General features: G+C 35.2%; 2 protein-coding genes and 1 long non-coding RNA gene across 3 annotated transcripts; all 3 read right to left on the bottom strand.

Annotated features, from left to right (window-relative positions):
* Window positions 1-22,401: 22,401 nt before the first annotated feature.
* On the bottom strand, window positions 22,402-26,635 carry LOC132599325 (uncharacterized). The gene is made up of 11 exons (XM_060312639.1): window positions 26,471-26,635; window positions 26,017-26,197; window positions 24,733-24,807; window positions 24,421-24,658; window positions 24,210-24,334; window positions 23,639-23,672; window positions 23,476-23,525; window positions 23,223-23,363; window positions 23,047-23,111; window positions 22,878-22,950; window positions 22,402-22,786 (listed from the first exon to the last, which is right to left on the bottom strand). Exons 1-11 carry the CDS (start codon window positions 26,568-26,570, stop codon window positions 22,615-22,617), a joined length of 1,254 nt encoding a protein of 417 aa, XP_060168622.1. The 5' UTR covers window positions 26,571-26,635; the 3' UTR covers window positions 22,402-22,614.
* A 1,846-nt stretch (window positions 26,636-28,481) lies between these two features.
* LOC132600283 (uncharacterized) lies at window positions 28,482-31,252 on the bottom strand. The gene is made up of 2 exons (XR_009567173.1): window positions 29,748-31,252; window positions 28,482-28,830 (listed from the first exon to the last, which is right to left on the bottom strand). It is a non-coding gene; the product is annotated as an uncharacterized LOC132600283 (long non-coding RNA).
* Window positions 31,253-37,183: 5,931 nt separating this feature from the next.
* Window positions 37,184-46,034, bottom strand: LOC132600282 (beta-galactosidase 13-like). The gene is made up of 18 exons (XM_060313353.1): window positions 45,643-46,034; window positions 45,434-45,529; window positions 45,039-45,151; window positions 44,855-44,921; window positions 44,663-44,755; window positions 44,067-44,210; window positions 43,633-43,727; window positions 42,806-42,911; window positions 42,618-42,702; window positions 42,182-42,300; window positions 41,118-41,288; window positions 40,430-40,608; window positions 40,054-40,163; window positions 39,542-39,651; window positions 38,928-39,035; window positions 38,709-38,816; window positions 38,185-38,330; window positions 37,184-38,097 (listed from the first exon to the last, which is right to left on the bottom strand). The coding sequence occupies exons 1-18, from the start codon at window positions 45,817-45,819 to the stop codon at window positions 37,617-37,619; spliced, it is 2,508 nt and encodes an 835-aa protein (XP_060169336.1). The 5' UTR covers window positions 45,820-46,034; the 3' UTR covers window positions 37,184-37,616.
* Window positions 46,035-72,089: the final 26,055 nt, after the last annotated feature.

Genomic DNA, 72,089 nt, shown 5'->3' with positions numbered 1-72,089 from the left:
TAAGTGTCATATCTTATAGGATTTTGATTAATCTCTTTTGTTTTACTCCCAAAGCTATGAAAGTACTTTTTTGGTTCAAGAAAGATATAGAAAAGAAAAAATTACTCTGCTTTGTATTATTTTTTTTTTTATGTCTTTTTTATTTTGTTATTTTATTGTGTAATCCGCACCTTTTGAATGTACAAAAATAAATATAATATTTAAAAATAATTCATCAAATACGAGAGGTTCATAATAATTGAAAAATATTTCATTCCATTAGCAACGAAATACATCATTAAATTACAATAGACTTAAAAAAAAAATCAACTTCTAGACACTCTTCTACTTCCAGATGTGCTGCCACCACGAGAGTTTTGCCCATATGAACGCTTATCATGCCCAAATTGCTTACATGTTGAGCACTTGCGAGAGTAAGTCTTTTCGCTAACATCCATTTGATTGTGATAACAGGTTAGCTTGCTTTTTTCCAATTTACGAATATGCTTCTTGTTCGCAATCATAGAAAACGGCGCGGCTGGCCAATAAGCTTGATCACCAAGGGGATAGAAGTGGCCGGAATATGCTTTAAGGTATTTTATGACCTTATATTCCTCCGCCACATAATCAGTTACATTTATGGCCATTCTCTCAAAGCACTTGACTGCATGAGAACATGGCATGTGGTACGTTTGCCACTTACCACAAGTGCATGATTTTGTACGCTCAGTAACGATATGTTTGTTTCCTCCTTTGCCGTCGCAATAACCCGTTCTGACTTTATACACTCGTTGAGCGACGTCATACTGGGTCATTTGGTGACCCTCTGCCTTTCTTCTATGGTGCTCCATCTTTTTGTAGGGCGTGGCTTTGACATCCATGTTCCGTCCTCGGCTAATATGGCTCTGGCCTGCCTTGTCCTATCCGCAAATCGCTCCACGACCTGCCTGAAAGTTAGTCTTACCATTGCGGTGACAGGTAGTCCTCGAGTAGATTTGAGGAGTCCATTGAAAGACTCCGAGCTGTTCATTGTGAGCATGCCCCATCTCCTTCCTCCATGAGCATAAAGCGTCCATTTTTCAACTTCTAATTTCATCAACCAAACATATGCCTTTTCACTCACTTCCCTTAGCAGCTCCATTTTTGCAGCCCATTTTCTTTGTTGATGTTGTATCGCAGCCCCCCACGTCAATTTGTTTACAGTGCCATTTCCAAAATTTGTTTGCAAATTAGCCTTTAAGTGCCTTAAACAATATTGATGGTAAGCATGTGGAGGCTGCCACCCTTCCAGAGTAAGCTTATTATGAAATATGCCTTTATGACGATCCGATAGGACACATATGCCCTGACGACCCTTAATAGCATAAGTTTTTAGATGAGTCAAGAACATCCCCATGTCTTGTTGCTCTCGTTGGCAGCAATTGAGAAAGCAAGAGGGAATATTGACCCATTGGCATCCATACCTACTGCAATTAGGAGCTTAATGTCATATCGGCCATATACATGCGTCCCATCTATCGATATCACATTCCGGCAGTGAGCAAAACCATCAATACTTGGTTTGAATGCCCAAAAGATAAGTTACCTTGGAGTTTCCTCAATGTGTTTAAGTAACACATAAGCAATCATGTTTATATCTAAATTAAAATGATCTACTCGACTTTGTCCCATATCACAAGTGTGCTTTGGGTGGAATTTTGTGATTTCCCACAGACCATCATGCTTAACAATTCCCCGAAGAAACCGCCGATAGCCTTGAGTATGTCGCTTACAAATCAGCCTCCATACCGATTTGTTTGAGTCATCAACCTTAAACTCCCTCATATCCTTTATGCAATACATTCTGACATCCCGTTGCAACATCTTTTTTTTATGTGAACTGCATTCCCTTTGCAAGGACGCATTCATTAGTCATGGGATTTTTTGGTTCAATCCACGTTTTTTGGCTACTTTGATCATCATCTCTTGTGAAGACAAATGCATCCTCACGACCTTGTAGACTGTCAAGATATGGAATATAGTCAAAATGCCACTGCATTGGGCTGTCAGGAATTGGGTTTTCCGCCATCGGAGCTGGTATATGGTGGTGAGTTGGTTCTGGTTGGTTATGGAGACTAAAATGCGTATCTTCTTCATCCCCTTCACTATCTTCATCATCGGTTATATATATATTATTTAGCATCAAGGTGATAAACCTAACACATATTGAGAATGAGCATGGTGAGGAGAATGATCAACTCCACCAAACTGAGAGGACTGCCTTTCATCCACAGTTGGTACCACTAGCGAGTTTTGATAATAATCAGCTCCACTGAACTGAGAATTATTATAATAATCAGCTCCACTGAACTGAGAATTATTATAATAATCAGCTCCACTGAACTGAGAGTTTTGATAATAATGAGTTGCTCCACTAAATTGAGATGATTGCCCAATATTACTCGTATCAGGTCTATAACCCCTACAAAGATTTAAAAATAGTTATTTACCAATACATACAATAAACACGTGCAACTGCACAAAATAATAATATAAGAATGTATATTTACCAAGTTTGATTTAATTGTTGGGTAAGTTTTCCAGCGGCACCTGGCCACTCAAAATGCCCCCGTAAGAACTAAAATCTCCATACGTGTTAGCTTGACTGGGTTGTTCTTGCGGGACCTCTTCGGGTATCTTTTCAACATACATCTCAAGAACCTTAAGGGCGACTAAATGTTTTAATTCTTCTGGCGCATTCAAATAATCCCTCAAAGAATCATCATCATTGATATAATGCCTACCATGAAGCACTATACCATGGGAAACTAATTGTGGATAGATGCCTGTTATAGAGATTTCATACTCATCTAGACTAACCTTCATTTTTTCATATATGTAAGTGACTAGTGATTCATAAGACATTTCAAGTGGACATTTAACATGAACGTTTGGTCTTTTATTGTAACGAACTGTACTATTGTCATCAAGGATAATACCATCCCAATGTATTGAAACCTTAACTGGTGGAATATCTTGAGACATTTTTTGTAGGAAGTTTGATTTTTTTTTTGAATGACTTAGGAAAGGTTTTTGTGAATGACTGAAGAGACTTAAACTTATCAAATGGATGAGTTTTTACCCCGTCCAACATTCTTCTTAAATAGATTCATATTGACCCCTATTGCGCATTGAAACATTGCGTAATATGAATTAAATGCAGCATTGTATTGTCAAATCGGTCTTTTACGTGTCATAAAAAAGCTGAAATTGGCATGCATGATGTGTTGTCAAATCATGTTCTATTGCGCATTGAAACGTTGCGTAATATGAATTAAATTCAAATAAACGGTCAAAAAATGCAGTACTATATATAACATGATTGACAAACAACTAGTATTCACTTTAGAACGAGTTGTCATGACATTCTACACTCAATTTGGTAATCTTGATTCTATTACATGTTTTATCCCAGCAAATATATTTGAAGCAATGGGTAGGACATGGGAACTAGATGATGATGGTTTTCATTACTTAAATAACCCTAACAAAAGATTCAGTCGAGAATACAATAAAACAATGAAAGAGGAGTGGAATTGGCGTGTTAGGGAGGTTGAAGCACTGGAGCAAAAGTTAGCTTCAGTAGGGCTTAAACGCCCAAAAAAACGTGTTATGTCAATGCCTCGTGGAACTCCACAGGAGTTTAATTTTGCTCTTAATCATTTTCGGGAAGAGAACAATCGGATGCAAATACGTTACCACAGGGTAGAATATGGTATACATGGTAGCACAAGATTTAGATCCAAGTGGGATTCGGACTGTGAAATGTCCGATGAATAAGTTATGTAGGTAGGGTCATAAAGACCCCCCCCCCCTCAAGGGTACTTGGGGGTTTGCAACTATATAAGTATCCCTTTTTTTGTTATTAGACTACAACGTATTTAATGTCGAGTAGTAGAAACTCAGCTTGGTGTTTACTCCATCCAAAATAACTAAATAGCAGTGATGATGAGAGTTCAAATCATAGTAGTTTTTCGAGTGATACCAGTGATTTCAAACTAGACGAGCTAAATCCCCACCTTTTTATAAAGCGTAATGATGATTTTTGCAGTGTGAAATATTCAGATCCGTGAGAATATTATTGCGGTTTACGCCGAGAATGGTCACATCGGATTGCCGAATCAGAACGTCTTGTTCGTGCCTTGAAAAATCTCAACGCTCCAATCCCAACAAGGTACTCAATAACCATGCCTCGAGCAGGTCCAGCAACTTGCGAGCTTGCCGTACAAAGGATTAGAAAAGAAAACAACAGAATTCTAGCAAGACGTTGTAGATTTTACATGCTAAAGTTGGCCGAAGAACAAGCATCATCAACCGGTAGAGAACTAACATCTCCTGAAAAAAGATGTGTGTTAAGAGAACGCCAATATCGTTCTGAGGACGATATTGAGGACTTCTATTCTGATGACGATTAGGGTCTATTTAGGCTCACTGTCTTAGATTATGGGTCATTTAAGTTTCAGACTAAGCTGTTAATTTGTATTTTTATTTTATGAAGTCATAAATTTGAATTAGTTTGGCATGTTTTTAATTCTTCAAAGTTTATTGTTAAAGTCTATTATTAATTGACAATTTAACAAAGAAACACGAATAAATTAGTACATAAAGGGTGCGGATTACATTATAGGGGAAAAGGTACAACTAGTAAAAAACATAATCCATAGAAATATTAAACTTAATAAACAAAATACATATAAATAATGAACAACAACAAGATAGCACAAATAATCTTCCACAATTTAAGTTTTTCTTTCAAAGCTATTTTCTCGTGTTGAGCGTCTCTAAGTTTAGCCTGACAGCAAAATTCATTTTTTTTAGGAACCGGTGAGCAAGACCTCCAAAAGTTCCTTCAGCTTCCACAAGCTTAAATTGCGAGTCCAACTTAACGGTATCTCTAGAGATACATGAAGTCGCGGTATCTCTATCAAAAAGTGGATTTTTAAACTTCACCGCCACCGTTTTATCTACGTGAATGCTATCTTCCCACCGAAAGTGTTTGCAACCGCCCATATCCTAAAAACATTACAAGAAAATTAGTTTTTTAAAGTAAAATATATGGATAACGTGAAAAAAACATTAAAAAATGTAAAAACACTTACTTCGGGCACTTTACAACGCAAAAAACGGCGACCCGGATTATCTTGGGTCTTTGGTGTTTTTAGTTTACAGTAATAACTGCATTCACAAATATCGGGTTGTATAGCAAACTGTGAAGTAGGGCTGGACATAAATACCGAAAACTGAAAAACTGAACCGAACCGAAAATTCAACAAACTGAACCGAACCGAACTAGTTTGGTTCAATGTTTGGTGTCCATCGTCAAAAAACCGAAACCGAAATAGCCGAACCGAAGTTTGATAAAACCGAACCGAAAAACCGAACGCGCACCGAAATTTAATACATTACCCAAAAAAATTAAAATAGTCCAGGCCCATTAAGTTTAAAGCAAAAAAAAACTCAATTGTAATAAGTCCTCTTTTGCATTTGTATCCCTAATTTTCCACTTCAATTGAAAAAATCAAATATCCTTAACAAAGAAAGGTAACTAGGACGTCTCTTTAGGATTAATGTATGTCCTTTATGTCTTTTCTTAATTATTCTTACGGTATTTATATAACACCTAGTAATCCTATGTCATGATTATAGTTTTCTGTTCTTGTGTATCCTGTTTGTTTGATTTTGATTTCAATTTATCAGTTTTATGTTTTATTGCTTTTGAGAATATGAATTAGTGTCAATGGAATCGCTTCTAATATTATATTAAAAAAACCGAATTGAAAAAATCGAAACCGAACCGAACCGAACTTTAAAAAATTGAAACCGAAAGAACCGACCCGAACTAGTTTGGTTCGGTGTTTGGTGTCCACCTTCAAAAAACCGAACCCGAAATAGCCAAACCGAAGTTTGATAAAACCGAACCGAAAAATCGAACGCACACCCCTACTGTGAAGTGTCAAAACTTTGAGACATGTTTTTGGGAGTGCAAAAGTGTGTTGAAAGGGTGAAAATGGCGAAAATGAAAGAGAAAAGTATGCTGGAAATGGGAGGGGGTTTTGTTAGGGGTTTCACGCACAGATTCTGTGCGTGAAGCCTACTTTGGTTCTTTTTTTTTTTTAATGGGTTAGTTTGGTTCCAATTTTTTTTTTTGGGTTATAAAAGTGCCGGGCTCTCCTTTTTGGGTTATTTTTACTTTCAATTTTTTTGAACCAAATTTTATTTGAAAAAATCCTTATTTAAATGGATTTATTTGGTACGAAGATAAGATAAATTAATTATTAATTAGTTATAACTACTACTAAAATTAATGGTTTTAGATGTACTAGCCATTAGTGAACATGGCGGGAGCCCAGCGCAAAGAATTCATCTGAAATCCTTTGTTTGTAAAATTATGTTATATATAGTATATTTTTATGTATATGTGGTAGATGTCAAATATTTTCATATATTTATATTTACCTTTAATAAAAATTATGGCTTTGTCATTGCCAGCAAAGTTCTTTCACACAATAAGTTTGTTACGATTTTCGGTGGGTACATTTTCTTTTCTCTATCTTTTCTGGTATTTTAGAGAATTTTTTGTCAAAAAATGGGATATAGATTAATTGTAGTTGTTTTTTGGGTGCAATTAATTGTAGTTAATAAGATGATGCATATATATAAATAAGACTTATGACTGGAAGCCACTATACTGTGGAACATGCTGTCAACTCGGTCATGACTGCTCCAAAGACAGACTGAAGCCACCTGCTAAATCTGTTCCAAATGAGCCAAGGGTTGTAAAAGAAAATAACCAAGAAATTGAAGAACATGTAGGAAAAAAAAAGACTCCAACAGCGGGGCTTGTCCAGAAACACAAGGAAGGAGTCCATAAAAACCAAGGGCAGAAACTGAAGCAAGAATGGAAATCTCGAGATGAACAACGATAACATTAAAAAAATGGTAGTAAATGTCACACCCCCTCCATCAGGGGTGGACTGGCAATCTATGAAGCAAAAGGCAGCACCTAGAGGTCACAAGGTCCCTACTACGATAAATACTATGGCTCCAGGTGGTAGTATGGTAGAAGGAACCATGATGACAAATAGTGTAGCATCCACATCCCAAAAGGAGCTGGCCCAAGCGAGCAATGTAGTGCAAGAACTGGAACCGAAACTACCTAATATATCCTTATGAACGTAGTAACATGGAATGTTAGGGGCTTCAATAAGTTGTATAAGCAAAGGGAGATGGTAAAGTTTTTGAAAGTTCATAATGTTAGTCTTATAGCAATAATTGAGCACAGAGTACACAAAAAATTTGCACAAAAAATAGTTAAGAAGATCTTCCCAGGATGGGAATGGGCTGAAAACTATGAGTCAACTGGCAAAGGTAGAATTTGGTTACTATGGAATCCTATCAAAGTAGCAGTTAAAGTGATCCAAAGTCATGAGCAATTTATTCATAGTATGGTGATAGTTGGGAATACTCAGTTCCTATTGACTACTGTCTATGGGTTGCACACTGTCATCACTAGAAGGTCGTTATGGGCTGCTCTTGAATGGCTACAAGCTAGGGTGCAGGATCCCTGGCTACTTATGGGTGATTACAATGCTATAACAGAGGCTGAGGATAGAATAAATGGCACAGAGATCCAAGAATGTGAGGTAAGAGATTTTAGACAGTTCATACAAAACACTGGCCTTCATGAATTAAGCCTAGGCGGAAGAGAATATACCTGGTCCAATGGAACTGTGTACAGCAAAATAGATAGGGCACTTGCTAACTCAATTTGGATGATGAACAACTCTACTACTAATGTGTCTGCTCTTAAGCCAAGTTTCTCTGATCACTCCCCTCTATGCATCTCCATCATAGAACAAAGAAGGGACCTTCACAGACCTTTTAAGTTTTACAATTATATGGCTGATCACCAAGATTTTAAGCAAACTGTGGAGGGCTGCTGGACCAAACATCTACCGTACCCTTCTCTCAAACAGGTGTGGCGGCAACTTATGAGTGTCAAAAATTGAATGAAGAAGCCTAGAAAGATAGAGTTCCAGGGGATAGTGGAAAAGATAGACACAATAAGGCAGAAGCTGACAGATATACAAAACTCTATAGCAGATGGACAACATCAGGAACTCATACCAGAAGAAAAGCTATTACGAAAAGAATTTGAGAAATGGACTAATATTGAAGAAAGCATATGGCAGCAAAAATACAGAGTTCACTGGTTAAAACTGGGAGATTTAAATACAAGATTTTTCTTCGCAAGTATGAAGAGCAGGGTAGCACAGAACAAGATTAGCTGCTTAAAAACTGAAACTGGTCGACTGCTCTATACTGATCAAGAAATAGAGAAAGAAATTTGTGGCTTCTATGGGAAATTGTTGGGGTCCAGAGCTGAATCAATACCCGCAATTGATCCTGGAATTATGAAGGCAGGAAATATTCTTGACAGAATAGACCAGCTGAAGTTGACAAGGCCTGTAATTACTAAGGAAATAAACCAAGCTATCCAGGATATTGATGATGGCAAAGCACCAGGACATGATGGTTTTAATGCCTATTTTTTCAAGAAGGCTTGGGGAATCATAGGTAAAGACATTATAGCTGCTATTAAATTGTTTATTCATGATGGGGTACTGCCACATGAAGTGAACTGTTCTAGTGTCACTCTCATTCCAAAAGTAAAAAACCCAGTCTATGTAAAGGAGTACATGCCCATCTCTTGCTGTACAGTCCTTTATAAAATTATCTCAAAAATCATCACAAAGAGGCTGCAATATGTTATGGAGCAAATTATTGAAAATAACCAAACTGCTTTTGTTCCAGGAAGATTAATCAGTGACAACATTATCTTAAGCCATGAGTTAGTCAAAGGATACAATAGGAAAAACATTTCTCCTAGGTGTATGCTTAAGATAGACATGCAAAAGGCCTATGATTCAATAGAATGGCGCTTCTTAGAACAAGTTCTCATCAGCCTAAACTTCCCTGATCAGTTTGTAAAGTGGATCATGGTGTGTGTAACAACTGTTAACTATGCTATCATGGTAAATGGTCAGCCATCAAAGGCATTCCCAGCAAAGAAAGGGCTCAGACAGGGTGACCCTCTATCCCCCTTCCTGTTCGTAATATGTATGGAGTACTTGAATAGAAGCCTGAAACCTTTGGGTACTGATCCTGATTTCAACCATCATCCAAAATGTGCCAAATTGAATATTGTGCAGCTTGGGTTTGCATACGATCTGCTCCTATTTTGCAGAAGTGATGAATTTTCAATTAACAAAGTTTATGACTGCTTCCTCCGGTTCTCTGCAGCTTCTGGTCTTATCGCAAACACTAGTAAGAGCTCTATCTACTTTGGGGGGTAGACAATGTGACACAACAAAGGATTCTGGACAAACTACAATTCACTAAGGGAACCTTGCCCTTTAGATATCTGGGAGTGCCCTTAAGTACAAAAAGACTCACTGCTATGCAATGCATGCCCCTAACGGGCAAAATGTTGGCACGAGTTACACATTGGACATCAAAGCTATTGTCATATGCTAGCAGATTACAACTAGTTAAGACTGTGCTATTTTCCATACAAACCTTTTGGGCTCAGATATTCATACTCCCAAAAAAGGTACTAAAAGGAGCTGAAATAATTTGTAGAACCTTCTTGTGGACAGGGGACACAACAGCTTCTAGGAAAGCATTGATAGCTTGGGAACAATTATGTCTGCCTAAAGCTGCTGGTGGACTGAACATTCTACATGCTCAATTAAACAAGTAGGCAACAAGCTATGGGTCAGATGGGTACATGAATATTACCTCAAGCAATAGAGTGTATGGAGTATCTTTCCCAATCAAGCCTCATGGATGCTGAAAAAGATATTTAAAGCAGTGGACATCTTGGAAGAAACAGGTATTGACGAACAACAACTCAACAACATCACCACCTTCTCAATTAAACAAGTATACCAGAAGCTCCGGGGAAACCATCTAAAGGTGACTTGGAAGAGATTGGTGTGTAATAACCAAGGTGCTCCTAAGTGGATTTTTATACTATATCTGGCACTTAACAAGAGACTTTACACCAGAGACCGACTGACGCAATGGGGGATAACTGAACAACTGGTTTGCCCCCTATGTGGAACTGAAAATGAGACAGTGGAGCACTTATTCTTCAAATGCAGCTACTCAGCAAGGGTCTGGGAGAAAATAGTAGAGTGGCAAGGATACAATAGATATGCAATGGAGTGGACTGATGAAGTGAGGTGGATGACTACAAACGTAAATGGTAAAGCAGCACAATCTCATATCTTTAGACTCATAACCGCAAGTTGTGTTTATTTCCTATGGCAAGAAAGGAACAACCGAGTTTTTCAAAGCAAATAGAGGGAACCTGGTGCACTCATCAGGATAATTGCTCAAGAGATAATGGTGAGGGGAAATATGCAACCAAAACTGGCAAGCCAACTAGCCCGAATGGATTATTATCCTTCTTAGTTATTTGTTGTGTGATTTAGCTTGGTATTCCAATGAAACAGGACCATGGGACCTTGTCCATGCGCCTGTTGTCTAAGCTCTGTACTTAACGCTCATTTGGTGAAATAAAATCTTTATTTACCAAAAAAAAAAAAAAAAAACTCTATTTTTCACACCCTTTGCAAAAATTACTAATAGGAGTATAAAGAAAGTAGTTTCATTTAATCATTTGAAAGTGAATTTTCAAATTTTCAACCTCTACATCAGTATATATTACTTGAGCAAGATGTCAAATAAATTTACATTTTTCTCTTAATAATAATCTTAAAGGTAAAAGTAGCCTCCTAAAAGTAACGCTACCACATGTAATTTTTTATATGTTAAAAGATTTACGTGAAGAATTATTACGGCTCATCCTTAAAGCTAAGATCAAAATAAAGTAATGAAGCTAGCAATAATTAATGCATGATACTGCATGTTTTGCTCTTTGTAAGATGGCGATATTTACGTCCTCGGGACCAAAAACCTCGAAATTGATGTCATTTTGTGTGACAATTGACATTTTTTTGAAATTTAAAGAGTAATTTGTCAAATATGAAAAAGTTTTAACGAATCAACATTCAATCGCCATCAATTTTACAAACAAAAAAAGCAGCAGCCTTTAAAATTGTACATTCCGACCGTCACCTACTATTTCTTATTAATAACAATTTCATTTAAACTTATGATTGACATTTGGCTAGATGGAAAGATTGGGTTGCTTGTGTGATTGACAAGTATTTATAACAATAAGAATTAGTACTTATTTAATACTCAACCCAATTAATCATAATGTCATCACATTTAAGCGTGTCCCTTCATTATAAGTTACTCATAACTCTAGCGTTATATGGACCCCCATTATAACTCGAATAATTAGTACATTAGTTGGTAACGAACTTAGAAAATTAAGTAGTAATATATTATGAAATATTTGTTAGGTGAAAAAAGATCTCAGCAATTCTCAAATGAAGAATGCTTTTATATGTCTCATAGACATATTCGATGTAAAATTAGTGACAGAACCAAAACAAAATCATAAAAGAGGGGATTAAAATGTAATATAATGGCACACACGAAACTTGAACATGGGACTCGAATCAATTTTTGACTTCTTGTATCACTGCATTAGACTTTTAAAAAAAAATATTTTTCCTCCACTTAGTTCTGCCACTGTGCTTGGCTTATAACGCAAGATCTCAGTTAGGACCAACAATGAGAGCTTACCACTATTATGTTATTGCGTATCTTTTTCAAAAGATATCAACGCTTTGGTCCAAATCACGTCACAAACAAAAAGAAGAAACAAAACAAAACAAAACAAAACAAAAACAAAAAACAAAAAAGAGAGACACACGAATATAAGGTAACGTACGTACATAGTGGCAGATCTAATAATCGGTTCGCGAGTTGGGAATAATTAGTGACTTAACAAGAGGTTCACAGGCCTGGCATAACCCAGTGATTTTGGGGTGAATTATTAAACCTTAATTATATGTGTGGTGCGTGTAGAAAAACAATTAAAAGGTATTTACCATAGAGTTAGATTTTATATATTTCAGAATGCACTTTCTTTAGATTCGCCAATAAATATACCAAAACAACATTTTTATAAATTAGTAGTATGTTTATTCAAAAAGGTCCAACGCTAGAATATTCATACATAAAAACAGATGATGATTGCTTGGTGTATTGATGTGAAAGCGTTCATGAACTCTGCACCTAACTCCATTAACGTCTCAAAATTTGTAATTTTTTTCAAATCGTGCTAATAACGACTGCTTATATATCTTATTTGTTTGAGTACTTAATTAGAGGGGCAAATTTAGGTAGGGAATTTAGGGCACGTAAACACATGGTCTTTTAACAAAATTAGATATTTTATGTATATTTTTAAAAATTGGTATAATATCACTTAACACATGTTCCCACTTAACACATTTTTTCCTTCTTTTTTAGTGATAAAACCATGTTCTAAAAATCTTAAATTCGTCTCTGCTTAATTAATACTATATTAATTGCTAGTACTATATTTGAATGAACCCCACAAAAGTTTTGCATGGAGACAGGGGCAAACTATATCATAAATGGGAATAAAAAATCACTCAGACAAAGAAAGAGGTTGACCGTTAAAGCAAAGGTGAAGAGCCTCTAAAATATTTAAAATATGATTTCATTAACTAGTGAATTTGAATAATCGATCTCCTATTTTGTTGAATCTGGTTTTTATTTCTTCCAATTGTGTCATATTTTAACCATGCTGTGATATAAGCATTTCAATAATTAAGATTTTATCTAATTATCTCTCCTTAATAAAATGATTTTATTTTATATAGTGACGATTTGAAAATAAAAATTGCGTTGCAAAATTATCGAACTGCTATGACCGACTATTTCTATGACAACAACCAATGGTAGCCCAACGGTCGACGCAGTGGATGAAAATCATTGAGCACTAGAATTTAGATGAAGCTCATCCAAATATCCAATGATAGCCTAGTGGTCGATAAAGTAGATGAAAATCATTGAGCACCAGCATTTAGATTAAGCTCATCCAGATACCACGAGAAAGCAACTTAAATCCCTTTTCACCCTTAACTAGAGGGCTTTTAATAGAGAGCTTGTTTCCCTCTTTAACCGGTCATATATAGTGCAATTTAATCGGCCCAATGAATCTCGGATAGTACATGATCGGACTAAAAACACTTAGTGGCATGGTGATGACACGTGATGAGTGTCCCCCCATTAAGCACTGAGTATTCATCTTAATAAGTTATTATACTATTGGTCTAAATGAATGTAAGGCAGTGACTCATGAACTACCATGGTACAATAAGTAATAATCATGGTAGATGGGAAGTTGGTGTATGGCGAAAATGAGAGGCCATTAGTTGAATACAAAAAAAACACCCAGCATCCGTGCATTACCAAGATAATTTAGTAGGCCAACATCAGATCCTCGTGGTCCACTAAAAATTCTATTAAAGAATGAGTAGAATTTATTTTAGTAACAATTTAAGTTTTTACGTGAGACGATATGATTTATAATTCAATATAGTATTAGAGTAGTTAAAGGTTTTGAATTTGGATCTCACTGCCACTTGTCAGGAAAAAATATTTTCAAATGTAGTTCAAGATAATGAAACAAATAACAATCGGAAATAATAAATAAAATGTCATCTTTTATCACAATATAATGCCAGTAATAATGGAGTCCGGAGCCTAAAGGGTATAAAAATACACGGTATTTACCAAAAGGGGATGACCAAAAATTTATATACCAAAAGGGATATATCATGGGCTGATCCACGATATACCCCAAAAAAAAAATTCCTCTGTCAGACGAAGTCAACGAAAAACAAAAAAAAAAAAATTAATTGTATAACGTGGACTGATCCACGTTATACAATATAAATTGTATAACGTGGATCAGTCCACGTTATACAATTATAACTTGCATAACGTGGACTGATCCACGTTATACAAGTTATATTGTTAACGTGACTGACTCCACGACTCACTCATTCTGCCCTAAATTTTTTCATTCTCTTCCGCCGCTTCTTCCATTGCAAAAACATACAGAACCTCTACCACTCCATCTCCTTCTCCTTTTCCTTCTCCTCCATTTATTTTCTTTTTAAACCCTACATTACAATCTAATTTTTGGAGCAACTTCTTCATCTTTATCTTTTATTGCTATTTATATTAAGATATTTTTTCTAACTCATATAATATTGTATATTTATAGTAGATGTAGATCTGTTTGTCTTATATATCTTAATTGTTATTTTTTATTTGTGTTATTTTAATACGTTTGTGTTATTTGTGTTATTTTAATTTGAACTTAAGATATGATTGTTAGAAGCATTATTATATAAAAGGTCCGATTTGTTTAGTAGCACTTTTGAAGAAATTTGTTGTTATGTTGCTGTTATTTTTGTGGATTGTTATATAAAAGATCTGAATAACTAAACAATATATTTTGTTATGGATTGTTATGTTGCTGTTATTTTTGTTATTTTTGTGGATATTTGTAAAACGTGGACTGATCCACGTTATACAATATATTTTGTATAACGTGGATCAGTCCACGTTTTACAATATATAATTGTGAAACGTGGACAGTTCCACGTTATTCAATATATTTTGTTATGGATTGTTATACAATATATTTTGTTATGGATTGTTATACAATATATTTCATTGTACCTTTAATGTGATATTTATATAGCCAGAAAAGTGAAACTTAATTGATGCCTCAGTAGGCCAAAAAAAAAAAAAACTTAAAATGTCATGATAATGCTTTATTATATGGGACCTAAGTCTAAGTGGATGAACAATTATTTTGTCTATACCTTATAGGTATTAATGTGGTCCACTATCAATGGTTTCTAAATAAGGCGTATGGAAGTTGGCTTTATCTAGCCAGTGCATATTTGTTCTGCTAAAATTGGAATAATATATTTTTTTTAATAGTGAGTTACTCCACATAGCTTGATCTGGACTTCATTTTTTTTTATATAAGGTATGGAGTTTCCACGGGTATGCGTACATCCGGGGCCAGAAGTGTACGATGTGTTAACACTCCAGGAGAAGCATCGATCAGAGGCTGTGTGGGATGGTTCCTTGAGAGGACCGACTGGATGCCTGTTTCCTCGCCGCGCGGATACCAAATTTTGGAAGCACGTAAGGCGCCATCCTTTTCATCCTCGCATCCTTGACTACTTTGGCCTGTGTGGATTTAGGGGAGTAGTAGAGGTAGGATATGTATCATATGATTGAACAGTCATCACTGCACTTATAGAGAGATAGCGTCCTGAGACGCACACCTTTCATCTGCGTACATGTGATGCGACTATCACATTACAAGATATTGAGGTCATGTTTGGCTTGGTTGTTGATGGTAATCCCTTGAATAATCTTAATGCTAGAAATATAGATATTGGTGGATGGCAACAATTGATCCATGAGCTTACTGGTTGGGCACCCGGTCTAGATTGTTTTAATGGTGTTAGTAGGTTAGAAGTACATAAATTAATTGAATATATTAGAGGCTTAGATGACATTACAGATCAGACCCCAGAAATTGATGTGCAACAGCGGGTTAGGTTGTACTTGCTATGTCTTTGTGGCGGCACGATATTTCCGGATAAGTCCGGTGACTTACTTAATTTAAACTATTTGCTTGACATGTGTGACCTTAGAGCAATGAGTAGACAAGCTTGGGGAGCGGCTGCATTGTCATATTTGTATACTTGTTTATGCCGCGCTTCGTTGAGGAAAGCCAAGGATGTGTGTGGATTCATTTCCTTATTGCAGGTACGTGACCTTTAAAATTATATAATTTTATTTGGTTGTCCTATTTGATAGTTATAAGGTTTTTATGTATTTATTTTAATTTTTTAATATAGGTTTGGGCTTGGGAGCGCATTATATCGATGCAGCCACCATGCAGGGCTCTTCCGCCACACACGGCTCTTGCATGAAGGTGGACTCATCGTAAATCCCGTGAAAATGAGGCACGTGATGTTTTACCCATATGTAGGGATGTATTGGACAACCTAATAGATGACCATGTATTTTTATCATAATTATGGTTGTTAATGGCGTTTTGATATAATAGTTACGCTTATGTGTAATTTATTTATTTTATTATCATGTAATTTTATGTTCTTTCTATCGTAGTTTGTGTGGCAGCCTTATTCAGAGGCCATCATTAATAGACTCCCTGAGTGGTGTCTGCGTGGCCGAGATATTTGGATGGCGCAGGTTCCCCTTATTTGTGGGATCTATCGAGAGTGGCACATGGTAGACCGCGTTCTCAGACAGTTTGGTAGGAAGCAACATATTCCGGGTTCATGTGCTGAGATTGATCCTTTTCATTACAAACATGACAAGCGGTATGCTATAAAGGTGGAGGATCAACAAAATTTTGCAGAAACAGACTTTTTGTGGGAAAATCGTCGAGAAAGGGTAATTCTGGCAGAGTATGAAACTCAAGACCCAGAGTCACTATCAGAATATTTTTGTTGGTATCGACGTCACTCGCGCACTTTCATAGGAAATCCTGCGCATAAAGTGGATAGAGGATACCAACACATGGCAGGCAGACATGAGACACTGGTACGTACATTACATTCCATTAGATGTTTGATGTCTTTATATGTGTCTTAGACCACTATCAAATCTTGCAATTTTTTTTTAGGCTTTAGGACATCAAGAATCGTACAGGTTGGCTCAGTAGACTATCCAAGATCCAACCAAGTCTGATGAAGTGAAGGAAATAGCAGAGATGTTTAGCCACATTAATACAGAGTCCATGGTTGCTGCCTCTCTAGGGACGATGTTGAGTTTCGCTCCCAATTATACACCACCAGCAGAGTATGTTGAGCCGCCTATTGTGCAAGTGTCTCGTCATCAACATCCTAATGTACCAAGACCTGCGGCGCGTGGTAGAGGACGCCAATCAGGTAACAGACGGGGTCGAGGTCCCGTGGATCACCAGTTGGTTGATGAGGAAGAGGTTCGTTTTGATCAAGATATGCCCAGCTCAACGTTGCCTGCAGCTGATGATGCATATTACCCAATAATAGATTTTATGTCCAGCTCATCGACGTCTGCTCCCGAGGTTCAATCACCAGCGGTAATCAGAAGTGAGGGGCCTTTTCAAGCATTCGCATCGTCTGAGCCTATTAGCCTCGCAGTTATGGCCCAACAGTTTGGTGTTCAGACAAGCAGCTCTTATGGGATGACTGAGGGGCCTTTACTTGCATTCACTGGACAGAGCTCTTCAATTGGGAGGAGACTGAGTTTTACCGATGTGAGTATTCTAACCACTCAAATAGCTTGTATCTTGTTTAATGTAATGGCTACCTTATGTGTCTATATTATTTATTTTGCATAATCTCCCATGGCATTTGATGTTGGATCCTCACACATTCCTGTGCCGGATGTACAGACTTTAGAGCCACAGGTTAGCTTTTAATTCAAAGTTTTTGGATACTTATGGTTGTTATGTTGTGTTTTGTCTTGGTTGCTTTGGTTGTTTGTGTTGGTATATGGTATTGGAGGAACTCCTTGTTACAGGGGAGATGCTGCCCGATTTTACGTAGACAATCAAAGTAATTGCTAAGAAAATTTATTATACAAAAATAACTTCTATTTTTTTTATGGCATTTACAAGATGCAGGTGTAATAAAAGAGGAGGTTCACCAACATAGATCAAAATGAGAGCGCTGTCAAACTCGGTGTGGCACGGGGGGGGGGGGGGGGGGGGGGGGGAGGGACACTGTAAAAATTAAATATTTATTGTATAGTGGGTAACTTCATGTTGAAGTATTAGTATTTAAACTTTATTTTTATTTTTCATTTTGTAATCGGCATGTTATTTTGATTATTTTTTATTTTTTAATTTGTCCTTGGGGTTAATATAATCTTTTTAAATTTTAATTTTATTTATTTATGTAGGTGTAACGATTTTGAAGAAAACCCCGTATTGACATAGCTCACACAAATTGTGAGCAACAACGATGTAGCTAATGATCACTCTGATAAGTAGATAGTGATATCCCATTACATCACACAAAAACAGACGATGATCACTCATCTGATGGTGATGGTCATTCTTATGAAGACATTACTACTCCAAGTGATGGTTATGTTGGCTACCATTCTAATGCGATTCCATATTTGGACAACACAGAAGAAGGGCCGGATGATTTTGCCTTCATGAGAGATGACGGTCCAGTTCGATCTGCACTTTGGGATTGTAAAAAACCAGAATTTATCAGATCAGGTTAGTATGGTGGCAATGAATATCCTTTTTATTTGTTGGACCATTTTTAAGGGGTTGATAATTTTCCTTGCACTATGCAATTAGGTATGTTATTTCAAAACAAGCAGGAAATGAAAGGCGCAGTGAGACAATATTGTCTCAAAGAAAAGAAAGAGTTCATTTGTGATCAGTCCAAAGGTAAATTTTGGAGGGTTATTTGCAAGGGTCATATGTTGGGGTGTGAGTGGATGATCCGTTTTAGAGAAATTTCGAGTGGTATGTGGAAGGCAGGCAAAGCGGATCTCCACCACAGTTGTCAGACGAATGATTACAGAAAGGATCATTCCAATTTGAACAGTCACCTAATTGCTACTACGTTGATACCATATATTATGGTCGATCCATACATCAATATTTAGTCAGTTCAGCGAAAAATAAAAGGATTGCATTTGTTTACTCCTAGTTATAGAAAAGCACAAAAGGGGCGTAAGAAAGCTATTGAAATGGTATTTGGTGATTTTGAAACCTCTTTCAAGACATTGCCCCGATACATGGCTGCCTTAAAATATTTCAATCCGGGGACCGTTGTTGAGTGGGAGCACTAATCAACTACAATGCAAGGTGAACACATCTTCAAGTTTCTGTTCTGGGCTTATAAACCAAGCATCGATGGATTCAAAAGTTGCATGCCTGTCATCTCAATAGACGGTACTCATCTGTACGGTAAGTATGAGATGAAACTGTTAATTGTTATTGGAATTGATGCGAACAATAACATTTTTCCACTTGCATATGCTATTGTTGCACGTGAGAGCTTTGAGTCCTGGACGTGGTTCTTTGTGTTGTTGTGGAGACATATTGTTCGTGAGAGACAAGGAATTGAACTTATTTCTGACCGTCATCAGGGCATCTTGCAATGTGTCCAACACATGATTGGTTACAACCACCATCCACACACCATAGGTTTTGTGTTCGGCATTTGAAAAGCAACTTCAATAAAAAGTTCCTCAGCAGTGACCTTGAGAAGCTAATGTGGTTGGCGGCTACAGAGCACCAGAAGAAGAAGTATAAAATGAGGATGGAACAAATCAAAACAATGTCATCTCCAGCGTATCTGTGGTTAAAAGCTCTTCCGGAGGAAAAATGGACATTGCATAAGGACAACGGTCATAGGTGGGGGGCTATGACAACGAATGTCTCCGAGTCTTACAACGGTTTATTGAATAAAGCTCGTGGATTTCCCGTTACTGCCATGGTCCGTTATACGTTTAAAAATCTTGTTGATCGGTTTGTTGAGAGAAGCACCCTTGCTGATTTGTTGATTGCGGCTAAAAAGTTTTGGCCGCGCACTGTTGAAAAGAAGTTTGATGAATACTGGGAGAGGTCCCTAAAGCATACTGACATGCATCAATACAATGCAACTGAAGGGGTCTTTGAGATTCTGACATTTGCACACGAAGGTAAGGGCGGAAATATCCACAAAGTCTCTGCCGAAGGGAAAAAGTGTTCGTGTGGAAAGTGGAGAAACTACCATATGCCATGTTCACATGCAATTAAATTTTGTGATATTCGCGGAATTCAACCAAAGACCTATGTTAGCAAGTACTACAGTTGCAGGTTTTACAAGCAAACGTACAGTGGAAATTTTTCACCGTTGGGTGATGAGGCATGTTGGCCACCTTCTCCCTTCAGTTTAATTGCAAACACTGAATACGAGCGAACTTCAAGAGCGCGGAGTACAACTAGAAGGAGGAATGAAATGGATATAGCTCCTGCTCGCATGGCTAGAAAGTGTAGTACGTGCAAGCAAACAGGTCACAACAAGAATCGCTGCTCCGACAGAAATCAGTAGTTGTTGTTGCTTATTGGTTTTTATGTGTTTTCTTAACTTGTACGATTGTTGTTTCCTTATGTACTCTTCCAAGAATATATAACATGTCTTGTGCCGTTTAATAGTTAGTATGTAATTTAACATTTACTACTCAGTTAATGTGTGACGTTTATTTAACTTATATTTTATTTTTTATTTCTGTTCGCATATATAACACATTTAATTATTGCATGTGTTAAAATATTTACTTGAGTTAATCATGCTTTAAAAATTAAAAAAATCAATAAATTTTTTTCATTAAAAACATAACCGAATATGATTTAAATTTTTGTGCCGTTTAATAGTTAGTATGTATTTTAACATTTACTACTCAGTTAATGTGTGACGTTTATTTAACTTATATTTTATTTTTATTTCTGTTCGCATATATAACACATTTAATTATTGCATGTGTTAAAATATTTACTTGAGTTAATCATACTTTAAAAATTAAAAAAATAATTTTTTTTTTTTATTAAAAACATAACCGAATATGATTTAAATTTAGGCAACGTCTTACCAAGTATTTGTAAAACGGGATAAAAATATAAATTGTATAACGTGGACTGATCCACGTTATACAATTAATTTTTTTTTTGTTTTTCGTTGACTTCGTCTGACAGATGAAATTTTTTTTTGGGGTATATCGTGGATCAGCCCACGATATACCCCTTTTGGTATATAAATTTTTGGTCATTCCCTTTTGGTAAATACCGTGTATTTTTATACCCTTTAGGCTCCGGACTCAGTAATAATGTCCTAGCTAAAACTTGTTGTTGGGCAATCGTGTCTAGGGGTGGGCGTTCGGGCCATCGGATTTGATATGAAATTTTCGGTTTTCGGATTGAAGAAATTACAATCCAAATCCAATCCAAATAAGTTCGGATTGGATTGGATATTTTAAGTTCGGTTTCGGATTATTCGGTTTGGATATTTCGAATTTTTGGATTTGACTCTTGAGACTTAAGGAAAACTTATTATGAACGAAATTCATGTGCTAGTTTCACAGAGGTAAATCTAAATCTTAATTGCTCAATAAAAAAAGCCTTCCCGTTCAAATTAGGATTAACAAATCCAAGTCATGTCCAACATAATAAATCCATACCAAACAAAAGCATTCTGGAAAAGTGGAAATGAACAAAATAAAATCTACGGAAATGAACAAAATAAATTCTAAGTAGTCATCTGGAAAAATAACAACGAACTCTGCCGTGGTCACACTAACGTGAGACATTTGAGACATGAGAAGTAAGAAAACCCTATATTATATTTAATTTAGTAGAGAATTGTATATTGGACTTAATAGTTTAATAGGTACGGCCTTAGGTACTAATCCATTGGACCTTTAGAAACTAGATTTATTAGTACTGGGCACATATGATATAGGTAGGGCAAGATATAAAGTATTAAAATTTCGGATTTTCGGATATCCAAAAATCCGTAGTACTAAATCCATATCCAATCCGAAATCCATAAATTTTAAAAATAAAATCCGAAATCCAAATATCCAAACCAAATATTTAAAAAATTCGGATTTCGGTTTTGATTTCGGGTTGGCCCAAACTGTGCCCACCCCTAATCGTGTCTAAACAAATTGAAGAGGAAATGATTTAAAATTAAAAGAGAGAGGTAAGCTATCACTAACGGTTTTCCGAGCGTTCAATGCTAATGAAAAACTTAAGCATTTCGAATTAACATAATAATAGTAAACAAAATATTACCGAGATGCTTATGATTTTGGAAAAAAATGGCGAAGATAAAATCCAAATGTTTGTGAGTAAACATTGAACAACACTGTCAACACCACTACCTAACGGCTGATTAGAATCATATTTTGTATTATGATGATCCCTCTACCCTAATAAGACAAGGTGCAGTTGCCTACTACTCCTTTTCGGGAAAATAATCTAAGACTTAGTCATTCACTTAATTATTCTATATTAATAAAGCTTATCTTAGTTGAAAAACGTACACATATTTGGCAAGAGTTGGAATATTGGGTGCACATGGTCTCGAGACAAATCAACTCCCATGTGCATGCATGACCTACCATCGTACGGACCACTTCCTAATATCCATAATTTTATGAATTTAGGATAAATTAATTATATATATTAAGTGAATTTCTTATTTCTCAACACAAATACAAGTTCTGAGGTAAAGCTAGTGCATTTTGCTGAACCCGTAACTTCAGCTACTGTCCATAACCATTTCTCTTAAACCATCCTTTTCTATTCACCCGTTTATGTGAATATATAATACATATCAAGAACTAGAACGAATTTAACTCATATACACTTACACTGATAGTTTGTCAATTAGGTACCTAAGTAATAGCACCACTGTAACAAGATTAAGAGTTCTTTTCCAATGAAAAACTTTTCTAGCACAAGCTAAGAATTTACTATATGAAAGAGCACAGCAATACATTACATCAGATGATTATATGGAATCTCTAAAGTTCATCATCTGAACTGACAAGGTCTAGTTCTATCATTTTTTCTTTAACCTGCTCAGGTTTTTGTCCAGAATTCTGCTGTTGCTGTTGTCCCATTTTTGTTTTCTTCTGATCACAACTGTGACTTGGTCCGGTCTCACTTAGATTCTTTCTCTTGGTGGAGGATGGCCTGGAAAAGAAAAAGTAGATAACACTGTCAAGAAAGAGACAACATAATATAAGGTCAAAAAATGAACTCTTCTTTATTCCATCTCATTCACCTTTCGTTTGTCCTATTTCTTGTTTGATCTCGGTCAGCCATAGATTCTTTCGTATTATTTGAGTTCAATTTTCCTGTAACTCAAATAGAAATACAATGAGCAAAACTGTAATTAAGAATGTCTGCAGATTTATGAGTACTACATCAGATCTAAGTACTAAAGTTTTAACCTGTAATTTGACTAAGAAACCTTATTCCTTGAGAATGTACATTGGTTGTCACTTTTCCTGCATTGCTGTTCATAAATAAGCATCTTCGAGTCAGTAATGAATATTAAGCAAAACTTCTGTTTCACAAGGAAAATGAAGATGAACCAATATGCAAGAAAACATTTTTTTGAACAAACCTTAATGCCTTTTTCAATCCGTCTACAGACAGTAACTTCAATGGTGCTGCAGACTTTGTAAAGTTTGTCTTGTCAGCTAAAGGGTTAACCACATAAATTCCTTCAGACTTGAGATGATCTCTGAAACCTGTTCTTAGGTTCCTGAATTTGATAGCCCAACAGCAATTAGAGAGCTAAAGAAGTCACGAGAAATAAGTTTTTCTATTCTCCAAGTAAATGCCATATTGAGAGGCTGAGAAAGTAATTCACTCACCCGCCTTTGAGTTCAGCCCTCATGCTGGAGGAGTATTTCTCAGATGTCCTCTGATAGAACAAGTAACAGAAACACGATCAGTTCATTATTTTCTTTCGGTAGTAAATCAAATTTGACTTCAAGAGAACATGAAATGTACAAGTGTACAGAGTAAAATGATTACCTGCTTATGATAGCTGCAATATGTTCCACGCCGCCTGCAAAATTTTTCAATCCATAAGTTCTATCACAAGGAGTACACGGAAAAAGAAAAAAAAAAGAAGCAAATTACTGGTCATAGCACAATACTCTTCAAAAAGCAACAATAGGTTCAATATTATTTGGTAACACGGATTACTAAAATCCCTTGCATATGTAGTGAACTGATTTGAGTTGCAACGTTAAGAGTACAAAAAAATTCATGCTGAAAAAACATGCTTTTTCTTTCCAAACATCCAGCAAATAAAGGCAAATCATGCTCATGAAAATCTGCCCAAACAAAATATCAAATCAAGCGCATGCCTCAAGAACAAAGATGAGACGTAAAGGTTTCCTTGTAATAGGAGAGAAACAGTGTACTAAAGCACAAAATTGCAAATAAACAAGTAGATGTAAGAGCATTTTATGCATGTGAATCGCATGACCATCTTATTGTATCTGACGACCAATTCTTTAGTACTTTGCCATAAGGTATTAAGTCCATTCACGACTATATGCATGTAACAAATAACAATACATAAAATCAGAGGTCTTACTTATTAATGATTACTGTGCAAGCCATCCCATCCTTCCTTTTTCCCTTGCAAACTCCATAATCAACAGATATGCCTATCTTTAAAATATGACTGGCTGAGTAAACACTCAATGAAAATCCATGTTCCTGGATAAATGGAGTTGAAGAGGCGTTAGCAACTGATCCTAAAATCTTAAGAAAAATGAACTTATTGATAGGCACAATAACAATACCGAGTTGTCTTTGCGCACACTGCAGTTAAACAGGGCAAAAACTGCACCAGCCTTTTCATTGCAGTTTTTCTGATAAGCATCACCAAAAACAAAAAGAGAAACAGTTTTTTCATCCAAAGACCCTAGTTTCCAGATTGCATATTGCTTCCCTGTTGAACTTGTTCTTGGTTGTCCCTTCTCGGTTAAAACGCCAACAGTTGCCCAACAACCAGAAAGGGTGTCGCCTAGTAGCGAATTCCTGCCAGATAGGAAAAAAAAATTAGTATAGTCCACCAAAACTATTCTGGTAGCTCGGTGGGCATCTTACCATACCTTATTGCTGATAACCGGATGAACCTAATGTCAGCAAAATGGTTGCTCAGTTCAACAGGTGAGACTACTTGATTTCTGAGTAAAAGGAAGAAATGTAACAAAATTAGTTGGGTGATCAGTATCTAACCAAAGCCTTCATATATAGTTTTCCTAGCAAAGCATTAGCACTGAAGCAAACAACTGTCTCAAACCAATCTAATCAAAGCATAAATGCAATTGCAACTTCACCAATAACAATCTAATCTGGCCTCCATTTAATGGAATTAAACACATATGCAAGCACCAATGTGGTGTTTCTAACAATAGTAACCGCAAGCCACTAGCATCTGATGACCATTTTTAGAATCCAAAATAGCACAGTACATTCTCTTCTTGGGAAACAGCCTCCTTACCTTCACACAGTAGGGGTAAGGTCTACGTACACTTTACCCTGCCCAGACCCCACCTGGTGGGATTGTACTGGATATGTTGTTGTTGTTTATAATAGCACAGTACATTCTCAATTAGGAACTTCCTCCCATCAAAATTTTAAATGTAGGCAACTAAGGGTGTGTTTGGTAGGGAGGACAATGTTTTCCAATATTCTCATGTTTGGTTGGTCAAAAATTTTGAATAACATTTTCTCTAGGAAAACAAATTCCTTAAAAAATGAGGAAAATGATTTCCTAGTGGAAGTAAGGAAAAAACAAGTTACATATGTGAAAATTCACATTGATCGTCTTCTCTCCACCTGTGTGAGCTCGCTCACATTGCCGGTCCCAAGCCCGGATAAAGGAGGAGGGTTGCCGAGGGTCAATCGGAAACAGCCTCCCTACCCAGGTAGGGGTAAGGCTGCGTACATCTTACCCTCCCCAGACCCCACTATTGTGGGATTACACTGGGTAGTGACCAACCATCGTCTTCTCTCCACCCTCCACCCTCCACCCTCCACCCTCCACCCTACCCCACCCCACCACAACCCCATCCCTCGTAGTGTTTGCCTAGATTATATACATATGTTTTAAGACACTATTTTCTAATTAGTTACCAAACACAAGAAAATAAGTAAGATTTTCCAAGAAAACATTTTCTGTGGAAAACATTTTCCTTCATACCAAACACGCCCTAAATCTACTGTCATGTGAAAAGGGAAGTCTTGCAGAAATATTGAAACAAAAATGCCAGCAACATTCAAATTCTAATAGCAGAAAGAGAGTAATTTTGCATATGACAGGAAAATGCATCATGAGCTCAGCAACAAAAGCACATTGGATATGCACCAATAATCTATGTTAAAGAACATACCTAATTCGCAAACCCGAAAACTTTTCAACCTCAGCATCAGTTGACCCCTTTGTGTGCTTGGATTTAGCAGCTTTCTTGGCAATTTCAGTATCATAATCAAGACAATCCTGTACAGCATCTCTAAAGACAGACATATCTGCCTCCCCCATTCGCTTTGGCGATCCTTCATCCGACAAATAATCTGTAAAAAACACTAAAACTTTTCAAAAAAACCCACATAAATCCCATATTAAAAGCTCTCATAAGAAACATCTACCCATATAATAAATTCTTAAAGACTAATTACTACTAAAATGTTAATGTGAATTCAGTCTTTTAAACGGAACAATGTAGATTCTTAGCTCTTCCATGTTCATTTAATTACAAAAAAAAAAAACATATACACTAAAGAAAACAGATGATTGTATAGCCCATGTTTAATAAATCCCACATTAAACATGATTTGGACAGTTACCCGGAAAACGAGATGAAGGAGAAGCTGGAGGGGTTTCCAAAACCCTATCTGGAAGAGAAAGAAGAAGATCCAGGTCTTCTTGATGATTCGATTTCGACATTTTTTTGTTTCTGAGAATTGAAACTTAGTATAGGGTTTTGTTTCCTATTAGTATTTTCATTTTTTGAAGTTGGAGGGAGATTAAAAGTACATAGCGGGAAGCTTATTGGATTGTGGGCTGAGTCTCTGTATATGGATGGAAATGGGCCGGCCTCTGATTGGGTCCTGATTACTTTTGTACCACATAAATATGACATACGTATATCCAATACTTTGAGTTGTACTATACTCCTTTTGGGAAGATTTAGTTTTTAATCCCATTAATAATTATAAATTTTATTTTAATTACATACTCTTTTTTTGTAGGATAGCAGTAAAAAATAACACAAGAATACTAGAAATATAGCATGAGAGAAAAATTTATAGGGGTATTTTCTTCTATTGAGTTCGATGATCAATTCATTAATAAAAGAAGGAAAGAAACGTTTACTTCCTTTTAACAATAGTAAATATTTTAGACCTATAATTAAACTATTTTTTTTTTAGGGACAATTGCGTATATATACATCTTAAGGAGAAATATTTACGAAACGTGACGATAGTTTTATATTTACAAAACATAACATTACAAATCTTATACAAAACATGCTTTTTTAAAAATAATAATAATAATAATAATAATTTTTTAAAAAAATATTTTTTTCACTCAAAAATTTATGTATGAAATGTGTATATCTCGCTCAAGGCTTAAAAATTTGGCTCAAAATTTAGTGTATGAAAAATGTATGAAATGTGTATATCTCTTTCAAGGCTTAAAAAATCCACTCAAAATTGTGTGTATGAAAACAATATGAAATTTGTATCTCACTTGAGTCTTAAAATCTCACATTTTCGTGCATAAAGTTCATGTTAGATTTCTGTGAAATTAATACAACTTTGATACAACATTCAAGACGTAAAATAATCGCTCAAATTTGTATATAAAATGTGTATATCTTGCTCAAGGCTTGAAAAATTCACTCAAATTTTATGAATGAAGAACGTATGAAATGTGTATATCTTGCTCAAGGCTTGAAAAATTCACTCAAATTTTATGAATGAAGAACGTATGAAATGTGTATATCTCTATCAAAGCTTAAACATTACGCTCAAAATTTTATGTATGAGAATGATATGAAATTTCTCGCTCAAGACTTAGAATTTCATTCACATTTTTTGTATATAAAGTTCATATTAGGTTTCTGAAAAATGAATACAACAACAACAACGTTGTTACAACTTTCATGCAATATTCAAGGCTTAAAGTTTTCGCTCACAATTTTGTGTATGAAAATTATAGTAAAATTTTTGCTCACACATACACATTTCATACAGCTTTCATACATAAAAATTTGAGGTAATTTTTTAAGCCTTTAAGCAAAAAAAATGATTTTTTTTAAAAAAATATAAAAAAAAATTTTTAAAAAAATATATTTTCTGAAAAAAAAAATGAAAAAACAAAAAATATATGAAAATCCGTCATGTTTCGTAATATATCGTTATGTTTTGTAAATAAGGAAAACTATCTATATATTTTGTAATAAAGAGTCTTAAGTAGGTGCCCTATGTAATTTTCCCTTTTTTTTAAGGCATATAATTTGACCTATAATTAAACTATTCAAATATTCATATAAGTAAATAAAATTTCTTACAACAAAATCTATGGTAGTGCATTGCAAACACATGACTAACGTCTTATTAATTTGTTGTCACGACCCAACCCCGTAGGCCGTGACTAGTGCCCGATCTGGGCACCCGAACCCATCTATCAAATATTATCTCAAATTCTATCAACCCATCCTAGTATATGGCGGAAGCCGACAAGGCTTTATTTCAAATTTAGGTAATTTCCAGAAAAATTTCGGCAGAGTTTCCTTTATTTTACGGACTATCCAATATACCCTGCACCCAGAAAATACCAACAAAAGCCACACAGGGCTAACCAAGCAATATATAAACATATGCGGACCGGCCGCCTCGGCGTATAGGATCGCCCAAACAACATATGCGGACCGGCCGCCTCGGCGTATGGGATCGCCCAAACGACATGTACATACATCCATACAGAAAGACCCTAACCCACAAACATGTCCACAGACCTCTAAACAGACCGACAGAATCATATGACGGGACAGGGCCCCCGCCGTACCCATGAACGAATATATACAAATGCACTAATAAAAATATATATACCAAAAGTATAAGCTCCGGAAAGAGAGGAGCACTCCGAATAGCAGAAAGGGTGTCCTAAACAGGTGGATCACCAGGCTGTGCGTCTGTACCTGCGGGCATGAAACGCAGCCCCCGGAGAAGGGGGTCAGTACGAAATATGTACTGAGTATGCAAAACAGAAGGTACAGAAATAAATCTGAATAATAATCGAATCAGATATATAGAAAATAATACATATCAAAATGTTTATTTCCAAAGTATAAATTATGCATAGGGCACTGGAAAATGTGGTCGCCCGCCTGTCGATGGCGCCACAACACAGCATAACACCAGAAAGTTTCAAATCTCTGAATCCCCGTCACACATCACAACACAACATAACGCCAAACACAGCATAACGCCAAACATAAGTGGAACCCGGCCCTCGAGCGAGGAGCACGGTGAACCATAAACACAGCATAACACCGGAATGTATCAAAAAGCGCACGACAACAGAACCGGCCCGGGAACCGGCGAACGATATCATAGTAGGCACGAGCGGAGTAGTGAGGAATCATATGCATAAAATCATTATTATAAATCCGAAGGATAAGTAAAATAGTCATATTCGAAATCGGAGTAATAATTATCACTTTTTGATTCAAAGTTGTCGAATTTACATAAAGGGCGTCGTGGGACCCACGGACGAGTATAGACCCGAACTGAGCCCGCCTATGAAAAACATACCCATTATACATCAAGCAAACTCCTATAAAAATTATTGGAGCGATCCGAGCCTCTATGCGAAAAATATGGCATTCAGAGATTACAAAATTTCTTAAAGTGAACATTTTCTATGCGAATTTCGGAAAGCGATTACTTCAAATACATCATGGTTCATATTTCATAAAAACATACATAAGAGTGTCAAAGAATATATATATGGATCATAACATGCTCGGATCTCGAATTTGGAATTCCCTTAAAGCTCTAATCTAGCCTATGTGAAACTAAGGCATACCAAAAGAAGGAAGGTTGCTTTACATACCTCTTACGCACTTCCAAAATAGCCAATCTAAAGTAAATTTCCAATCTACGCCTCGGGCTCCCCAAGGTCTACAAATACGCCAACGAATACCAAACATTAGTTAAGGACACTTGAGCCATTCTTTCCAACTAATCATTAAATTCTACAGAAAATTCGGCAGCACTTCCCCTATAAATAGGCCATCCCGAGAATTTATCTCGCTCAAAATCAACAACAACCACAATAACCAACCTAGCAACATCAATAATCAATTCGAAAGGCAAAACAACATTAATAGCTCTCTTTTACATCTTTCAACAACTTTCCAAATATTCGTTTCAACGGCTTACTTTCAAGCCACAATATCGTTCGTACATTCGATTATTAACCCAAATCCATACTAACAACATTAGAGGACTTCTAAACCATTCACATAATTTTTTTCCAACAATCCAAAAATTTTCCCAAAGCTGGCCGAAACCAGTCCCCTAAACTGTGAGCAGCCCTCTCGTTGCTTTCCTTATTTTTAAGTCATGTTTTGTATCACAATCCACAATATAACGATATGATTTTCATAAAATATACAATTTACGTCAAACGCACAACTAGCCTCAAAACAGCCCCCTACACGGCTTCAACACAACTACGACAACTTCATGATTTTTTTTTATCCATTTATCCACACCACAACACATTCAATTTACTCCCAATACATGTACAAGAAGATTAAGCATGATTCCATCTAAACCTATCACTCACGGCTCACTTCAACTTCAACAACAACAATCCAATACCGACATGCAAAAAAAATTATATACATTCAATTCATCATCTATACATGTTCATAATGTATCCAAACTCATTATAAATGTAAAAGAAATAACCAATTCTTACCTTGAATACTTGGCTCCAATTTGTGTCTTAAATTCTTATACTTATTCTTGCTTCTCCACCTCCCTCTCCTTGTCTTCTCCTTAGAATTTTATTAAATCACAAAACTGATTTTGTTTTTTCTCCACTCTAGCCGTGACCTCCTTCTCTTTCAACTCTTCTTTTTCTTGGTTTGTTTAGTTCTTGAAAGCTGATTTTTCAACAAGTGGAGTTGGAAAGTGTCATTTGCACTATGCCTTATTTTATATATTATTCCCCATATTGCTACACGTATTCCCTCTTTTGAGGACTCACTTTTGCACCTTGTTTCTTTAATTTTCAGATTTGATTCCCCCCTTTTTTTTTCTTTTTTTTTTTATTCGGGTGGGGCCCACATGGCCCCTTAGGCTTAATTAATTAATGAAGTGATTAAATTTTAATCCCACTTAATAATCTAATCATAGTTAATTTACCCCTAATCTCCAATAATATCTTTATACCAATAAAATTTATAAACAATTTATGTTTTAATTAAAATTAAAAAAAATTAAAGATTTCTATTTCGTGTCCGAAAATAATTCCGCCTTTAACTTGATTCGACTTGCTTGCGAATAATTTGACGTATAAATATACGGGGTATAACATTTGTATCAACCCTTCTCAATATATTAAAAGATAAATGTCTATTATTAAAAAATGATTCTAGTCAACTAATTTTATTGAGTCATTCTTACGATAGTATAGTGCAATATACACCAATAAAAATTTAGTATTTCAAAAGAAGGAAAAAGAAAATTAGTGAGTCGTTCAGAGATATAAACAAAAAGATGGCAAAGTTCATCAAATTTGTTAATATTTTGGACTTTTTTCAGTAAACCCTTCTAAAAAGGTTGCAACGTGTCTCTGTCATAGCAAAAATGAATATAAATTTTCAGTCATAGCAAAAACAGCTCAATAGACATAGGGTCAACACAACCAAGAATATGAATTTTTTTTGTTAAAACTTTTCTCTAATGCTTTTTTTGGCTATATCACATTAATTATGGAAGAGTTTAAATTTGATACATGGTCACGCTCGTGCCTTGAATACTCTTCCTATTTTTTGGTTGCAGGGCAGGAATCTTACCGTGAAGTTTGCTGATAATTACAAGAGTAAAGTTACACAAGCTCAGGTACCAGGATCGGTGGTGCCGACGCCCATGCCCATGCCCTTGGCACCAGGGTGTCCACAAGCTCAGAGGACACCTGCAGCACCTATTGGTTACAGTCACAGAATCCTCTTGAATTTTGATACCTTATTAATTCTCCATATCCATATCTTAAAAAAAATTATATGACTCTGATCTTTCTAAAGGGAAAGTAATTTCAAGAAAGAATAACGTGACTATATTGGTAACACAAAAGAAACATCAACCTCAAATCCCGAAAGCTAGCAAAACGGAATTTCCAAGGTTCAACAATCAATTTACAATGGATTAAATGAGAAAGATTAAATCTTTTTTTGTTTCTACGAACACTAGAGCTTTTCTAAGCCTATAAACGTGTTCTGGAATCCAATAAGTTTTTTTTTTTTTACATCATTATTAGGTCATCCAAAGAAAATGTAGAGGTAAGTTGAAATTTGAAATAAGATATTTTACAAGATATTGCGCTCCAACCGAACCGGGCGTACACACTACACTACACTAAATAAATTTACGTACCTCGACCTAAAGAAAATCGAGCTCCTCAATACTCCACTTCTTTCTGAATAAAACCCAGCTAGCTCCTCATTACTCCACCTCTTTCTTTTTCCATTTTCAAGCAAACTCAACTGCTCAATACTCCACCTCTTTCAAGGTGTATGGGCATTCATTTGGATCTTGAAGATGTATGGGCATTCATTTGTGGGATTTTCATGGTTGATTTTGCTTTGACGGTTGCATATTATTGGTGTGTGTTGCTTATGTATTGGTATATGCATGGCTGAGGCCTTGCTAGGCAGGCTGATCGGCGTTTATCAACCAGAGGATTGGCTTGACTCTCTATCTATGTTGACTTAGCTGGGCTGATCTCTTCTCTACGATGAGGATTACATGGTCTCATTTTATATATGTTTCTTGTATCTTATCATTGCGTTGGTGATGGATTTGTCTGCCCCTAGGCAAGAGGTTATCATCATAGCTCGCAAGATCGTGAAGCGGAGCATATTATCTACCTTTTGCTCTGCATATCAGAGACGCATCTAATACGTGAATTATTTTCATCAGTTTGTGTTTTCATTGCCTGATGTGGTTATCTCCCTTGTACTTGCTCTTGTTGCCGACTATATCAAGGTATTTTATGATTTTATCTAATTATACAAATTAGTGGTAGTAGTAGTAGATTTATCACTCACGACAATAACTCAATGATTTTTTAAGTGTTCTTTGGAGACGTACCACAACATCGAGATGTGCCTAATTGGGTATGATAATAATTAGTCCCTTATATATTACTATGAGATTTTTTCAACTTTTTGCCACTCATTAATTTTTTTTCCTCTCAATTTGCAGTTTGGGCGGAGACGTGGTGCTCTTCTTTAGATGGTTTTGCATTTTGACACTTGAGGAGGTTGCAACAATTTTTGAAGTTTTTGGTCTTTTTGGTGCAATTTAGTTAGGTCAATGTCATTTTCTTGTAATCTGTGTCCCTAAGCAAAAAATACTGACTTTACATGTATTTTGTTTTTTGCAAATGTTATGTGGAGAATGGTTTGAAATTTTAACATGTCAATGGATTTATTATTTGTGTTGTTGCCAACACCTTGACAATAAGTTCATCATAGGAGTTACCCTTCTTGAATTCGGTATTAAATTTATTCTTGTTGATTTGTATAGAATGTGCTTCTCATTGTATAATAAGTCAGTTAATTTATTATTTACGCTAATACCAATCTTCCTTTTTCATGTTACCTTTATCAAAAAAATACCAATCTTCCTTTTACATTTCGGATGATATTTAATTAAACTTTGTAGAATAGTCCTATGATTTTCAGGGCTTCACCTATTACTAGTTCCACATTTTGCATGTAAATTGGAAAGATACAATGATTGTCGAACTTTAGAAAAATGGGGGCAAATATAAGGGCTCTGAGAGTTGAAAATTGTGGCACTGGTTTCATATTCCATAAACAAACAAAATAACTTAAGCAAGTTTTTGTAGAAACGTTGGTTGTTTAGAGTTAGCCCAGAAAATGGTGTTTCAATAACAAATACAATGTCCAACTATAAATCATAAGAATGACAATTAAAATAAAAATAATAATCAAAGGTTAGCATAAGAACCAAATGAAAAGACAATATTCTTATATTAAGAGTTGAAAGATACCAAAATGGTGCACTTAATTACAGTCACCATCAGAACAACTTGACATACACTGGCTTAACAAGATTCACCTTGAATCTTAATACAATCAACAATGTCCTCTACTACCCACCACTACAGTCACAGTCGCACAATACATCTACCAAGAAAGAGACTCAACCCTCTACTGTGTCTGTCTGTTTGCCTTCAAACATGCCGATCGGTTGGGAAGCACATGGATGGAATTATGAGTAAGATTTAAGGCCATTTGTCAACTTTTATGTTGGACGTGCTAGACCAGGAGAATCTTGAATGCAAGTTCTGGCACAATCCAGATTTTTATACAGTGCACCAAGTCTTGTGGAAGACCATTGTTGACTTTGAGCATACAATCCAGATTTTTATAGAGTGCACCAAGTCTCGTGGAAGACCATTGTTGACTTTGAGCATGGCACCTTCCAGAGGAAGTACATGCATGCTCGAGCTTGACTATTATATCAATAATCCTTTGTCCCTTTTTATAATTTCAACACTTTTCACCCAAGTTTGCTCCAAATTTCACCTTCAATGAACCTACAAAAATATATTATTAAGCACAAATCACTATAATTAATACTCAAAGAACGATTAAAAGTACTAGCATGTGAGGCAAAAAATAGCTAAATATATGCAATTTAGGCCGAACATCAAGAACTAACAGAGTTTATCTGTGGTTTAAGTGTCTTAGTTAAATGAATATTGACTATTATATCTTAAAGTGGACATGTGTAATCAGATTAGTACAACTAGTTGTAATGACCTGTTTGGTCGCTTCGAGCTTTTTCCATCTTTCCCCAAATTGATCCTTCCCGTAGCTTTAGATTGGTTTTGACTTGCAAGGTTGGGTGGAACGATTCCTGAGGCAATCAGACAAGTATTGGGGAATAAAATCTCAGTTTTGAGATTATTAACTTTTGGTTTTAGGAATATTTGACCATTATTTACTTTTGAGAAGATTGTTCCGGATAGAATTTCAACAGTTCAGTTAGATCCGAAACGCGATTTATGACAAAGATGGATAGTTAGGATAACCCGAAGGGGTTAGGGAATGATTTGGACTTTTTGTTGTGAAGTTTGAAAATTTGATAAAATCAAGAGGTCTTGGTGCAAATTTGTACCTTAACAACCTTGAAACGGTCTTTCGACGATTCAAGCAAGTTCGTTGCGTGGTTTATACTCAAGTTGCACTTTTAGTTTGTGTTCGGGGGATCCCGAACGAGTTTCGGGTATTGGATCGGAAGTTTTTGGAACTTTAAAATTGCTAATTTTCTGGTGCCAGGCACCCTTCTTTACGATCGTGAGAGGGGTATTGCGATTGCGTAGCCTTGGTGGGACCCGCTGTTGCTTGGTGGTCTTTATGGTCGTGTAGAGACGAGTGGTTAATTGGTCGAGTCGCGGGCCTCGCGATCGCGAAGGATGCCGGGCTCGGACAGATCATCGCGAGTGATTAAGGGACGAGATCAGTGATAAAATTTCCACTTCGAACCTAAACTTCATTATTTCATATTTTGAGTTAGAGAGCTCGCTCTTCTTTTACTTTCTGTATTTGTTCCTATAGACAGTTTCATTTCAGTCCTACAGGGCTTGTACCCAGTATTAATATGTTTTCTGCATTTCACACTTCATCCCGCACCCTGTCAGAACCTTAATTTTGCACCTACAATTTAATCTAACTAACATTTAAACGTGGTAGGATATGGCTAGTAAAAGAATCAACTAGCATTAAATAATACTGCATTATTCTTTTTTTTTTTGGTCGAAATGGACAATTTTATTTCAACCAGTTGGAAATATTTACACTTCCTGCTCATTGGACTATAGAGTCAGGATCTCACAAAAATAAGCTCTAAACAATCCCTATACACTATCAACCGTTGGTAGTTTTAATAACTAGATAGTGTCCTTCAGTGTTACATCAAGTAAACTAACATGGTTAACTATTTAAAGTATTTAGTACTCTCTTCCACTTACAGTTTTGGCCAACTACATGGATCATTAAAACTATTTCTCTAACCCTTACTGTCTTGTCACTTCTTTTTCTGTTGAAACCTTTTGTTGTTTCTTTCATTCCAGATATGGTAGACTAGCTGCAAACACAATCCCCAGCACGGTATAAGTTGAGTTTCTACCTGTTGTTCTTTGATCCAGCCAAGCTATCTCACTTTCCCAATTACCAATCTATTTGGTGCATCCAATCCATGTCATGAGTGTCTTCCAGATGAACTGGGAATATGGGCATTGAAAGAATAAGTGATTCATAGATTCTTCCACATCTCTTTCATATAGGACACATTCTTTTGGAACTTGTATACGCCATTTCTGAAGTCTATCCAATGTTGCCAATATCCTTGTATAACTAACCATAAAATGAATTGATGTTTTGGCATTAACCCTTTCAATAATTTCAACTTCTTCCAGTAAACCTTTGGCCAGACTGGTTGGATTTCCCTATACGCTTTGCTGATGTTGAACTTTCCATGTATCTCATAAGTGCCTAATTCATCTAGTCTAGTAGTCAGCATCTTCCTTGCATAAAAAATTTTCCTCATCACCCAACTTGCTTGTTTTGGTGTGACCATCTCCTATAGATCTTGCCCCTTAATGTAGACCACCCAGAGCCTATCCTTTTTCTTAGCTAGTGCCCATAATAACCTAAGAATAGATTCTTTGTTCCACAACATAGAGTCAATGATATCCAAGCCCCCCGATGATTTAGTCTGATAGAGTTCTTCCTAAGCTACAAGAGCTTTTTTACTGTTTTCAGGGGATCCTTTCCGAAGAAAGCTTCTGAATATTGCTATGATCTGCTGATGTACCTTCTTGGGAAGTAAGAATACTTGTGCCCAATGTTTGGATTTCAAACAAGACACTTTGATCAGTTGCAATCTTCCAAAGTATGACAAAAACCTGGATGTCCAGCATTTGACTCTTGCAACAATTGTCTATAAGTGGCATGCATTGATTGACACTCAACATTGAGATATTTAACTATCACATCAATATATTACTTTCTGATCAGTGGTGTCCATTAATTAATTATTTAAATCATTCAAATTGAATTTAGCAAAAAAAAGACACAATTAAAGAACTGAAATGTATTCCCCTTTATTCGTTATTCAAATATGTTACTATTCGATTATCTTAAATTCATACTATCTTATAAAACACAATCGGAAAAATCGAACCCATAAGAGAAAACCAAACAAAACCAAATTTATTTTAGTTTGGATTGGATGTCAATTTTCCGAAACCAAAAATCAAAGAACCAAAATCAAATAATACAAACCAAACAAAAAAAATGAATGAACACCCTAACTGGACACTAGTAAAAGTAAAACTAGAGGGGAACTATTTATATATACGAGAAAGCTATGACAAATATTCATGATAATCCAAGATTTAGTAGTCTGTTCATTCTCAATATAGTATCTATCGGCCATGATCTGTCATTACGGACAATTATCTCCAATATAGAGAAAAGAAATAATTAACGACTAGAATGAAATATGCTTTCTCTCTGTCTCTCTCTCTCTAAAATAAGGATTTTTGTCAGCCATACAACTCTAATCCTAAATTACAACAATACTGAATTCAATGCCCTAACCTATGATCTCGCCAAGCTTTCAACCTATTATAAACCAAAGAAAGCGACCCTAATTAATTCTTCTTTGGTACAACACATTTGACTTGGACAGCTAAAGTCTTGAAGATGTTAGGGCATGGATCCTTATTTGTCTCATCAAATATTTCTCTCTCAACTGGGATAGAACAAGTGTGCTTTCCCAAACAATATTTTTCTGCAACTTTAATACTATTTGATGAAGTGCAGTTTCCCATATAAAAATTTCCACATGCACCATCTGGATCTCCATAACTAGCAAACTCAACTTTTTCGATCACATTATCGTCTGGGCAAGTTAAATGAGCACCTGCTTTAAGATCTTCTACAACCGCGCGGAATTTACTACCAGATCTCTCCCAATACTTAACATTTGGAGGATGATATTCGGTGATCATACTGCAAATTGTGTCTCGGTTCACTGTTACGATTTCAATTTTTTCTGGATGACCTCCCGTTTCTTCAAAAACAACTAGAAGATTATTCTTTGGCTTCAAAAATGCTCTTGGAACATGATATCTGGGGCAGATCAATTTAAAATTGTCATATATTCTATCATATTAGATTTGGGCTTTATTCTTGAGAGCTCATATATGAAATACTTACTCGGATTGAGTGGGTTGTCCAAGAGGAGAGAGGAAAGATACCCAGTAACGACCGAGGCTTTTACCATTGACCCACATCATACCTTTTTGCATTTGGTCCATTCTTAAGGCCACTGGGTCAGTGCCTTCAGGGGCATCAAAATATGTCTGTAACATAAAAAAAATAAAAATAAAAACTTATATACTACTCCTAATTAATTGAATTGTAGGATCAGTATAACACATTGTTGATAGTGAGAAAATCATAATATAACCGAGTAAGATAAATTTAATTCGAGGTATGTTGTGTTGCTATGGTAAAGTTTAGCGATGTTACTATTATAGTGAGTAATGCTCAATTACTTTTATATGACAAAAATAATTTTGTGATTTTAGTGTCATAATCGATAAAGTTTAATACCTTTACGATTATAGTGAATAAAGCTCAATTACTTAAATGTACCAAAATAATTTTTTGACTTTACTGTAATATAGAGGGTAACACTCAATGAAAATATTAAACCGAATAATTTTCTGCTAACTCACCTTATACCAAGTAACATGTCCTGGGGGAGGACCAGTTACGGTAGTCCATTTTACTTTCTTTGCACCATCTTCTGTGAATAATTGTTCTTTTTCTCCAACTACACCAACCTGAAAGACAACCAACAATGATTTAAATTTTTTACTAATGATTTAACATTAGTATAAAAATATTGTCAAATATCAATAAATAACTAAATATGTGTGAATATGTATATATACCTCATGTCCCCAAACATTTAGGGTGATATCAAGAGTTCCGGCCATTAAACCTTGAAGTGTTACACCACGTGGTCCTGCAAACCTCTTTTCCATATAGGCTCCACTATTCTGTAATATTCATCAACATTAATACTCCTGATTTTCTCTCTGAATATATATTCATTTTAGTTTCCATCTGCATCCGATCCACTTTGGGATCCGATTAGTCAGGATTCGTATTAGGAAATTCCACCTTGAGAGTAAAACACTCCCTGCCGGAGGAGACTTCATATTTGGGGCTCGGACCCGAGGAGACCTCTCGTTAAGGATTTTTTCAGGGATAATTACAACCCAATACCTTTGGGTGATCTAGTTTGCAAAATAGCAAGCAAATGTATAGATTTTGTACATTTATACTTAAATATACATTAGTATACATATAAAATACATATCATTCTATATATTTTTTTATATTATATTTATACTTAAATATACATATACTATACATATCATTCTATATATTTTTTATATATATTTGGGCTACTGCCGGTAATTAAGTTAGGCCAAAGGAACATAAACGAAAGAATCTCTTCTTTTACGTGCAATGAGAGGCTATTAAGAAAGAAAAAAAATACCGGATATCCAACTATCTCAGCCAAAAGGGTGATGTCATTAACTCCGGGTTTCAAGACGATGGGTTGCTGGAAAACAAAGCTCTTCTCAATATTGTTCCCATGCCCAAACCCTAAAAATATGTAATTGTGAAACAAATATTAAGCAATTTTTTGGACACTCTTGCAAATTTATGTTTTCTCATAAATGGTTAACCAATTAAACTCTGAGGGTCTGTTCGATATGATAGAAAACATTTTGGAAACGTTTTCCGATGTTTGAGTCGAGAAATAAATATATATTTTCGGAAAAAAATATAGCAATAATATGAAACTAAGAGTTAAAGATAATTGTAAAGGAAACTTAATTCCGTCCAAAAGTGAGGCAGGACATTTCCCTCTTTTGATGAAAAATATTTTCCTTGAAAATATGTTATGACAATCAAATACTAAAAATAACTCTTTTCTAGAAAATATTTGTCATATCAAGCACAACCTAACAAAATGTCACATGGCATTTTCATAAGAAAACCTACCAACATATTGTCCATTGACAAAGGCAGCCAATGCATGGCCCATACTTGCAATTTGCAAGATAGGGAGAATATCAGGTCTCATGGGCAAGTCACGTCGATTAAGGTTGATGCTGTGTTAAAAAATATTAGAAATAAAGTCAAGTCCAAATTTAAGCTATATGTACTGACAAAATAATCAATTTTTATCATCAATCCAATTTAACAAGCTACATCGGATTATTAATTATTTAGTATAGATTATCAATGAATTCTTATTAAATAGAGTTACTCGCAAATAACAATTACTTTGTAAATATCCTGAAAGTGTAAACTTTTTTTACATTAAATTGAAAATAACAAAAATAATACTATCAAATAGCCTTTATAATTAAATTACCTTGTGGAGTACCACGCATAGTCTGATTTATCTTTAGTCAAAGCGTAGAGCTCCAAGGGTTCCCTGTTCTTAAGCGCTAAATCATTGATAGTTGGTACTTTTTCTTGATACATTTCCCATTTAAGATTCTTTGCTTTCTCTGATGGTACAAAATTTCTTGAATTATGTTGGGAGACTACCTGTTTATTTCCAATTGTAATTAAAAAAAAAAAATCTTGAGTATCCATTTTCTGATAATCTTGATTCTTCATATATAGTTAAAAGATTTTTTGTGACTGAAATCTCGTCCCAATTTTGTAACAGATGGTCCGTCATAAATTTCATTCTTTTTAAAAAAAAAAGTACTTAGTGAAGAGTTTGTGATGGATTAATATCTTTGTCATAATTTGTGACGAATTCATAAGGAACCCTCATTTCCGTCATAAATTTGTGATAGACCATCGTTTTTGTCACAAATTTGTAACTAAATTGTGACAATCATCATGTCATCACAAATCTCGTTCATATTGATGAATTCCATCATAAAATTATCACAATTTGTCTGTCATGAATATTCCATCACAAAGTTGTGTTTTTCTTATAGTGCATAAAGGACAAAGAACTGAAATCTTGTTTTTTTTTTTTAATAGTGCATAAAGTTCAAAGAACTGAAATCTCAATCAAATAAAAATTTAGTTGGAATTTTTACCGTTTGGGTGTTGTAAACCACAGTCTTGCAATCAGCAAGAATGCTAACTGATTTTTCAGGCAAGTAATATTCTGCTCCCCTAAATGTAATGTTGGAAGGTAGCTTGGTGTGGTTGTTGGTCAGAAAGGCAGCACACATAGGATCAGTTCCAGTGTTCTCATAGACAGTAATCTACATTTTATGTATCAAACGTGTAAGATTTCATAGTCAAGTTACATAATATTACTAAGAATTTTAGTTGTATGTATACACTAGCACTAGAAAAAGAAATTACACTATCAGTTCAATTTAACCGCAGTAGTAAGTTATAATTTTATTTTTCATGTTAATATATTACGCTTGATAGAAAATAACCACTTGTTGCCGGATAGTATACAAAAACTATACACCGATAGGGCATAAAGTGTTTGCTACTAAAGGAAAGTGTGTGTACATATCTATCTATATATATATATATATATATATATATATATATATATATATAATATTTTTAAGTATTTGGTAAGTAAACAGAAAATATTATCCCAAAAACACTTATGTATAATTAGGCAAACTATGAAGTTGGAGATGGTTGGGAGTGGACTACGAGGGTGGAGAGGGTTGGGTAGGGGTGGAAGGGGAGGGGGGGTTTGGAGGTGCTGGGGTGTTTTGGGGGTAGCGGTGGAGGGGGTGAGTGGGGGATCAGAGGTGCTAGGGTGGCGTGGGTGAGTGGGTGAGTTGGGGGATCAGAGGTGCTAGGTTGGGGTGAGTGATTTTGGGGTAGGGTGGAAGGGGACAAGGGGAGGGGGTGAGTGGGGGTTAGGGGCGGGGGTGGAAATGGGTGAAGTATTGGGGTAGGGAGACAATCACACATAATTCATTTATGAAACTTGTTTTCTCTATTTTCACGAGTAAGTTATTTTTCCGATTCTTAAAGAACTTACTTTTCAAAACATTCTGACCAACCAAACATTGAAAAAATGAGGAATATTTTCCTCCATACCAAACACATCCTTAAAATATACTGCTAAATATGTGTTGAAAAGATGGTTATAATTAATCGGTTTATAGAAATGCTTAATTACCTCAAGGTTCTCGTTAATCTTCTGCACAGTGGGAGTACCCCAAAGAAGAGCTCTTCTTGACAATCTTAAAGCCCTGTGCAAGTCTCTCAAGTGACTCCATTTAGGGTCCCTCATTAAACCTAAGAAGAAAGGTACTCAATATTTAATTAATTAAATCAAAGTGATTTAATGGTATTAATTACTGAAATGTTATAGCTCAATGCCTCTAGGCGATCTAGTTTACAAAATCTGATCAAATGTATAGGGTTTGTATATTCATACGTAAACATACATATAACATATATACCTATACATATAATATACATATTCAATAAGTTTTGTATATTTCGGCCATATTTGTAAATACATTTGGCCGAACTGTATATATCGATAAGTTTCCATTGATTAATTTGTTATATTGTTTAGAATTAAGTTTACGAGTTGCCTAATTAATTACCAAATTCATCAAGAGGGGCCTCATCATAATAACGAGTAGTCACGAAAGAAGAGCTTGATCTTCCAAAGTTGGTTCCACCATGGTACTGGAAAACAAGAATGAAATTAATTTACATCATTATTCAATTTAAGCTTTGATAAACTATAGGCTAAATATTGATGTGGAAATTAAAGCATTAAAAAAAGTACCATGTAATAGTTTGTAAGAGTTCCATTCTTGGCAAAGAAACGAGCCACAGAAAAAGCAAGATCTTCTGCTGATCTTTGTGATGGCGGGTCTCCATAAGTTCTATACCTGTACTTCATTTTTGTTAACATTAGCTGCTTCAACGTAATTTAACCTGTTATAAAAGTTACTCGACTTATTCTATAAGTTATTAATTTCACTTACTTTGATTAATTACCGTTTAATATGATCTTATAGTGTAAAAAAATTCTACTCTATCAATGTAGTGTATAGATACTAACCCTATTTACAAGGTAGTTACATGGAAATATTTATGTAAGTCAATGCTTTTTTCAATTTGTTCAAAAAAATGTATAAGCTCCGTTACAAATCACGAATTCTTAAGCAAATCAAGAATAATGGAGATTTGTGAAGAAGTAAATGCGTGATTTTAGAAAATTTAAGAGCGGGAGAAAGATGAAGAGGAGCTGAAGAGAATGAAGAAAGAAGTGAAGAGGTTTATTTTGATTGTTTAGGCGCTGTTATTTGATCCTACAAGATACTGCATTACGAACAATGATGTACCTATGGTGTAATGTTTAATAGTATGCCAAAGCAACTTAACAACTCTTTATTTCTTTGTTTTCTTCACAAAGTTGGTTTCACGTGTTTATACAAAACATATACATTATATATGCATAGTTTATGTAATGTTTATATATACCTATACAAAACAGATACATTATCTATACAGATGATACAGTGGACTATAATGACTGAAAACTAGATAAGTGGCCGTATATATCAGTTATTTCCCCTAAACTATATTGATAGGGTAAATTGTACTTACTGAGCTGTCCAATTTTCAGTCCACAAAGAAGGCTTGTTGGGACCATTAGGGCCCGTGAAAGTATCCGCACAATGCCTCCCATTGCATGTGTTTATCTGAAGGTAATAATGATAGGTAAAATTACAACCCAATGTCTTTGGGCAATCTAATTTAGAAATATGATCAAATGTATAAGTTTTGTATATTTATACATATAATATACACACACATATATATATATATATATATATATATATATATAATAAGTGTATAGGTTTTGCATATTTCGGCTCTATTGATAAATAAGTTTGGTCCAACTATACATATTGGTAAGTTTCTCATAATGATATGGAAAGAAAATGTTTACATTGTCTTTTTTATTTTCTAAAGTATTATTTTTTCTTTAAGGAAACGGTAATAATAATAGTTTCACACAACAAATTAAATGAACCTACCACTGAAGGAGGGGCATCTTTTTGCTTGCACATAATCCACGGCACTCCATTGTATAATTCTTCAGCCATATTTGCTGCCCACTCAATATATTTCTTTCCATTCTCTTCATAAGCAGCCTGGACGTTGTTGTACTCATTTTCTATCTGTTAAGTAAAATTATACATGATGATCACATATCAAGAAGGTGTACAATATGTATATACACACAATACTGTATTAGCAATTAAAGATTTAAGTTATAAACGCTACTATCGAAGTAAAGATTGTCATACGGTGGTATATTTTCACATGTTATAACATATAATTTTTTTTTTCAAGAAGTTTAAGATTTATGTACTGATAATATAAAAAGTATTTATATAATTAGATCAGTATAAGATAAATACATGTATATCTCATGATAATAGGCACTAGCTAGCCATTGTAACATTACAAAATAAAGTACATTCGTTATCTTTTTCCGGGTTAGTAGACCCACTTATTTATAAAGTATTATCTGTAGTTATCTTTGGGTGTCGGATAGTGAATAAATATTCTATATTTTTAATATATGTATAAAAATTATAAATATTATTAAATTAATAACGTGAGAGACCTGAGCCAGGATAATGGGACCTCCTTGGGGTGCGAACAACTTCTCCTTTTTCATCAATTCAATGATCATTTTTGCGTATTTTTTCATATGGTACTGCAACATGGAGAAGAAAAAGTGAGAACACATCTATTTAATACGTCATTAAAAACAAGTCTATAATTAATTAACAACATGCAAATTGTGATTACATACCACGAATGGCTCGTTATAAGAACGGAATGTGATATTTTTAACCTCTCTTAACCAGTATGGAAACCCTCTGTTGCATGATCAAAATATTGATCAATAGGTCATAATCAACATAATTAAGGTTAAAAAAGGATAGATAAATTACTTAACACTCCATAAATTAAATATACAAGAATATTGCGTATACCCTGAACTCCATTCGGCTTCAATATAAGGTCCAATTCTCAGAGTTACATACATATCCTGTTTACCGATCTCCTTGATGAATTTGACAATGTCAAAATCTCCTTCAAAATTGAACTGCAAATCAAACACAACCAAGATCTCGATATGAACTTCACGAGAACAAAAACTTAACAATTTAAACAAGTGCATACATGATCAGAGCTCGAAATTGTAAAAAGTTTTTTTTTTTTTTTTTTAAATATATGTTTGAAATTAAAACTTGTGAGTATGTAACAAGAACATTCTCATTTAGTCATATTTGTCAGAATCTTCCTTTATGTATATATAAAAATATATATTCATTCATGACAATAAGTTCCAAATTCGCATCTGGAGCGAAGCAATAGTGTTTATTACCTGGCCTTGAACGGGCTCGTGAATGTTCCAGAACACATAAGTTTGGATGAGATTAATACCTCCTTCCTTAGCCTTCCTAATGATATCTGGCCACATCTGGGGAAAAAGACATCATGTATAGTTTTGTGAGTCCTTCAATGAATTAGTTAATATTAAGTGCTATTTTATGCAACATGTTAAAACTGGCTAGAATTATGATTTAAAGTCACCTCAGGAGGGCTACGGGGATAATGAATAGAACCAGAAAAGAAGAGTTCCCTGTTCCCATTGACGATCAAGGAACGACCATCGTAAGTGACGCCACGTGGCTTTTCGTCGCCGATCGCTGATGTAACCAACAAGGAAATCAGAAGGGCTAACGTTAATATTTGATTCACTTTAGCCATTTTTGTTTTTGTTTTTGTTTTTGTTTTTGTGTTTTTTAGTGTATTTTGTTGTAGTCAGTGCAAATGCAAGAGATAAGAGATGAGAGTTATATTAGCCATCTTGAATTATCCAATGTAAGTAATTGGAGTTTTACTGTATTCGCTAACAAGCCTCGATCAGTTAATATAATATGAGGCTTGTAGAATTTCTCGTATTTTCGCGATCTACTTTTTTGTGTTTCGTTACTTGCTTGTGGTTTCTTTAATTTCTCAAACAATCTTCTAAGATTTTAAATATAAAAATTGTGATTTAAAGTGTTTTTAATGTAATCTTTAAGTATACAAATTTTAACTAATCAATAAATTGATGTTTGGAGGCATAGAAAATCAGATGTGTAAACTATCAACTTCTTTTTTAATCGGATGCCCCGAAGGGACAACTAGGAAACTTCGAATTCCACATTCTTCATTAAACAAAGGGAGTAGTCGCTGGTGGGTACTATTAATCAATATACTCCATCCATTCCATAATAAGTGACTTTTTAGGTTTTTCATTTTGTTTCAAAATAAGTGGTGCTTTATTATTTCAAGAAGAAATTGATCTTCTTCTTCCAAAATGACCCTTATTTACATAATCAGGAATCATTAAGCTTTTCTTTTTTCTAGACATTTAATTAGGGGTAAGTTAGTAAAAATATCCCTAATTTTCTAGGAGTGAGCACTTTCTTAAGGGGTGTGCATAAGCCTAAAATGTCACTTATTATGGAATGGAGGGAGTATCTTCTATGTTTATAAATATTAAAATCAGGTAATAAGAGAGTGATGTGGCACCTCTTAAGCTAGGATTATCATTTATGTTTCTTTTCCTTTATTTGACTTTTAATCTTTACTTTCCTATTTTAAATTTTTTTAATATATTTTGAAAGTGTCTACATGCATTAATCAATGGCCAAACTCATCGATAGACACTTGTGGTTATCCGATTCTTTCACTTGAACACTTTAACTAAACTTTGTTTCATTTAGACACCTCAGGTAGGGTCCGACTGTTCCATTTAGACACTTTTCGCTGACTCAGCCAAATATATAAAGAGTGCGTAACACACTCGCCGATGACGTGGCAAAATAACCAATTAACTTATTACATGTGGCATTTTGGGTCCGAAATAATATTTAAAAATGAATTATTTCAAAAACTAAAAATAAAAAGACCCCCAACCCACCTACCCAGCTCCTTCTTCCCCTTTCTAAACAAATTCCACATACTTCTGGCCGGAAAATGAATAGTTTTTGTCGGAAAAAAATTTCATTTAAAAAAGTTCAGATCTATTTTCCTTTGTAGGCTGAAATTTTGTATTACTTCTAAGATAGTTATTTATTTATCAAAGTCAACCACTGAAATTTCGTCAAAGTCAACCACTGAAAATATTCCGGAAGGGTGGCCTGAGAAGAAGAGAACACGGGGTGGGCTAATTTTATTTTTTTTGGCTGAAATTCTTTAATATTAAACTCAAAATTCATTTTTGATTTTATATAAAAATTGCCACATGTTCTTAGAAAATGGGGGTGTTATTCATTTTTATGGTAAGCAAGATAATAATGGAGGAAGGTTTATTAATGGTAGAATATTAAGTGGAGAAGAAAGAGAAAAGAATAAAGAAGAAGAAGAAGGAGGAGGAGGAAATAAAAAGAATAAAAAAACCTGTTTTTTTAGCCTTTTCACGCCCCTTTTTGTGTGAAAATCACACAATTTGCCAAGTCAGCGAAAAGTGTCCAAATGGCACAGTCGAATCCTACTCTAGATGTCTAAATGAAACAAGGTTTAGTTGAGGTGTCTAAATGAAAGATACTGTCAACCACATATGTCTCTCGATGGTTTTGACCTTAATCAATTAATGAGGACGCTGGACGCACGTCACTTTAAAGAAATCCGTTTTATAAAGAAATACATTCACGTAAATTAAAGATGAAAAGGTGTCTTTTCATTTTCCAAAACGGTTCATCTTTAGCATGCATAGGTACTTACATCTTTAATAACATCGATGCAGGGCCGTCACCATAATTGTCTCCTCTTTCTCAAACACAATGTCTTCAATAAGATGAGAGGAGAGATTATCTCATGGTTCTTTCTCCAAGTAATTCACAGCAAATTAGGAGGAGATCAATAAGGAGAAATGTGTTTTGTGATATCAAAGGAGATATTATTTTGATCCACTATTACCGAAGGAGTGAAGGTGACGAGCCTGGAAGGGAAGTTTAACTAAATCATATCAGGTCATTGTTATTGATTCCTTATGAGAAGTATTTGACGAAGTTAGCTTACATAATCAACGATCTTATGTCACTTCGAGAAGTTTAGAATGAAGATTTAGAGGTTAAACGAATCGAAGAGAATACGTTCCGTCGAAATTCGCCACGTTTGGAGAAATTACAATCCAATGTGTAGACCATATAAGTTTTTACAGACCGTATAAATTTGTCTAAGAGGCGTAGAAAGATTCAGAGAGTTGGGATGAATTTTGGAAGAAATACAGTACAAAATGAGGACCTTATAAATGTTTTAAGGTCCGTAGAATGCACCGTATAAGTGTGGCGGTGGAAACTTATTTTTGATGTATAAAACAGTGGCTCCCATTTGTTATTTCATTTTCAACGTATACGACTCCCATACACTCCCAAAACCCTCCCTAAGAGTTTTACATGATCCAAGAGTAAACCCAAAGGTAAGCAGCGTAAATTAAGCGTCGGGAATTCGGTGATGCTGGTAGAATTCAGTTTCTCTTTGTTGGGGTTGATTTGGAGGTTTCCTCAAGTTGAAGTAAGCTCAAGATAGGGGCTATATTTTGGTACATTTTTCGTTTTCAGTTGACAGGCGCGAACACCAATTGACGAAATTAGCTTGGACTAATAATGTAATTTAATTCATAATATAAAAACCAATAAACACTTAAAATAAAGCTATTGCACAGGAGGGGATTTACCCTGTGCGCACCCAAAGTGTAGCAGCTGCAGGTTTCCTTGTCATAAAAAAAATTTTAAAAAAAAAAAGTCAATCCAAACACCCTCATAGTTACCAGACATATGCTTTTCCTTTTAGTAATACCAGTATACGTACCCGCGCGACGCGCAAAAAATATTAAAAAGACCCGTCATAAAAAATCTAAATGTCATCTTGTTTCTCAATATAATGTACGCATAAACAAATACTTTTAAAACCAAAGAAACCAATTCATACAAATAAAATCATTGAATAACATTTCTGAGAAATTCAATATCAAATTATATAATTTGACTTTGGGTAATTACTGAAAGTTGATAGTTACCACAAAATAAAAAAGGATAGAGAGTCTTTCAAGAATATTTACTTTTCCATTCAATTTTTTTGTTTTGTTTTATATTACATCGAAAAACTAACTAATCATATTATTTAAAGTTTTATCTATTAATTTGAATTCGAACTAACATTGTTACACTGTTATTTATCCTCCTCTCCTCCCCCCCCCCCCCCCCTCTCTTTTATTGGTTATTGTTTTATTGTTCATTACTGAGTGTCTTATACTATCATTTGACTTTTTATGAATTTGTTTTTCTTTTTTTTATGTAATATCATTCTTATTACTCCTACACCACCCAAATTATATCATAAATTTATCAAAAAAAAATTTTAGCTTTATTTTTGACTTCTTCAATTCTGAGGTATTATCAATATATACAATTTTTTCATCATAATTTCTGTTTCAAAAATTTCTCCTCTCAAATTTAAATAGTTTTCTTTTTTTTTTTTTGGTAAAATTTATCCTCAAATAAATGTTTTGGTCATTGTTTTCTTAATGCAATGAACTCAATAATAAAAACTCATAGCCTGTTTGGCCAAGCTTATTTTTCCCCCAAAAGTACTTATTTTTTCAATAAGTGCTTATTTTTAAAAAATTGAGGTGTTTGGCCAAACTTTTAGGAGAAAATAAGTGTTTTTGGGGAGTAGCAGAAACAGTTTTTCAGAAGCTAAAAAAAATAGTTTTTGCTCAAAAGCACTTTTTTGAAAAGTACTTTTGAGAAAAATACACATAGAAGCACTTTTTAAAAGCTTGGCCAAACATTAATTACTGCTCAAAAGTATTTTTTAAATTAATTGGCCAAACACAAACTGTTTTTAGTCAAAAGTACTTTTTTGAAAAGTACTTTTGAAAATAAGCTGTTTTTAGAAGCTTGGTCAAACAGGCTATCAATGAACTTCAAGAAAATAAATCATTATCATGCCATCTTTTATTAAATTGCCACTTTATTTAATATCCTTTTGCACCCATCACATACTATTTGTTTTATTAACTTTTATTCTATGGAAGAAATTCTTTCTTTATAGTATTTTTTTTTACAGCTATTTAGTTCCTCCTCTAATTTATTGAATTAAATATTTTGAATTATAAACAACCTCATATTTTAAAGGGCAAAGGGTCAAATTTACCCTCCAAGTATAGTTTATAGTTTAAATTTGCCCTCCGTCAAAGTTTGGGATCAATTTGCCCTCCCCGTTAAGATACTTGATAAATTTGCCCTTCTATGGATGGAAGTATGACTTGGACTCTACAACATAAAGAAATTAGTCACGTCAGATCCACATAAACTCCCAACCCAAATTATTTTAACCCATAACCCTTTTCTCAAATATTTTTAAGAATAAGCTCTTTGACTAGGAATTTAATTTTTTTAACGATGTATGCAAATTGTGAATTAGAAAATGATTTGCAATTCTTGAACCAATTAGGCGTCACTATCGGAAGTTCCATTAACGAGCTCCGACAACTCAACAACCGCAGATATTAGCCGAAGCAACAACATTGAATCCAACATGTTTCCTAATTGCTTGTCAGATGATTTTGTTACAGCTAGAATTTTTCATAACAATATCTTTAATGAAAACATGAGATTTGGATTAGAGCTATCTGATGTTCCAATCCCCAATGTCAAACTGGAGCCACAACTGTCCATCGAATCACCAGAAATATGGATTTAACGAAATTTGTGACTCCGGTTAAAGTGGAATCTCCTTTAACGAGCTCTGACAATTCAACGACCTTAGATATTAGCGAAGCAACAGCATTGAATCCAACATGTTTCCTGTAGCAACTCCCGGGGACGATGCTACTAATCGAAATTTATCCATACTAATTAAATTAAATATTTGTCCCGAAAGTATTTTTGCAAAATAGACTAATAACTAAATTTAAAGATAAAATTTATTTGACAACATGTTCACTAGTAGAACAAAATAATAAATACATATGTATTCGAGCGTACCACAAAATTTAGAAGAAAGAAAAATAAATTTAAAACAATGATTTTATCATGTGGTAGCGGAAATAGGCCCATGTGAACAAGTTTCCAAATACGACATCTCAATGTAGTAGGATCTAAAAGAAACCTCTTAAAACAAAATAGAAATATCCAATCATAGCAATGGACAACACCTATTTTGAGTTAAATCAACACTTTAGAGTTCATCAAACACGTAGTAGAGAAATATTTTTTATACTACAACATTCAAGGCTCATACCAAGCATGAAATTCAGTTCCCAATCTCAAATGCAAACTAGTTAAGTTCCCAAGTTCAACACAAGTACTGAATTTAATATATTACAAGACTTGGGCATGGACACTCCCAAAATAGTCAAGTCATTCATCAAAACCAAGTTACAAAATATTAGCATCATGACCCAAATTTCATTCAAAAGTGCATATCTAAGTGTATCACATGGATCACGTACAAGTCCCCAAAAGTATACAAAATGAACGTGCTCATGTAAATGTGATCTTCATCTAAGCATCCAAAGAGTTTACTTCAAATGATCATCCTCAAGTCTCTTTCGGAACATCACCTACGATAGTAACAAACTATCGCTAAGCATAAAGCTTAGTGGCACATAAACTTAACTAACGCTTAATATAAAAATATAATGTAAGGAGTACAAGAATAAATTCTAGGAATAAGCTTGTCAAAATCACCATCAAGAACTAAATGAAGGTACAATCCTTTCAAGAAAATAAAATATCAACTATTAAAATAGTTCAAGATATCAATATTCAAAATCTCAAATATCAAGAAGTTTTCCAAAGCAAATCCAAGAAAGTTCACCATTTGGTTAATTTCGCCCAAGACATACATCATGCAATTACATCAAAGCATAATCGAATAACAAAAAGCACAGACTCCCAAATCAAGTAGGGTCGTCACCTAATAATCAAAAGAATCAAGAATCATGTTGAAAACGGCTTCCCCATTCATACTTAAGATGGACCAAGATCCATAATTAAGATGAAATGTGAATCCAAAGTCAAGATGGGACAAGATCCGAATGATCTAAAGAGGCATGCCAATATAAGTGACAAAGTCACTATGACAAGAAGGACAATGTCCCAACGAGAATGCAATAATGTTCAAGCAATCCGTATATGTGGGCGAGTTAGTTTGTCTTACAAAAGCATTCCACATGATACCAAATGATATTCAAAGTTGCTGAGTGACTCAAAGTATTCGTACTCAATTAAACATAGCAAAATAAGAATTTAACTGCAACAACCGAATAAGATAGCATATTAAAGTAAAGACAAGTTTTACCCAAGCTTAAGATATTCAAAATACTTCAACTAAATAAAATGTGAAATTCAAGAATATGTGCAAACCTTGGAGCTTTAGTGCCTCTAAAGCTTAACGAAAAACACCAAGAAGTTACAATCCCCAAAGCAACGTTCAAGCAATTATATCGACTTCCTTAGCTTTTACAAGAGCCTCTTGTACCTTAAATACATAATGGAATACTTACTTAAGGTCTAGAGTTTATCGATATAGAAGCTACATCATGACGAACAAAAAAGGGGCTAAATGGGTCACCATTATTGCAAATTTTTAAGTAGAAAAATTTCTGGACAACAGCTATGTGCTGCCTTGCAGCCCATTTTTGACATAGTAAACAGAGGAATTAGAATTTTCGCAAAACACGAAAGTTGTGGGTAATTTTCTTGTCTTTTCACAGCATTTTGAATCACCTACATCTACGTAAAAAGTTATGATCAGAATACTAACTGCTGCCAGTTCAAAAATAGGATTTAATTGTCTTACTTCAAGGTTTCAAAATCTCTACCAAAACTTGAATATTTCACCCAAAATATGTAGAATAACAAGCTTATCACAAGATTGATTGAACTTCTTCACAAACCCAAAACCTAGGATTTTCAAAACAAGGCTTAACCCATCTTGATTCTTGGTGGCAACCTTCCAAAATATATTCAAAGCATGACAACTAGAAAGATCTTGATGATGATTGGAGAGTAACTTAGGTGGATTGGGATTTCTAATGGGAGTTTTAGGAGAAGAAGAGGAAGAACAAGAACAAGTAGAGAGTGGGGTGAAAGAAACGGTCTTTTTTCCTTGAGGTAGAAAGGTAGTACCCATTTTTATCAAATGGGTCCAACTAATGGGCTTTAAGATCCAAAAACAAATATGACAAGTCCAAATTTATTTATTTATTTCAAACAAAAACTAAAATTTTGAACTCAAGAAAAATAATAAAAAGTATTTACTACAAAAGCAAGATTATTTAAATGCCAATAATAAATTTAGGGTGTTACATTTCTTAATTGCTTGCCAAATGATTTATTAGTCAGAGAGCTTACGTGGGAGCTTAGGAGTAAAAACATTTGGAAAATCGGTTACGAACTACGGGTTAAAATAATTGGAGATGAGAGCTTACGTGGAGCCTACGTGGATCTAACGTGACTAAATTTTTTGTGTTGTGGAGTCCAAGTCATACTTTCATTCATATAAGGGCAAATTTATCAAGTATCGTAATGCAGAAGGTAAATTTGATCCCAAACTTTGATGGAGGATAAATTTAAACTATAAAACATATTTGGAGGATAAATTTGACCCTTTGACCTATTTTAAAATCCAAAAAACTAAAAAGTTACAAAATTATTATTTTTTAAAAAAGAAAATTTGTTTGTATTTACGTAGAGTATTATCAGTTCCTTCACTTCGCCTAGGAAGCCCTGGCAGAGTCGAGAGGCTTCATCTGCACCACCTCCGGTAAGGTTTAGAGTTTCCTGTCAAGTTAATTCCATATATTTTACACTAGATTTCATCAATTTCTTTCTTTATTTGTATAAAAATAAATCATAGTTTTGCCATTTGTATAATTTTAGCTCTTATGCAAGTGTTCCTTCTTCTTTCTCCATTATTGTTGTCGTCATAGGTAAAAAAAAAAATCATAGCTTTTCTGTTTGAAAACAATTTCTTAGGTTACGGCTGATGTTTATTTTTCGAAAGGAGGTTCATTGCATTAATTATAGAATCTTGTAGAATATTATGTGCATCAAATGTTTGTCCATTTTCAAATCTCTGAATAGTCTGTGTTTGTGTTTCATCTTGGCATTAATAGTTTAAGAATGAGAATTGAGAAGTAATCATCATGGTTAATGGTACTACTGCTTAGTTCATTCTCCTGATCAGAAATTCAAGAAATATGTTCAAATTGCTTGACATGAATATGCTTTACGAAGACTGTGGTAACTGATGTGTCTGTTTTTGTCTTTCCAGTATATTTTGCATTTATATCTGGGGAAAAGGGTCAAATATACCCTCTATTTTATTTTATTGGCTAACTTCGTCCTCCGTTAGCCAAAGTAGTCAAATATACCCTTCCGTTAGCCAAAGTATACACATATACCATTGAGTGGATGGAAATTCCCAAATCAGCCAAAATTACCTTTTTAATTAAAATTACCCATGCCCCATAAGTTAGACCCGACCCGACCTGACCCAAAATAATTTCACCCCACCCTAATTTTACCCATGCCCCACAGGTTCTATCCAGTTTTTCAGTTCAGCTCAAGTTCAGTTTTGGTGCAGTTTTTTTTTAGTTCACAAAGAGTTTTGGTTTAGTTCTGTCCAATTTTGATAATTGTTGTAATTACTGTATTGCTGTATTTTCAAATTGCTTGTGATGCCATCTTCCAGAATTGTTCATTGTTCCAGTGTTGAGAATGTTAGGATTTAAATCCCAAATCCACTTTGTAAGCAGGTTCCCAGGAAAGATTGGAGGGTCACAGTTGGACCACTTAAATACCAACCTCCTTAGACAGAACCTACTTACGCCGTGATGTAAGCGAAGAATAAATAGCACACACAGATTTATAGTGGTTCACCCTCAATGTGAGAGCTACGTCCACGTTGCTGCTGCAGATCTTATTAAAGAAGAAATATTACAAGTGTTTACAACACTCAACCTCACAACCCCAATCGCAATTACACTCAAGAATTTTACCACAGAAAATTCTCTCAAAGACCTTCTCTTACTTAGGCCTTTCACTAAGAGTATTTCTCTTAGATTTTTCTCTCTTTGGGATGTGTTTAGCAAATGATCTTGATGATATCTTACAAATGAACCATAAGCTACCTATTTATAGGAATGAATTTCCTATGATGAGGTAAGCGCTTACATCACGACTATTATGAGGTAAGCGCTTACATCACGACTATGTGAACAAAAGAATTGACTTGTTTGGCCAATTCCACACCTAACAAATCTCCCACTTGAAGACTAATTTTAATTTGTCTTCACACTTTGATCGATGCAGCAGCTCTTTCCTACTTTCATACTTCGTGCAGGCCAACTGAAGTTGAGCATAGCTTCAGTTTGTCTATCGTCACTGCCTTTGTCAGCATGTCTGCTGGATTCTGACTCCCTGCGATCTTCTCAAGCACCAGCGCTCCATCTTCCAAAGCTGATCTAATGAAATGGTTCCGGAGTTGTATGTGCTTCGTTCGAGCATGGTAAACCGGGTTCTTTGCCAAATGAATGGCGCTTTGGCTATCACAATATAGCACACTTCCCTCGTGGTCCTGATCCAATTCCCGCAGAAAAGATTGTAGCCACATCATTTCCTTTGTGGCCTCCGTCACAGCAACGTACTCAGCCTCACAACTAGAGAGAACTACTATCTTTTGCAACTTGGAAACCCAAGAGATTGCAGTACCTCCGAAGGTGTAAACATACCCGGATGTGCTCTTTCTGCTATCAATATCACCACCGTTGTCAGCATCAACATACCCTTGCAATCCTGTTTTTGATTTTCGGAAATACAGAGCTGAACTCGAGCTGCCTTTCAGATATCTGAATATCCACTTCACAGCCTCCCAGTGTTACTTTCCCGGATTGCTCATAAATCGGCTGACAACTCCCACTGCATGTGCAATGTCTGGCCTTGTACATATCATTGCATACATAAGACTACCGATTGCAGATGCATAAGGTATCTTGTCCATCTGCTTCTTCTCATCCTCGGTTGTCGGCGACTGATCCTTTGACAACCGAAAGTGTCCAGCCAAGGGAGTGCTGACTGGCTTGGCATCATGCATGTTAAACCTTTTGATAACTTTCCTCACATATTCTTCTTGTGAGAGTTTGATGCCCTCCTTGCTTCGGTCGATTCTCATCCCAAGGATTTGCTTTGCAGCTCCCAAATCCTTCATTGCAAACTCTTCCGATAACCCTTTTTTCAACCGATTAATCTCCTGTAGGGTTGCTCCTACGATTAGCATGTCGTCGACATAGAGTAGCAGTATCATGTACGAGTCTTCAAATTTTTTGAAGTAACAGCAGTGATCTGCCTCGCACCTTGAAAAATCAGCTTTCTTCATAAAGCTGTCAAACTTTAAATACCACTGTCTTGGAGCCTGTTTTAGTCCGTACAGACTCTTTTGAAGTTTGCACACCAGATTCTCCTTTCCTTTGATTTTGAATCCCTCCGGCTGTCGCATGTAGATTTCCTCGTCTAGATCACGTGAAGAAATGCAGTTTTCACGTCCATCTGTTGCAGATGTAGATTTTCCTTTGCTACCAGCCCAAGAACAGTTCTGATAGTCACCATCTTGACTACGGGAGAGAAGATCTCCGTATAGTCAATGCCTTCTTTCTGTTGAAATCCCTTTGCAACCAGCCTTGCTTTATAACGCTTGCTTCCATTGGGTTCTTCCTTTATCCGATAAACCCATTTGTTTTGCAATGCCTTTTTATCCTTTGGCAACTCGGATAATTCCCATGTATGATTTGCCGATAGTGAATCCATTTCATCCTTCATTGCCAGCTCCCACTTAGTCGATTCATCGACTTGCATTGCTTCTTCATAACATTCCGGCTCCCCTCTATCAGTGAGTAGAATGTAGTTGAGGGATGGAGAGTACCTGTGAAGCGGCTTCCTGATCCTGGATGATCTACGCAGCTCTGTGATTGGCGTCTGTTCATTTGTTTCAGAATCAGCACTTTCATCAGCACCTTCTCGGATTGTTTGTTCCTCTGCCTCGGTTGTACCTGGCTGCGGCTCAGGTGCCGGAAAGTCCCTCAAATCGACTATTTCCGATTCCTTGTCCTGACATTCTGAATTCTTTTGCAGCTTGTCTTTGTACAGTACCTCTTCGTTAAAGACAACATTCCTGCTTCGGATGATCTTCCGATTTTGTTCATCCCAAAATCAGTACCCAAGCTCGGTGTCACCATAGCCAATAAAGTAACACTTCTTTGATTTTGGATCAAGCTTGCTTCTAGCCATATCATCATTATGAACATATGATAAGCAACCGAACACTTTCAGAAATGAAAGATTTACCTTCTTGCCACTCCAGACTTCTTCTGAAATTCTGAAATCCAAGGGAACTGACGGTCCTCGGTTAATTAAGAAGGCCGCGGTATTGACTGCATCTGCCCAGAATGTCTTGGGCAGTCCAGAGTGTATTCTCATACTCCGAGCACGCTCGTTCAACGTTCGGTTCATTCTTTCGGCTACTCCATTCTGTTGCGGCGTTCCAGGAATAGTCTTCATCATCTTGATCCCATTATCGGCACAGTACCGTTTGAAATCACCATCAGTGTATTCTCCGCCGTTGTCGGACCTCAAACACTTCAACTTGAGGTTTGTTTCATTCTCGACCATGGCTTTCCATCTTTTGAATACACTAAACACATCGGATTTATTTTTCATAAAATAAACCCATACCTTCCTGGTTGAATCATCAATGAAGGTCACGTAGTAGTGTGATCCTCCAAGGGAGGGTACAGTGGTAGGTCCCCACACGTCTGTGTGCACCAATTCCAGCTTTTCGACCTTCAACTCTCTGCCTGCACTTGAGAAGCTTACTCGCTTTTGTTTTCCGAGAATGCAGCTCTCACACGTATGAAGGTCCACCGTCTTCAGCTCCGGAATTAAGCCATTTGTCACCAACAGCTTCATCCCCTTCTGGCTGATATGCCCAAGCCGACAATGCCACAAATCTGTCTTCTTTGTGTTGTCAACCACAACAACAATATCACGACAGCTATCTGTCATGTAGAGAGTGCCAATCTTCTTTCCTCGGCCAACTACCATAGCACCTTTCGCCACCTTCCAAGACCCATTACCAAAGTTGAGATCATATCCCTCATCATCAAGCTGACCTACTGAGATCAGGTTTCGCATCAGCTTTGGAACATGTCTAACTTTTGTAATCTTCCACGAGGATCCATTTGACATCTTCAAATTAATGTCTCCCGTGCCAACAACGTCTAGCGGCTCTCCATCGGCTAAATAAACTTTGCCGAGATTCCCAGCCACGTAGTTTGTCATTATATCATGATGTGGAGTGGTATGAAAGGACGCTCCTGAGTCAAGCACCCAAGAGTCTATCGGGCTGTCAACCGATAGCAACAACGCATCGCCAATGTCTTCCGTAGCAGCGTTGATTCCAGCCCCCTTGTTGTCCTCCTTCTTTGGCGCCCTGCAGTTCTTCTTGAAGTGACCTGGTTTTCCACAGTTCCAACACTCAAATGTTCGTCCTGGTCTGGATTGACCCCTGCCATTCCTTGACTTCGATCTGCCCCTATTTCGGTTGTAGTTTCTGTCATAATTTCTGCTTCTGTTTTCAACATTAAAAGCAGAACTCGTCGATGCCTCTCCAGAATCTGTCCTGCGCACTTCCTCAGCAAGGATACGATCCCTAACATCGTTGAACTTTAGTTTGTCACTACCGACAGAATTACTAACCGCTGCTCTCATTGGCTCCCAGCTATTTGGTAGGGATGCCAACAAAATTAGAGCTTGCACTTCATCATCGAAATCAATTTTTACCGATGACAATTGATTTACAATGGTATTGAATTCATTTACGTGTGCAGCAACATGAGCATTTTCCATCATCGTTAGATGAAATAGTTTCTTCATGAGAAATACCTTATTATTTGCCGAAGGTTTCTCATACATGTCAGACAATACCTTCATCATATCTGCGGTGGTCTTCTCCTTTGCCACGTTGTGAGCAACGTTCTTCGACAGCGTCAGCCGAATGACTCCCAGAACTTGTCTGTCGAGGAGATTCCAATCTGCTTGCTTCATCTCCTCTGGTTTCGGACTCAGAGGTTCATGAAGCTTTCTGCCATATAAATAATCTTCAATTTGCATTCTCCAGAACGCAAAATCTGTACCATCGAATTTACCGATGCCGTGCGTCGTACCATCTTCGCCTCCCATCGTTTCTAAATCACAACACAACCTGTTGCTCTGATACCAGTTGTTAGGATTTAAATCCCAAATCCAACCTTTGTAAGCAAGTTCCCAGGAAAGATTGGATGGTCACAGCTGGACCACTTAAATACCAACCTCGTTAGACAGAACCTACTTACGCCGTGATGTAAGCGAAGAATAAATAGCACACACAGATTTATAGTGGTTCACCCTCAATGTGAGAGCTACGTCCACGTTGCTGCTGCAGATCTTATTAAAGAAGAAATATTACAAGTGTTTACAACACTCAACCTCACAACCCCAATCCCAATTACACTCAAGAATTTTACCACAGAAAATTCTCTCAAAGACCTTCTCTTACTTAGGTCTTTCACTAAGAGTATTTCTCTTAGATTTTTCTCTCTTTGGGATGTGTTTAGCAAATGATCTTGATGATATCTTACAAATGAACCATAAGCTACCTATTTATAGGAATGAATTTCCTATGATGAGGTAAGCGCTTACATCACGACTATTATGAGGTAAGCGCTTACATCACGACTATGTGAACAAAAGAATTGACTTGTTTGGCCAATTCCACACCTAACAGAGAATTGGTTCATTTACTAGTTTGTTCATTGTTCCATTGGTTTAGTTCAATTTTCCAAATTGCTTGTCATGCCATCTTCATTTTCTGTTATTAATTCAGAGACTTCTTATGTTAGACCTTTCATCAGGTGCATGATATATAAGGATAGGTAAGGTTGTTTGTACTCTCTCCGTTCACTTTTACTTGTCCTCTGTTCCTAAAATAAATTCTCACTTTGAGTACTTGTCCACTTTTTGGATATATTAGGGTGGGGTGAAATTAATTTTTGGGTCGGGTCGGGTCTAACTTATTGGTCATGGGTAATTTTGGTTGATTTGGGGATTTCCATCCACTCAAGGATATTTATGTATACTTTGACTAACTGAGGGGTATATTTGACTACTTTGACTAACGGAGGGAAAAGTTAGCCAATAGAGGGGTATAGTAGAGGGGTACACAAAAGCTATCATCAGGAGATAAAAGAACAATAAGAAATATGTTGCCCTCATTTTGCACCTACGAAGCCCTGCAAAATTTTCAAGCTTTACTTTATGAGCATCAAGGTGAAAAATCGGATATATGATGAAAATGAGAAATTCATGTGGAAAATTATGAAATTTCAATCAATTGAGAACTGAGAAGAGAACCTCAAAGGAGATGAGAAAAATGTGCTTCGAACTTTAGCATATGATTTTTGAGGATTTTGAAATTTAGAGAATGCTTTTAGAAAACTGAAATGGAAAGGATATTTGGTAGAAAACTGAAATGGACAGGATATTTGGCATTTTCTGTAGGTTATATACAGAATACAGTACTAGCTAGAAGTACCTCTTATTTGTATTTAATATACCTTATTTAAAGGTCTGTTTGGCACTAGGAATCTTCAAGGAAAATTTCGGTTCAAATTAAAACTTGATTCAGTTCTTAAAAATATTACTAGTATATCATTACTCTATCAATAACAATATATAAAATATTTATATTCCAACGTTTTGAAACATGACTAATCTTCGGTCAAAGTACGATTTTTTTTTTAAAGATAACAAGTTTCCAAACTTACTTCGAGGCACTTTACAACCCCGAAAACGACGATCCAAACATATATGTATACTTGGTGTAATGAGCCGACGTTATTTTGCGCTAAAAAAATATGAAGTTCTATATAAAATATTTATATTCCGGTGTTTTAAAACATGACTAATCTTCAGTCAAAGTATAAAAAAAAGCTTAATTTTGAGTTTGATTTCCAAAGAACAAAGATGACAAGTTTCCAAGCAGACAAAACTTACTTCGGAACACTTTACAACCCCTAAAATGAACGTTTAGGTATACTCGATATAATGAGCCGACGTTATTACAACAACAACAACAACAACAACCCAGTGAAATCCCACAACGTGGGGTCTGGGGAGGGTAGAGTGTACGCAGACCTTACTCCTACCAAGGTAGGATGGCTGTTTCCGAGAGACCCTCGACTCAATAAAAACATAAAAAGAGGTCAGATACGGCTAAGAGATTCAAAGCGATATGGAAATGAAGTAACGCAAGCGACACAGATAACATAGAATAATCAAAGTACAGGAAATAACAGATAATAGCATAATAGCATAAATTAGAGCACAAGAAATTATACTACGATAATGCGACTATTAATAAGGCAGGGTAATGAGACTATCTACTAGCCTTCTACCCTAATATGGGTCCTCCAAACCCTCCTATCTAAGGTCATGTCCTCGGTAAGCTGTAACTGCGCCATGTCGTGTCTAATTACCTCTCCCCAATACTTCTTTGGCCTACCCCTACCTCGTCTGAAACCATCCATGGCCAACCTCTCACACCTCCGCACTGGGGCATCCGTGTCTCTCCTCTTCACATGCCCAAACCATCTCAATCTCGCTTCTCGCATCTTGTCTTCCACCGAGGCCACTCCCACCTTGTCCCGAATATCCTCATTCCTAAGAGCCGACGTTATTGTATGCAAAAAAATATATTAAGTTCTATATAAAATATTAATATTTTGGGGTTTTGAAATATGACTAATCTTTGCCTAAAATATGGAAACAACGTGATTTTGATAGCTTAAAAAAAAAAGTACCCTCTTTCATGCACAGAATCTGTGCATGAAAGAGGGTACTTTTTTTTTAAAGGGTTAGTTTTGTTCCAAAAGTTATTTTTTGGGTTAAAAAAGTCTCGGGCTCTAAAAAGCCCCACGCTGTTGAGGATGTCCCATATGTCTGCCGATGACGCCCTCGACTATAGTCCCGCGACTCAGTAGTAAAAACAACATCTATGGACCCGAAGCAACACTAAGAGAAGTTACCAACCCAGAAGATATCAAAGCAAAATCAGTGCCATTTTTTGTAATTCCCAACAAATGCAACAACCACCCCACTGTAAACCGGTGTAAATATGTACTAGTTTGGTACACAAAAGCTATCATCAGGAGATAAAAGAACAATAAGAAATACGTTGCCCTCATATTGCACCTATAAAGTCCTGCAAAATTTTCAAGCTTTACTTTATGAGCATCAAGGTGAAAAATCGGATATATGATGAAAATGAGAAATTCATGTGGAAAATTATGAAAGTTCAATCAATTGAGAACTGAGAAGAGAACCTCAAAGGAGATGCGAAAAATGTTCTTCGAACTTTAGCATATGATTTTTGAGAATTTTGAAATTCAGAGAATGTTTTTAGAAAACTGAAACGGACAGAATATTTGGCATTTTGTGCAGGTTATATTAAGTGTGGCAGGGGGGATGGGACGGGGACGGTTTGGGGGGACGGGACGGGACGAGGACTTCTTAAAGGGGGACTTTGGGGAACTTTTTGGGGGGCCGTCCTGTCCCACTACAAGGGGGGACGGGACGGACCTGGGGGGGGGGCTTTTTTTTTATAAAACTTCAAACTTAACATTTAAATTGATAACTTATAAGCTAATATTAAATTTTCAAGTCTTTATAAAAAATTTAAAGACTTGGATTTATTTTTAGGTATTTATTTTTTATAACTTATAACTTTAAAGTCTTTAAAAGTATTTAACAACGGCTATTTTTTGAACTTCTAAGGGCTATTATTTTTAATTTATTACATAATATTAAATATACTTTCAAGTCTTTATAATCTTTATAAAGAATTGCATTCTTTTTTGTAGTTATGTAAAGAAAAATAATTTCAATTAAGAACTTTATATTTATTTATTCAAAATAGATCTTTTAAATTTCATAAAACTTGACTCAAAGTCTCAAATACAAGAAGAACATCTAATCTACACAGCCACCTTCTAGGAAGGGTTCTGTTTCAATTAGGCCTCTAAGTTACAATAAGATCACCTAATCTACACAGCCACCTTCTAGAAAGGGTTCTGTTTTAACTAGGCATCTAAGCAGTTAATTATAAATTATCAACCTAAAACTTGTACGGATCTATGTTCATTTTTTCTAATTGTCGTTTCGCTTCCGTTGCATTCAATTCTGGAATTGGTATATCTCCTTGACGGTCCATAAGTTTCATGCCATCATCGCTATTAGTGTTGATTATCTCTTCATAGTCTTCTTCTTCTTGACGGGTTAATTTTGGTAGCCCACGATTTCTTCTTTCTGCATTGATCCAATCCCTGAATAAGACAGAAATCTCCAAGCTATCTTATGCTAATGAATGTCTGTGATCTCTGAGTTGAAATCTTGCCGCGCTAAAAACTTCGTCCGAAGCTACTGATGATGATTGAATAGTTAGGATATCTTGAGCCATTTTCGAGAGTAATAGAAATGCCTTGCCACGCTCCCTCCACCATCCTAAAATATCTTCATTGTCGTCGTCTTCCACAGTGATGCTTTCCAAACTCTGATCAAGATAAGATTCAAGATCACTTTCATTTTGAGTATTAGCAATACCAAGCCATGCAGCATCCATTGATCTATCAAATTTTCTATTATCAAATTTAGCCTTATTTTTTTGTCAAGGACGTTGATTTCCACTTGTACTTTCTTCAGATTTATAATTATTATACATTAATTTAGCTTTTAATTCTATGCTACGTTTACACTCTTCAACATTTGGATGTTCATTAGGAGGAATATCTAACTACAAATAAATTTTATCAACAAGTCCATGAGCACCTCTTAATTTTAAAGACGGGTCAAGTATACAAGCAATCAAATAAATATCGGAAATAGGAAAAAAATACTTCTTAAATTTGAAAATCATTTCATCAACGGCTTCCTCATGTTCGTTTGATTCTCTATATTCTGCAAATAGTTTTGTTAGCCCACAAATATAAAATAACATTTGTGCAATTGTAGGATAGTATTGACCAGAAAATGCTTGTTGCAATATAAAAATTTTCTAAAAAAATACATAGTCCTTCAATTTCATTCCAATCACTATCTTGTATTTGTTCATGGGGATGATAATGATGTGCATTAAAAACATATTGAAGGGGTTTTTGATATTAGTCAGCAACAAGTAGCATTTCATATAAAGAATTCCACCTAGTACAAACTTCTTTTGGAATTTTTCTAACAGGTAAATTTTGCTCAACACAATATTTTTTAAACAAATTAATTCTACTTTGCTTATGAGCGCTAAAAATATATTGACAAGCATATCGTATTTTTTGTAGAGAACCCTCAAATAAATCAAGACCATCTTTTACAACTAAATTAAAAACATGGCATGCACATCGGACATGAAAAATACCAAGGTTAATTGGGCAAATTCTTATAGCCATAAGTTCAACACTCTTAGTCATGGAAGAAGCATGATTAAATGTAACAGTTAATACTTTGTCAACAAGACCATATAATTGCAAAATGTCTAGAACATTTGTAGAAATATAAGAACCTGTTTTTTTCTCATCATTATATTTATAACCAAGTATACGCTTTTGCATATTCTAATTATGATCAATCCAATGTGCCGTAACACATAAATAATCGTTGTCATTAACACTACAACCTATATCAGAAGTGACAGACACTCTAGTATCTAGGTGATGGAACACGCAACGCATATATTGACAATAATCACTTTGAAATTTAAAAACGTCGGCTCTAATAGTGGATCTAGGAATGCCTTGAAAAGTAGGGTTATACATAGCTCTAATATAATGCACAAAACCGGGTTTAGAAGAAAAACTAAAAGGCAAGCCACAAACCGCAACCATTTTAGCTAGTTCTTCACGATCTCTATCTTTATTATAAGTCATTTGAGTGACGGCGGGGTTAGAAGGACTTAAAGTTTGTTGGACCATATTAAATCCCCCAACGGATCCACCGGGAGCGGCACTAGTAGCACCGGTCGGTGTGTTTTTAAGTCCGGTTGCTAATCGAGCATCTAAGTATGGTTTTCCAACACATGTTACCAAGTGTCTAGTTAAACTACCCGTCCCACCGGCCCCTCCACCGCTTCCGTGTTTTTTAACTTCTTTACAGTTGTGACAAATAGCCTGAGTTTTAGTTTCATCTAAAGTCATGAATTTCCATGCGACACTAGTTCTAGGACGTTGCGCCTTAGTCATACCCCGAGTAGGAGGTATAGGGGGACAACCAGCTTTAGACAGAGATGTAGTCTGAGTTGGAGCTTCGGTAACGGGACTAGTAAGTGTCTCATTTAAATCTAATTCCTCGCTTTCTTCTAGTTCTAAATTTTCCAAATCATCAAATTCTAAATTACCATAAGCTCTATCTAAGGCTTCAGTTTGTAATTCTAAATCTTCTGGAATAAGAGGAAAACCGTGGGGAACAAAAAATTCAGTTTCATCAACATGAGTGAAATCCTCCGTATTGTTTCTAAATTGAATTTTAGATTTACTAGAAGAACCAGATTTACTAGAAGAACCAGATTTACCCTTACTACTGCGGTTAAAAAGGTTAGGGATTTCGACAATTTTACCTAGGATTGGGATCTTAACTTTTTTAGACATATTATCAAAGTATAATAAAATAAAATATGAAAATTAATTGAAAAAAGACGCAAATAAAATGCAAGAATTAAATAAATTAAAGGATGGAAACAGTGTACCAAACGTCTGCGTATAAGCAGACGTAACCGTAAACGTTGAAATTGAAATTATGTTACTTGAAGCTTGAAAGTTGCTCTAAAATTCAAATATTGCCCACTTCACCAAAATAATAATAATAATAATAATAATAATATTTCACCAACTATTAGAGAGAGATATAATTGATAACAAATATTAGAGAGGGAGATAATTGGTGGATGATTTGTGTGAAAATGAACAAAATGAAGAGGTATTTATAGTTTAGAATTCGGATTAAAATGCAATTTATTAAACTTTAGGGGGCATTTTTTTTGGGGAGAAGGGGACTCCAATAGCTGAAAATCAGACCGTTTGGAGTCTCAACGTAAATATTTGTTCCCAGTGGGCAGCTGGGCCCCAGCTCCATCGGTAACCACCTCTAAAAAAAAAAAAGTAACGTATTCCGGCGGCGGGGGGGGGGGGACAGGTCAGCCGGTCCGGCACCCGGCCTGACCGGATCGGGCCTCACTGGGACTTTCCGCCCCCCTATCCCCTCTGCCCGCTCCCCCATCCTTGACCGGGGCGGGGCCAGTCCGGTGCCGAACCGGGCCGGACACGGGGCGGGACCGTCCCCTCTGACACCCTTAAGTTATATACAGAATACAGTACTAGCTAGAAGTACCTCTTTTTTGTATTTAATATACCTTATTTAAAGGTCTGTTTGGCACTAGGAATCTTCAAGGAAAATTTCAGTTCAAAAACTTGATTCAGTTCTTAAAAATATTACTAGTATATCATTACTCTATCAATAACAATATATAAAATATTTATATTCCAACGTTTTGAAACGTGACTAATCTTCGATCAAAGTACGAAAAAAAAAAACCTTAAAGATAACAAGTTTCCAAACTTGCTTCGAGGCACTTGACAACCCCTAAAACGACAATCCAAACATATATGTATGCTTGATGTAATGAGCCGACGTTATTTTATGCTAAAAAAATATGAAATTCTATATAAAATATTTATATTCCGGTGTTTTGAAACATGACTAATCTTCAGTCAAAGTATGGAAAAAAGCTTAATTTTGAGTTTGATTTCCAAAGAACAAAGATGACAAGTTTCCAAGCAAACAAAACTTACTTCGGAGCACTTTACAACCCTTAAAACGACGATCCAAACGTTTAGGGATACTTGATGTAATTAGCCGACGTTATTGTACACAAAAAAATATATTAAGTTCTATATAAAATTTTAATATTTTGGATTTTGAAACATGACTAATCTTTGCCCAAAGTATGGAAACAACCTGATTTTGATAGCTTAAAAAAAAAAAAAGTACCCTTTTTCACGCACAGAATCTGTGCGTGAAAGAGGGTACTTTTTTTTAAGGGGTTAGTTTGGTTCCAAAAGTTATTTTTTGGGTTAAAAAAGTCCCGGGCTCTAAAATGCCCCACGCTGTTGAGGACGTCCCATATGTCTGCCGATGACGCCCTCGACAATAGTCCCACGACTCAGTAGTAAAAACAACATATATGGACCCGAAGCAGCACTAAGAGAAGTTACCAACCCAGAAGATATCAAAGCAAAATCAGTGTCATATTTTGTAATTCCCAACAAATGCAACAACCACCCCACTGTAAACTGGTGTAAATATGTACTAATTTGGTACACAAAAGCTATCATCAGGAGATAAAAGAACAATAAGAAATATGTTGCCCTCATTTTGCACCTACGAAGCCCTGCAAAATTTTCAAACTTTACTTTATGAGCATGAAGGTGAAAAATCGGATATATGATGAAAGTGAGAAATTCATGTGGAAAATTACGAAAGTTCAATCAATTGAGCACTGAGAAGAGAACCTCAAAGGAGATGCGAAAAACGTGCTTCGAACTTTAGCATATGATTTTTGAGGATTTTGAAATTTAGAGAATGCTTTTAGAAAACTGAAATGGACAGAATATTTGGCATTTTGTGCAGGTTATATACAGAATACAGTACTAGCTAGTAGTACCTCTTTTTTGTATTTAATATACCTTATTTAAAGGTCTGATTGGCAGTAGGAATCTTCAAGGAAAATTTTGGTTCAAAAACTTGATTCAGTTCTTAAAAATATTACTAGTATATCATTACTCTTTCAAATTAATTTAATATGGTTAGTTTAAATTCGGTTTTGGTAAAGTACGGTACAATAAATCAGTAACAATAATTTGTTCGACTTTAACTTATATATAGTAAAGAATTATTGCTTCGACTTTTAAAAAAATGACACAATTATATCATATCAACAAAAAAGTCATTTCAATCAAAACAAAAAATTACTATAAAGTTTACAAAATCTAATAAGTAAGAATCAAAGAGGTCTTAAATGTGCTTCTGTATGCGAATACTATGAAATTCAGAGAATGTTTCTACTAATGAGTATTTCCAGAGTTTGTCTAGGTTTAGAAGCAAAAGAGTAATGAACCCGACGTGGTATTTACACTACACTGTCAAAACAGAGGCTTCAAAGTAGTAGTTTGTTTTATCAAAATATTGCACGGAAAACAGCTAATTACCTTTGAGAAATGACTCCTTTTTTAAAAGCTCCAAGAGAAACGCAGAGAAGTAGTGTGCATATAAAGTGGGAATGAGTGAGTGGAAGGAGGAAGATTAGTGTCTACTGGTATATTTATAGAAGACGAGAGAGTAGGAGTTAGGAAAAAAGTGACAGTGTAACAAATCGTTCGGGAAATAAAATAAAATGATAAAAGAAAAAGAAAAAAACTGCACAGTGTAACGTTTTCTTGTTTTTTCTGGATGAAATTGAATATTTGCACCACGCGACCACTCTTCTATTTAAAACCAGAACCTCAACACCTCTTTCAGCAAAAGTTCAAATCAATTCTTTATCAATGACAAATATAACTATAATAAAAAATTAAATTCATCTACACCAATCAAAAGAATGCCATGTTTTGCGACTTGCTTTCAATTTCACAGTAAAAAGATAAACATATCACCGCTACTTGTTAAGAAGTTAGTTTTGACGCTATTTTCAAATCATCAAATTTCATAAGCTGCTTCTAAAGTAACATAATTTCAAATCCCTAAACAGATTTAATAGAAAAAAAATTATGAATTGTAAGACAATTTTAGCAAATAAGAGTAGGAAAAAATTAAAGAATTCAGAGTGAATATAACTACCTTAAAAGAAATGCATTCATCATTGAAGTAAATACCATAGAGCGTGTCACGCTGTTCAATACAAATGACATGAACATATTACCAAAAATTACCAAATAATACTGAGTAAGAATAAGTTAGGGGACTCAAAAGTATAAAATTTTCGACCAATACGTTGGCATACCTTTTTCCGTAAAAAAAGCAAGTGCATTCGAATATGCCTGAAAGATGATACATACAAATTAATTTAACCAACATAGACTATTCAACAACACATAAATATCACAAGAGAAATTGTAACTATATATGCAAAGTAAGAAAGTAACGGACCTCGGTGGAGTTGAATTGAACTTTGACATCCTATATCCCTTTAAGTGCCAAGAAGATATGATGTAGAATTTCACTATACACAGTTGAAAGCTAAAACAAATGGATCATGTGAGGTACAAAAAAAATTACAAAATCTTAATGATTTAATTACTCTCTTATTCCCTTTGTCATCTCTATTTTTCTCCTTTAACAGCTATAGTATATACCAAACTCACAATTACAACCCAAATATGTAGTATATCATAAGGTAAGATACAAAGAATTAAAAAAAAAAAAAACACTAAACCAAAAATCTTACTGGAAGTTAAATAACAACAATAATTATTATTTGTTGTTGTTATATTAGTATTATTATAAAAAATAAAAAATAAAAATTCTTTCATCGTCAGTTAGCTCTTCATGGCTTCCTCTGGAAAACCACCTTATTCATCAAGCTGGAGGAAAATTTGACTTTTGAAAATGACACAATTGTTGAAAAAGACGAAAACACTACTTATGACATTAACACAATAGCGGCAGTGTAGCAAAAGATGCAAGTGCATAATAAAGACTGGAATAATAAATGATAGAAACTTACATTTTTCATCGTAAGGAATAATGATAGAAAAATGTATTCATAAAAGTTTTGCAAATTATTTTGTGCTATTTTTTCCATTTTCATTTGGCAAAATAACCTAATATATATTATACATATAATTCTAAGTATTATTATGTTCAAAATAAGTTTTAATATAGTACTTGTTTTAAATTGTCAATTAAAGTCATTCATGACTTAATTACTATAAGTAGCCGGTATTTATGAAATAAGGATTTTACTGAAGAATTAATTGAGTATTTAATTTACCTCAGATTGGTTATGTTTTAAAGGAAAGTGGTTGGATTTCAAAAATGAGCCCCCCTTTTAAAGACCACTTCAATGATAAATTACAAACCGGAGAGCAACCCTTTTGTCTTCAAAATACACAGCAACCAAACGAACAGCTGTAGTTTCCTGTTTTTGGCTTAATTCTCAACGCAATTCAAAAAAATTCTGAATTTCGGTTTTCCTCGAATCTTCGGAATAGTTCAAAATTTAATCTTTTGTTTTCTTTCGTTGGTGAAAGGACAACAGGTAATTCTCCTTCTCTTTTATTTTTAGTTTTGTTCCTTATTTAGTTTTCTATAGATTCCAGCATGTTAGTTAAGGTTTATTTGTCTAAATTTCAATAGGAATATGAGTTTAGTCTGTTTAATGGTTGCTTCAGCTTTGTATGGATGCATATATCTTTTGCGCCTTTTTAGTACCCTTTGTCTGTTCCAGGATTAGCTCAAAGTATAAGCTGCTAGATGATATGATTTAGTTTCAGATTGCATATGAGTTTAGTTTCTGCTCTTGTCTTCCATTAAATGGTTAGCCTTTAGTAGTTAAAGAGTGTGTTTTTCCTCAAGTTATGATCTGAAATGGTTGATAGTGTAGCTGCTAATCTGATTTTCTAAGTCTATACTGTAAAGTTCGTTCATTTAGGCCTTACGATTAAACATATCATGCTTTCAAGATTAAGTTATGTAGAGGTTAAGCTAACAATTGATGTATTGACTTTCTATTTTGTTTACAAGTTAGTAGTGTTGTGTGAATGTGAATAGGCTGAATCTTCCTTTCGAAACTCAAGTCTCCATGTTCATTTAGTTTAATATTATTACTAGTTTAGTTGGCCAAATTCTCAAACTAGTTTACTTCCTAGCTTTAGTATTTTGATAAATGAGGTGATTCACTCTTCATTTGAAGTCCTAGTCTACTTTCTGGAAAACATTTGTTGTTGGTGAAGATAGAGGTCGATCTTTCCCTTTGGCAGGTGTTTAACTTAAGATGTGATTTGAGAAATTATTTTATTCTTACACATTGATCTTCTTAAGTTTGCCTCTATTTTCGGAATGTTGGTTTGCGCAAATTGATCTGCTCGGAATTCTTGTTTGAATGTGATTAAGTAATAACCAGGAGAGTCTAAATACTGTTACTACTATTTAAAGGTTCAAATGTTCTTTTTTCCGAAGTAATGACTAAGTTTCAATGTTCTAAGTTTAGAAGGATCTTTCTGTTGAGTTTTTGTCACTAATTTAAATCAGCTAGCTAAGTTCAACAATGTTTCCTTCCCAGTTTTTTCTTCATTGTACTGTTTAAGAAAGCGTGATTATGGTTTAGTGTGATTTTCCAAAGTCTTTACCCCTTATTATGAGGTTCTGGGAATGTTTTTGCCTACGAAACTAATGTGTTTAAATTAGCTGTTTGCTGTCCTTTATTTGCTTGAAATGGCTGATCATTTTTATAAAGGTGCAAGTCTAAAGGTTTCAACTTAGAACTTATTTTGGCTATCTCTTCCTTTTTACATTTTATTTGCTTTCTCCTTCTGTTTAGTTGTGCTTAAAGAAGTGTTAGAGGTCTAGTTGGTTATCAGGAACAACGTGTTAATTTAACATTATTATGCTACAGTAATTTCTATGTTTGTGCGTTTTTAGGCTTTTCCTTTTCTTCAGCTAGATTTAAGTGCACAAATAGTTCGTTTTGTCTTCATGCTTGTCCAAGTTTTTCTATCTGCCAGCATGCTACTTTTTTTTAGGGTTCGAGGTCCATGGAGAAATCTCTTTAAATTTTCAACTTTGCTGAAAAGTTAGTTAATAGTACCATTTTATTTTCCATATCTCCTTCTTATCTATCATATAGAACTA

Source organism: Lycium barbarum, chromosome 6 (genome assembly GCF_019175385.1).
Source record: "Lycium barbarum isolate Lr01 chromosome 6, ASM1917538v2, whole genome shotgun sequence".
NCBI classification, from domain to species: domain Eukaryota; kingdom Viridiplantae; phylum Streptophyta; class Magnoliopsida; order Solanales; family Solanaceae; genus Lycium; species Lycium barbarum.
Note: the sequence above shows the minus strand (reverse complement) of the source record. Positions and strands in the feature narration are given on the sequence as shown.

Excerpts from the sequence above, each read along its gene's own strand:
- LOC132599325 (XM_060312639.1), bottom strand. The coding sequence starts at position 26,570 with ATGTCGAAATCGAATCATCAAGAAGACCTGGATCTTCTTCTTTCTCTT. Across the intron at positions 24,808-26,016 it reads TTTTCGGGTTTGCGAATTAG|AAATCAAGTAGTCTCACCTG; the intron begins GTATGTTCTTTA and ends CCTTTTACTCAG. Across the intron at positions 22,951-23,046 it reads GTTTCTTAGTCAAATTACAG|GAAAATTGAACTCAAATAAT; the intron begins GTTAAAACTTTA and ends TTTGAGTTACAG.
- LOC132600282 (XM_060313353.1), bottom strand. The coding sequence starts at position 45,819 with ATGGCTAAAGTGAATCAAATATTAACGTTAGCCCTTCTGATTTCCTTG. Across the intron at positions 45,530-45,642 it reads ATCCCCGTAGCCCTCCTGAG|ATGTGGCCAGATATCATTAG; the intron begins GTGACTTTAAAT and ends CTTTTTCCCCAG. Across the intron at positions 38,098-38,184 it reads GGACAACCCACTCAATCCGA|ATATCATGTTCCAAGAGCAT; the intron begins GTAAGTATTTCA and ends GATCTGCCCCAG.